This window comes from Gavia stellata, chromosome 1, assembly GCF_030936135.1.
Source record: "Gavia stellata isolate bGavSte3 chromosome 1, bGavSte3.hap2, whole genome shotgun sequence".
In the NCBI taxonomy this organism is placed as follows: Eukaryota; Metazoa; Chordata; class Aves; order Gaviiformes; family Gaviidae; genus Gavia; species Gavia stellata.
This window is the reverse complement of record NC_082594.1, coordinates 112,774,453-112,846,541: the sequence shown is the minus strand read 5'-3', so window position 1 is coordinate 112,846,541 and position 72,089 is coordinate 112,774,453.

Genomic DNA, 72,089 nt, shown 5'->3' with positions numbered 1-72,089 from the left:
ATGCATTTTTGCCTGTATCTCCTGTGTAAGAACTGTGTTTACTCTGGTTTGCTGTGATCTATATTCTCAACAGAAGGTAGAATGAGAAGCTGACATTATCATTGATAAAATTCTGCCATCACATGCTGATTTTGCAATGAAAACTAAAATGTATATTCAGTAAATTAAATCACTGGGTTTCATTAGGAAATCCAGGAAAAAGATTTCAAGTCCTACGTCAGCCCAAAAGGGCTAAATGAATACTCTTTTAGTCACTTTTTGGGCCTTTTCAAAGGACTGCTAACTACCAGCTGAGAGGTGAGAGAAAGCAGCCTCCTAAACTGCATCTTAGCTGCAACTTGTTCCCATGTTCTGGTGTATTTATGTTAAGATAACTATTCTTCAGACTCATTTCTACTCTATATCTCCCTAACCTACCTACTAAAATGAAGTATTGCTTTTATGGTGACAGGGAAAGAGTTGAGAACATTACAAACCACCTGCAGCATCCTATAAATGTACTGGAAACATAAAATAATGTGCTGGAAACATAAAATAATGTACTGGAAACCAGATCCTAAATCATGTGTGGGAGCAGGGAAGGATCTATTCTCACCAATCAGTGTCCTCTGACGCATCCCTCCATTGTCTTTAAGTCCTACCAAGGTCTCACTGTTGCTCTGAAGCCACACAGAGGTCTCACTCGCTCCATCAACTTCATCACACCCACTAAGAACAGAAATGTTAAACCCAGTTAAATAGTATGTTGCTCTGCAGAGAGTTTCGCCATTGACTTGAGTGTAAGAATTCTGTTTTCAGCCAGCTGAAGAAAAATGATATGTGAAGTAAAGCTACAATATCTTTTGCTTCATTTGCATTGCACTTCCCTAACCACTTGAGTTAAGGACTGAGTCTGGAAGTGATTTTGTTTAGTACAAAGATACACACGTTACATGCTTATGAAAAAGAGATGACAAAAGATGACAAAAAAGCATGACAATCAGTCTGAATGCTAGCAATTGCTTTCAACCTCTTTTGTCTTTGTTAATTGTTCATATAATTTAGAATGAAAATTAGTTCTGACTCTTTTAATGTGAATCTGTAGACATTCAAAGGTCCATAAGCCACTGATGAATTGTCAGCATCTCAGACATTAAATTCTTGCAGTCAGTTTCTTAACAGCTTTCTACATTGCTTTTCAGTTAAAACTGGCCAAGATAATATGTCTAATAAGTCTATCACCAAGCTAAGCTAAACTGACTTAGCACCAGACTTGGATTTTGTGGTGACTACTTCCTTCATCTATCTAAACTGTTGTTTGACCGACTATTCCTCTCCTACTCTGTTTCAGTGTAAAATTAAATAAATAGGTTAGCCTGTCATCTTAGGCAGGAGATGAAAAGCATTGAAAAATTGCAAAATAGTGGCAATATGGAAGTGTTGCTGCCTCTGATGTTAAGACTGGCAACTGATGACTTCTAACGTTGAGTTGGACTGAGTAGTTAAAACCACTGGTAGTTTACATAGAAGAGGTCAGGAGAGGGTGACGTCCACCACCAGGAATTAGGCACTGACAGAATGTAGCTGAGAGGATGGTTTCTGCAGCCGAGAACTCTGTGGAGAACTGCACGGGATTTCGGCTAATGTGTTTAAAGTGGCTCTGGGGGCAAACGGAAAAAGTCCTCATACAACTAGACACCAGTGCCACTTGCACGTGGTGGTTAACCTGCTATCTAAGACAGTAATTATAATTAAGATATTTTCTGAATTCTGTTTTTTGTGGGTTTTTTTCTTTGTTTGGTTGGGTGGGTTTTTTTCCCCATGAGTTTTTGAAAATTAATTTTGCTCCTGTAAATGTAACATCTCTTTCCAAATGCCAATCACTGCTTCAATCTGCTTTGCTTCCACATCTTCCATACACTTCCATTTTCACCTTGTTGTTTCCTCTTTTTCAGTTGCTTTCAGGGCTTGGCTTGTTCCTGTATGTTCTGTGGAATACTGGTCATCTCTACTATGGTCTTTCTCACCAGTGAAATTACAAGCACTGACGGGCTGTGGATGTTGTCTACCTGGACTTTAGTAAAGCCTTTGACACTGTCTCCCACAGTATTCTCCTGGAGAAACTGGCAGCTCGTGGCTTACATAGGTGTACTCTTCACTGGATAAAAAACTGGCTGGACGGCCGAGCCCAGAGAGTTGTGGTGAATGGAGTCAAATCCAGTTGGCGGCCGGTCACAAGTGGTGTTCCCCAGGGCTCAGTTTTGGGGACGGTCTTATTTAATATCTTTATCGATGATCTGGATGAGGGGATTGAGTGCTCCCTCAGCAAGTTTGCAGACGACACCAAGTTGGACGGGAGTGTTGATCTGCTTGAGGGTCGGAAGGCTCTGCAGAGGGACCTGGACAGGCTGGATCAATGGGCCGAGGCCAATTGTATGAGGTTCAACAAGGCCAAGTGCCGGGTCCTGCACTTGGGTCACAACAACTTCATGCAATGCTACAGGCTTGGGGACGAGTGGCTGGAAAGCTGCCCTGCAGAAAAGGACCTGGGGGTGTTAATTGACTGCCAGCAAAATATGAGCCAACAGTGTGCCCAGGTGGCCAAGAAGGCCAACGGCATCCTGCCCTGTGTCAGAAACAGCGTGGCCAGCAGGAGTAGGGAAGTGATTGTGCCCCTGGACTCAGTACTGGTGAGGCCGCACCTCGAATGCTGTGTTCAGTTTTGGGCCCCTCACTACAAGAAGGACATTGAGGTGCTGGAGCGTGTCCAGAGAAGGGCGACAAAGCTGGTGAGGGGTCTGGAGCACAAGTTTTATGAGGAGTGGCTGAGGGAACTGGGGCTGTTCAGTCTGGAGAAGAGGAGGCTGAGGGGAGACCTTATCGCTCTCTACAATTACCTGAAAGGAGGTTGCAGAGAGGTGGGTGTTGGTCTCTTCTCCCAAATGACAAGTGATAGGACAAGAGGAAATGGCCTCAAGCTGCACCACGGGAGGTTCAGGCTGGATACTAGGAAAAATTTCTTTACTGAGAGAGTGGTGAAACACTGGAATAAGCTGCCCAGGGAAGTGCTGGAGTCACCATCACTGGAGGTATTCAAGGAACATGTGGACGAGGCATTGCGGGACATGGTTTAGTGATTCTGTGAACGCATCAGCACCAAGATAAAGGAAAGCCAATTTATATATATTCTCCTTTATAGCATTTTCACTTGCTTTTGTGATTTTTTTTTTCCGTTTTTTTTTTTTTTTTTCCTTCCTTTAGACATCTAGTTACTCTGGAACTCTGCATTCTGGAGAGTTTGTCCTCTATTCTGCAGGCATTCCCTCCATATTCTCCAGTATTTTAATTTATAGACACGCTGCTCCACCTGCTTTTTTGTTACTCATGTTTTTAAGTAGTGATTCATGGGAAACCTTGTATGTAAGGAGGAAACTACTAAATATTTGACAAAATAATATAAAGGGCTTCAACCAGAAAGTAGCCCTACCCTTCTAAATAGACATTATCTTTTATTAGTTGGCAGATGGTCACCATCAGACTCTGCCTAGGAAATGAAGTAGCCTTGCTGTCTTGGTTGAGAGCAACCATTTAAGACAACCTGTTCAGTTTCAGGTGGAACACAGCAGCAGCACTTGTATCATTGGAAACACCCAAGAGAAGGTTTAGAAAGCTATTTCCTCCTATTATTTGCTGTCTTTTAAGTGAGATGAATGTCTGGTTCTAAAAGTGTGGATTGAGTTAGCATAAATGAATACACCAATGTAGCGCACACTCAGGATGTTGGCAAGCACATTTTGAAAGAGCTAGGGATGAAGAGCTAAATCACATTACTGCACAGACACTATCTTACACAAAAGACAAAAATAGTGTGATTTTTTAACAGCTTCTAAGCGACTTAGGATCTAAAATACCATTGTCTTTCAATAGGATTTGCATTATTTGTGGCTACACCTTTGCAGGCATTTGGGTCCCCATCCCCCAATGAAATCAAGAGATCATTTCAAGCTTTGAAAATCACATGATTCAAAACATGTTGAGTAGGTACTTATCACTAATTCTAGATTCGTTAATTTTTAATGAATGTGTGTGTGTATGTTTTCTGCAGAAATAATGAAGGACATTACAACTTAATAACCAAAATAGCTCTTTTCATGCAAACTACTATGGTAATGCCAATTAATCAACCAAATGCTAGTACAACCAGAAATCCTGAAAAACCTTTGTTCTGAAAGTACAGGGGATGTTGTTTTAGTTCTTCACTACCTGAAATTGGATAGTTCTGCTTTGGGAAGGTAATTTACCAACATTTAAATCTATGTTATAATGGGGTTGAAATTGTTCTGAATGTGGTACTAACTCTTGTTTACAAGAATGCCTTTCTAAGAAGAAAAGTATTACTCTCATACCAGTGTGTGCTAATTTCAGCATTCCTACCACAGGATCTTAGTCTGACTAAAATTACTTTTTTATGAAAGTTTTTTCTTTAAATTGTGAACAGAAAGAACATTCCTTCTATATCCAATCTTTCATTCTTATTCAGGTGGCTGATTTTTTCTTCTGAAAACTAACAAATTTTACAATTTGATAAAACCAGTCAAAAATCCAAGGTCTTTAGGCATTTCTTAACATTTGCATTAGTTAACTGATAAAACATTAAGCTTTTCTTCAGGGTTCCAAAATGCCAATCAGGATGTCCTATACCAAAAGAAATGGGATACAACTGGCATTCTGGTCAGAGACAGTTTTCCTTGGGGGCCTTTTCATTGCTTTAACACTAATCTGTGACAAAAAGGCCTTGTCAGATTCTTATTGCATTTAAGAACCTTTTGGTGAGATTTGTATTGATTTGGAATAAGGCAACTGACAACATTGCAATAAATTTTTACTACTTAGTACTGATCAATATGGATTTTTTCAACCTTTCTCAAGAAAATTGCTTTCTATTGCTCCAGATATGGCCAAGCTGCTCCCAAGTTAATTATATCTCATGCAACAGGTCATGCACTTTATCTAGTTCTAGTCTCTGACATGAAACAATTTTTAACAGTCTAGGAAAATTTTTGTGTCTGCAACTAAAAAACCTGAAAACCTGCTGCCCTAAGAGGACTATATTAGTAGCAGTCTCTCTCATTGACTGCACCATGAGTGCCATGTAAAATGCTGTTGCTGTATCAGAAAGCGAGAATTTCTACCACTACAAAGCTAATCCAGACTCTTCAAGGTTTTTCCCTAACCTTGCTAGCAGCTTTGAGGCAATTTAATTGTGGTTTACTTTATTCAGCTAGGGATACGGCATCAGAGTTTACGCTGCACTATAACTCCAGCTGGAAGGTACCCAGCTGCGCGTAAGAACAGAGTACATCTGTACTGTTTGGCAGACAGTGATGTGGAGATCTCTGCCAAAATAGGTATCTGAACCACAGGTAGTATTGAAGCATAGGCTGTCTCCACATGAGCAAGTGGCGTGGAGCTAGGAGCACGGATGACCCACACAGAGTGAAAACTTCTGTGTTGAGGACCTGATACCTATACTATGCATGCTTCAAGGGGTTTATTTCAGACTGACTCTGGTCTGCTCCTGTAGACTTGACACCTATTCAAGGATGGCAACCACTTGCAGTGCATCTTTCAGGTTAGTTTCATTATAGAGGAAGGCCATTTGTACACACCAAAATATCAATGCAAACCAAAGCACAGACATTTGGTATGAGCGTGAGATACCTTCCAAAAGTACACTTTTGCTCCATAGAAAAATGCTGTCTATGTAGGCTAATAAGCAGCTTATTCAGAAACTACTCGGATGCTGGTAGACAAAAGGAACAGAAGGAGAGATCTTGCATTATAAGTCAAAGTGCTTAAGGTGGCTGTTACTGAATGCATACATGCAGCTCGGGTATTACTGAAGTGTCAACATCATATAATCTAATGCTATCAATCTCTAGTCTCCTTCCCATAAATCCTCCTAAATGGCACACCACTTCTCCTTTAAGAGCACAGAAATTTGCAGGTTATGCAACATAAAACTCTAAAATCCTGAGGACAAAATGCAGACATTTTGGTCTGGATGATCAGTGACCTCATCTCTCCATGTTCCTTGATCAGTCAGGTGCCTCACACAACTGACAAAACTGAGCTATCCAATGCAAAAATGATTCTCAATGGGTATTTTTCTTCTTGAATTCTATTTAAAATACAGTCAAGTTCATTGGGGAGAAAATGGAGCATAACAAATATGCAACCAAATTAGAAATCACTAGCAGAAGCCTGTATAAAAAGTTCAACCAGTATAGCAAAATAAATATAACTTCTCCTTATATGTAAAGAAAATAGGAAAAATGATAAAATATTACAGAGCTTTGATATGCTCAGAAGGAATTGCCAGCAGTCTCGTTGACCCATAAGAGAAATTTAGGCAGACAAATATTTAAAAAAAAAAATAGGAAAACCTAGTCATATTCAGCATTTATCAGAACTCATGATGAATGAATCAATTAATGGAAAACATACATCTTTTATTTCCCCTTCTTCAGCCAGTAACAAGTAACCCTTGTTACTATGCCTGAATAGATTGATCTTAGAGAGTAAAATGAGCTGCTTGCCTTGCCTCGGCATCAGAGAATATCTGATCAAAGAACTCATGCAATGCCTAAGTTAATGATTAAAATATACTATAACCACTACATAGAATATCTCGTGACTTATATGCATCTATTTATCAATTCATCTTTAGAAAAAAACAAGAAATGTTATTCCTTTAGAAAACAGTATTTTAATTGAACACATTTTTAAAATAATTCCATTATATGCGAAATATCTGTCAAACATACTAATTTTAATTATTAAAATTACAGTGAGTTTAGTAACTGTGGTTGTGTCACTATGTGGATATCCATCTATTTTCTGACCTAGCCAGTTGCATCTAATATTATCATTTTAACTGAGATTGAAAGTGCACCCTCAAGCCCCACTTTCTCATCAAACAGATGTGGATGTTTGCTTTGGCATGACCATAACCTAGCTGGTTGTGAGATGAAGTGGGTTATTTAAATTACTTTTGTTAGTTTTAAATAATCACATTGGCAATTGGGACAGGTGTATCTCAAGCTACAGCTCTGTAACTTTTAAAGTGGCTGCCACTTGTGAAGTAGAGCATGGCAGAGTTATCAGCCTGCCGTGAGGACCTCTTCTCTTATTAACCTAGTAAAATCTATGAAACTGCTTTGAGAAATCAAACAAAAATTACTGTTTGAGATACAGTTCATATATGTACTCTACTATAGTTCTGTTTCATTGAAATCAAATAATTGAATTCTTAAAGAGTTTAATTTCAGTGGTATTTTATATATGAGATTGCAATTAAAATTTACTTTTGGGCAGTTCTTGGTGGAAAAACATAGCTGTTACCAAAAATCAGAAAATACACTCATGTTAGTTTCATTTCTCTAAGCAAATAACATGACTTCCTGAAAAACTCTATGGTCTTTCTCTTCACTTAAGCATGCTATAATACATCTTGTAGGGATACATTCAATGGCTTGCATGTCACAGTTTACCTTGTTTTGATAAAAAGAGGCTTTAGCCTCTATCAATATCTATCCAAACCTGAATTCACGTGCATAATAATGCATACAAAAGATTATGCCAAATGAAATGTGCTTACTGGACTGCAAGCATTAGTCAGTAAACAGTGAGGATTGAATTCATTACCTTGCTACTATGTTAACTATGAATTAAATACCAAAATTAGAAATAAAAAGGAAGAGAAACACAAAAAAAGAGGTAGAAAATAGATGGTAAATGAGAGCAGCTATTTTAATCTTCTCTAGTGTCTGTACATTACTGAATATATAGGCAGTTAAACCAAATTCATCACAGTGAGATGTTGTCCCTGAAATACAGCCCTTTTGCTGCTAAGGAAAAAACCTCACTGCTGTTGCTGTAACCAGAAAAGATGAAGAAGCTAGAACTTCCTCAGCTAACAGAGATTTTCCCACATTGTTCTGATTGCTCTAAATAACAACCTGGTAGCTTCTGATGGCATTTACCAGCTCTCAAGAAGCAGCGGATGAAGGAATGGCAGAAAGAAAACAGAAAGACCATCAACACAAGAGTAACAAGTTCTCAACCGCAACCGTTTCTCCCTGTCAGAACAACTTCCAGTTGAATGTCTATTTCTAGTATTTTGCTCATGCAAGGGATGCAGAAGAAGTTACTTTTAAAATAGTTTTTAAAACTCAGTGAAAATGAAAACTCAGTGAGTTGAACATAACTTTTTCTTTAATGTTTTGTCTCAGTCACAAACTTCTTAGAGTTAAAAAGGGGGTGCTTTCTCTCAGAATTTTATACTAGGTACAGCCTGGTATAACATAAATACAATTCTAAAGTATTTTTCAAATACTTCTTGCATGATGGTCTGAAAAGGCCAAAAGCCACCAAGGGAAGGTTCTCAGGTTCTTCCAAGTTCCATGAGACTTTTTTTTTTGGTAAGGTGCTCTCAATGGTGGATATTACATGCAATTGAGAGGGTAAGCAGGATAAGCAACACTTGGAACACTATCTTCAGAAACTGGATTTATCAAATCTTTTTAATATCATAAATCTGTAGCCAGCAAAATGAGATACCATCCCAAAGATATAAATGTAAGCCTATATTTCTTCATATAAGTTGTTAAATAACTCTCTAAGACTCTAATCATAATGAAAAGAAAATATATTAACAGTCTGCCATTTTACCCACAGGCAAATCATAATGATACCCCCGCTAATTAAACCAAGACTTCATTAAAGTGTTTCTCATTATCATTTGCAATATTTTATGATAATTATCTGCCTTTTATATAACAAATTAAATTAATGTTTTTAATAACACCTTTAACCTTAGCTTAGGTAATTTTGAATGGCAATGTAATGAGTACACTTAAATGCATACTTTAATTGCCCATCACATTAATTATTTTATAATGAAATAATTTGGGTAACTTATTCTCATTATTTGTTCTTTTTGCATTGCAATTAAACATTCGATATGCTTCATGAGCAATGTTAACACAAGCTTAAATTAGTTCAGCTGCATTAGTGTGTTTATAAAATATCAATGTTGAAGGATTTTGCAAGTGACATTTAAAATTTCTATTCCTTTTGTGCTGTTCTGATTGAATTAGATTATGCTATTGAAGAAAAAGAAAGGTTGAGTCCCACTTTTCCATCAGATAATAAGCTATGACATCATCTCAGCAAAATAGTGTCAGCACCACAGATTAATAACAACATTGAAAAACACAAGACTTGAGCAAAAGAGAACGAGCCTTCTATGACTTAGACCTAAATCATCTACTTTGCAGACACCTGGCACCACCTCTTTGGGTCACCTATAACTGAATCATTTGAAGCTCAGAACCTCAGAAGCTTCTGTGGCAAACTGAGGTTTGCCCAGCCAGACATGATTTTAGGACTAAGGCTTACAGGTCAGAAATAGGCAAAGTCTGACCACACAGTTTTCTTTCAGGCTCATTGAAGTAGCTTCTCCACCATTCCCTCATCCAAGCACAGCAGCTTATCAAAACCAATACAGTATGGAGCTTAACAGTGTATTAATCAGCTGATAGTGTAAAGTTCCTTTATTTCACCTAATCAGAAATCTATTGGGTAGCAAACAGACAAATGAGAAGTAATGCATTTTATATAATCACATTTACATTTTCTGCTTACAAAGAACAGTTTTAAGAAGAACAGTTTAAGAATGTAAATGAAAGAAATCCTTTTCTTCCTGACAGATAACACAATAGCTGTCACACTGGCAGAACTAGAATAAGGCTAACAGGATGGCAGCTGCAAGCTAATTCAGGAAGGGGTGGGGAACCAGATAGTTCTAGCAAGATCTAGGTAGTTTCATTGGAATTTACGTACAAGAGAATAATAATAATTAAAAAAAATCTACTTATCAGAGGTAGATTTCAATTTTTATTTCATGACTCCATCTGAGTTGCTTAGCACAGCAGAACTGATATTAAACTAATATTCACATTTTCAGAGTGCAATTCTACATATTCTCACTTAAACTGGCATACAAATAAACTGAAGTTTTAGAAATTCATTTAGGTAAGCATCAGATATTCCACTCACTAATTTTAGAAGTCAAAAAAGCAGTAAGTTTCTATAGGCATATGATACATGCTAAATTTAAAAAGGGTTGGGCAACCCAGATAACATTAATTCTCATCAGAGCTAGCTGTTTCACTTTACACTACACTGAAAAGCTTTCCCTTGTTGGGCCAACCTTTTTTATCGAACGGCTATTCCAGTAATATAGAAGCAGTGTAGATTAAGTTTGCCTTGACTTTGCCTCCTCAATATAGGTTGGATGACAAATGGCTTCTGCTCGACAGCATTCTTAATGTTACTGCTGAAGCAGATGTCATCAAGACATTTACTATTTTCTTAGCAGTTTCAGATCCTGCCACCTGAAAGGGTATACAGCAAAGGTAGCTAGAATACACTTACAAAAACTGAAGTAAGATATCTGCCTGCAGTCAGAGACAATCCCACGCTGGATGGACTGGGAAATTACTTGGACAGGAGCCTGTACAGTTTGTTAATGCCCAATGGATGGAATACATCTCACCCATCTTCAGGCATCTTTGTAGAGACACCTCCATCTGGGCTGAGGCACTGACTCCCTTTTAAAGCCAATAGAGAAAAGCAGACTTTCAAGACATGGTACTTTTGGTCTACTTAAGATGTTTATTCCAGGATGTAAGCAGAATTGGATAGCGATGCCAGCTCCTTTTCATTGATCAAAAAAAGGTAGGTGACTAGTCAGCTGTAGATATCTAAGTGTTAGACGTACACAAAGTTAGATAATTCCCACACATACTATCTGTTCTTGGATTTATGAAGATATGCATGAAACCTCTTCATCTCTCCTTACATGCATCAATATACAACCTCACACATACAACATCGACATACCAGTTAGAAGATTGGGTGTTTAAGGTTGTGAAAGGTATCCCTGATAAACAGCAAGCAAAATTTTGAAGTGTGGGAAGAAGAAAGGAAGAAAATAGAGCATTGTTACAAAGAATTCAGTTTGGGACACAAAGTAACCTTACAAAAGATCCTCCCTCGTCCCCATATGAACATCCATAAAGGTCTTAGCTTTCTCAGGATTATAAGTGTCAAAGATCCCAAGACTTCTATGATCCAACCATCTCTTCTTACCTCTAATCTTACATTCCACTCTCTGTATTGTTAAAAACTGTCAGATTTGTGAGCTTTTCTATTCCTTATTCTTTGACATAGAAAACAGGATAAATTGCTGCCCAAAAATACAAGAAGCAGGTAGAACTATCACCATAATTTTTACCCCTCATTTTTTCGTAAATGAATAGTGAAGTAAGATTTTGAAAAGGATGCATAAATTAGTTCAATGTTATTTAAGCTCTTAAAAACTATCAGCAAAAACAAGCCACTTGAAATCTTAATAGTCTTTTGAAAATCTTAGTCTTGACCTGTTTCTTGAAAGAAACAGTGCTAAAATCAGCTTCAGAATTACATGTTTCCTTTAGGTTAGAGGTAACTATGGTTAGGTATTGCTATAAATTAGTGCGGTATTAAGTGTGTGGTTTATGATTCTAAGCATTGTTGTATTATAGTTGATAGCTGATTTCCACGAAGAATACATAAGCTTCTGTTTTAAATTGACATTTTCAGCATTTAAATTAAGCAACCAGAAGAGGGTAAGACACATAAGGACCCTTCAGAAACCTTCAATATGCTATCACCTGATGAGGACACTCATAACTCCATTTGAAACACAGTATTTTGGCCCACAGAGAAGTAAAAGTGAGTACATGTATGTGCACCTATGTGTGTGCATATAGATATATAGATATACAGATATTTTCAGAACTCTCAACATTGTCATATTTTATTAAAATCAGTAATAAAATCCATTTACCTCATTGAGAGAAAATGAGAACATCAACATTTTTGAAGCATGACTTACAACATAACCTTCAGATGCTGCCACTACATTGATCAGTAAATAAATCTAACAGCTAAATGTGTACACACACTTTACATCAAATGTAAGTGAACCTTGCCACAAAATATAGAAGAGAAAACTAAAAGCACTTTGTGTAACTTTGCATATGTATATTTAAAAAAAATAAATAAAAGAAGCATCTTGCAAAAGAGAGATTTCCAGTAGACTGAAAACTAATGTAATATTACATAGAAAGCTAAAACTTTTATCCTGGAATCACTTTTTACTGCTTGTGTTCAGATTGCAGCAGTTGTCAAATGATGTGTCATAGATACCTATGCTGCAGATTGAATAAGGTACAGAATATGTTATCTGCTGTTTTCAGGGTGCCTTTGATGCAAGATTGTTGCATATTACCACAAAAGTAATGTATTCATATGCAAGATGAAGTGCTCATAAGCACAAACTGTCTTGTGAACTATTCAGTGAAATCGATAAATATATACCTTTGCCAAAAGTGTGAATAAATGTGTCTAAATCCTGATTCTTATACTTCAGGTACTGTCCATCACTAGAGACAGAATACCAGGCCTGAAGGACATTTGATACAATCCAGAACAGTTCATCTGTTCTTAGGCACAGCCACCTCATATGACCATTCACCGTGCACTCTGAGGGGTGGTAAGTATAGACAATTTAATGGAACAGGCTTTCATAAACCACAATTACAAAAAAAGCCAAAGAAACATTGGCTGCATTTTGTTCAGCTTCCTATCACTTTTTCTTACCCACTTAAGCAAATCCATTCTTCTTTGAGAAAATTCAAAGCTGGATTATTTATGAAAAAAAAGGAAGCTGCAGCAAAAGCCATTTAAAGCTGACTGAGGATACACCTCCACCAAAACCACAGGCATCATGGTGCCAAAAGGGAGTGACAGTATGAGACCCTGATCAATTGGATCTGAGAATTCATGTATTTTCCACAAGTCAATTTTAAGTCTAATATCGATGTCTCCAGCACTCTACCAGCAGGTTTCATTATAACTCGATATATGACAGTCACTTACCGAACGGGCCAGATTCATAACAAATTGTGACACCTTGTAACATTTGCTGATACTCAGCAATTGGGACTTATTCAAGTGCATTGAACAATTTATTTTTAAATTATTTCCATATAGTCTGTCAGTAGAACTTAAGAAAACTTTATTTTGGTAACCTAAGTAGACTCAGTTACATCTGAGGCAAAATTTTGATACTGTTTTTGTAGCAGAGTTTGTAATAGACTGTTGCTAAATGTGATGATTTAAAGAAAGGTCCTGTATAAAACAACTTTCAAATTACTTTACCTTTTATCTGAAATTCTTGGAAAATTATGGTCTCCTATAAGACTAACTTACTGTCTCTGTGTTCCATCAAAAGTTGTCACCAGGAGAACTGAGACATTCTCCTTTGAAAACAAGTTCCATTTTGTAGATGACCTAAAAAATACAAAAACTCGATATAAAGACTAAGATCTCCTGTGAAAATATTTATCGTTCTGAAAAATATATTCTTAACTTACTAGCCTCTCTATTGTTACCATGATAATGACACATTTTGTTGATATTCATGAACACTGAATAAAAACAGAAGCCTTTTCATCCTCCTGGAATAGTATATACATTTTAAGGGTTTTGCAAGAGGGTTATAAGACTCTGAACAGAAAGTTGTGCTGCTTATGAGAATTAATGTAAAATATTACTTATAATATATAATTAAAGAAACATAACTTCCAAAGCAAACAAGCAAGCATATAAAAACATAGTCAGACACACAGTAGACGTAACACTTGTTTCATTTTAGGACTTCTTATTTATTTATTTTGTTTTCTATGCCTTGTACTTCCATTGAAATCCTCTCAAAACATTTTATGCAGAGGTTGTAAGAATTTCTGCATAAAATTATTGCTTTTTTCCCCTCTTAATACCTCAAGTATTAATTGCAGTTACATTTTACTCTAGCTATAATTTTATAGTATCTTCCTAAAATTACACAGGTGCATCAATGACCTACCAATGCTCACCCTTGCAATAAGTCACACTTTTATTAATATTTAGCCAGCCCTGCTGAATTACAGCAGCTGGCAACTTGGTATGTTACTTTTTAAAATCCACAGCTAAGTTAAATTTTGCAAATAGTTCTGCGAATGCTATATCAAACAAAACCTTATTTCATTGACTTGTGTCTTGTTGTTTGACGTGACCATTGGAAATGACACAGACTCTGATTGGAACTTTTCCCATTTTGGTTAAGTAAATGTTAAATAAAATCCCTGGTACGTGTGATGACACTGGACTTCATGCAAGAGTATATACAACTTGGGACTTGTTCCATGTGTCAGTATGGAACCTGGGCACTTTTTCAGACATCGAAAGTAACTGATATGGTCAGATTTAACAAAAAAAATGTTGTAAAATTAATTCATTACATGTATAAATGTAAATTAGAAACTTTAGTATGTAACAAGCTTTCAATTACTTGTTTTACTTTTATTATTATTTGATTGTCTAACAGATACATTCCTTTTAAGTCTGAATTTAAATACATGATCATGCACACGTTTGCGTGCACACACTGGCATATCTTCCTGTTTGGTTTTTTGTTTAGTCCTACATGTGCAGTAAACTCTGCTGTCTTTTCAGGCAATTGATCATCTCTAATCTGTTGTGACATCTAATAGAAAAGCCTAATGAAGATATTTAATTTGGTAGATGTGGTTATATCCACAGTGTGGAAAAAGGGAACAAACAGTACTGGACTGCAGTGGTGGAAAGAGAGAGAAGACTGACACAGAAACTAATCAAAGAAGGAAATGCTTATTTGTGAAAACTATGTATTATTAGCAAGTATCGTGAGAAGACACATTAGTAACTTGCCTCGTAATACAATCCTTATCTACATAACAAGCTGATTTTATGCTGCCCTGTGAGTCTTGCCTGCTGAAAGGTCAGTGGCAAAATTCCTATTTAACACAACTTGAAGTAGGGTATTAGAAACATCCTACAAGCTATAAATTGTACTGCTTCTTGCATTCTCTTCCACAAAAATCTGCTCCACCTTGATTTTTTCCCCTCAGATTATGACTTCAAAGAACATGAACCAGGTTTCCTTTTCTTGCATATGCAAGATTTCCCAGGGAAGTGGTGAAACCTCCCTGTAAAAGGCAGCTATATGAAACACTAACAAAACTTTTGTAGGGATGCAGCATTTGGAGTTAAAGACCTCAAGGGTCTGTTTGTTTTTCTCCTTTTGTGAGAGTCATAACATTCATACATACTTAGCACTCATGTACAAGTTTGGGAATAAAAATATGTATATAACCTCACTCAGTAACTTACTGGATAATTTGCGCAGTTCACCCAGGTAAAATGTTCTTTTACATCAGTCTCAGAGGAAGATTGATCACACTCATGAATCACATCAGGATGAAAAGATTTAATCCAATTAACAATTTCCTTTAATCCTAAATCTCCTTTCTCGTGGAGATTTTATCAAGAGCTATTTTTGACCACTTAGAACAGATTCATTACTTTTACTCAGTAACAACATTTTCTTTTTCTTTTCAACTTTGTATGTTTGAACCATAAACTAACAAGCACAGAGGAACTTTTTCCCTGTCTTTCAAGCACTGGTATGCCATTTGAGAGGTCTCAGTATACACATAGCCCCATTTTCCTAGCATAAGTTTTGCTCTAATATATACAAAACTAACATTAGTTGTAAGTGTCTCAAGCTCAAATTGCATTGTTTTGTGGCACCTCTATTTAAAAAAAAAAAAAGTCATACACAGACCTTTATGTAACATTTCTTTAAAAACATGAATGAATGCTCAGTTCCTAAAAATTCTGAATATGCATAGTTTTTCATACTTTTGGAGCATGACCTTTTGTAAAATAGCAGCATTTTTAAACACTTTCACATTGCTTATGGGGCTTCTTCAGAGGGTCCATTCTCCAGTGTCCAACTCTCATTCTAGTCTGATTTGCTGCTCTGGTCTCAACTTTTTTGTTGTTCAATCTTGTTCAAACTTAGAAACACTCCCAGTAGCTATATTTGGTTATCTGTATGCAAATAGGCTCCGTAAAACTAAGGCTGCTTAGTCTGGGGATCTTTCTAACTACATTTAAAATTCTGTGTGGGAATAACATGGGAGCTTGCTTTCTTACATTTCTTCCTTAAAAGAAATATATTTCCTATAGGAAAAAAGTATTTTACACCAAATATATAAATATATAAAAACCCATTTAAATGTGAAAGCATCATCATTAGTTTGAAATCTCTTTACACTTAAGTGCTAGGGGTTCTTACTTCAAAGGCAGTCATATTTTACTGTCACTTTTTATTGTCTTTATTGGCTACATATTTTCTTCTCTTGCCTTCCTGACCATGCCTCTACACAAAAGTCCATCAAGCACACAAACTGAGGAAACTGCAAAATGTATTAATGACATTTTCTGGCCTCGCAGATAGAGGACCCAACAGCCTCCTGGGCTTCATTAGGAGGCGTGTTGCCAGCAGGTTGAGGGACTTAATCCTTCTCTGCTCAGCACTGGTGAGACATGCTGGGTCCAGTGAGACAGGGACATACTGAAGTGAGGCCAGGGAAGGGCCACAAAGATGATTAAGGGACTGGAGTGTTTGTCTTACAAGGAGAGGCAGAGAGCTGGGACTGTCCAGCCTAGAGCAGAGAAGACTCAGGGAAACTGATCCATGTGTATAAATACCTGATGGGGGAGTAAGGAAGAGGGAGCCAGGCTCACGTCGGTGGTGCCCAGTGACAGGACAACAGGCAATGGGCACAAACTGAAATACAAGGAACCTGACTTAAACATAAGAAACACTTTTCTGTTGTGAGGCTAGATGAACACTGGAACAGGTTGGCCAGGGAAGTTATGGGGTCTCCATCTGCAGAGGTATTCAAAACCCAATGGGACACAACCCTAAGCAATCTGTTCTGGCTGACTCTGCTCGAGCAGGAGGTTGGACCAGATGATCTACAGAGGTACCTTCCAAACTCAGCTATTCTGTGATTTTGTAATTACTGTAAAATGAAGGAGAAAAAAATGTTTTATTGGTTTCATTTTACAAAAGAAAAAAGGAGCAGTCACAGCCAGGGTGACATTTAAAAGTCTCTGATGAGCTAATGTATATGCTTGAAAACACTGCATTTTGATTTCAAACTTGTCTACCATTGCAACAGTTTCTGCAGGATATTTTAATTTAGTTTTAAAGTGAGGTTCTGCAGTAGTTGCATATGTTCAAGTCAGCTGTCATCAAAATAAATTCCACTTCATGTTTAAAAACAAAGAATATTCTCTGTTGCTATTGCCCCACAGTTCACCATACTGAACGCCTTCTACTGAGATGCCTTGGTCAGGCTGAGAAATAAGAAGTAAGGAACATCAATGTATTCTACTTCTATTCTATGCATCATTAACAGCTGTTAATTTATTAAAATGTCCATGTAAGGCATGAATATGAAGGGGTTTTATTAGATGCTATGAATTTCCAAAATTCCTCCCTGTATCCAGTATTATTCTATATGCTATTCACAACAGGAAAAAATTCAAGTTGAGTAGGAAAAGCAGATGCACCATCACCTTTACTAGTTTTTTACTTTAAAAATTCCTTAGGCATACTACATTTTTCACAAAGCAAATAGTTTTATTAATAACAGTAATCTTCTATTACTAGTTCAAGAGATCCAATTTAACGCACTTGCTGTTTCTGACAGCAAGACTTTTGAGCAGCAACCCTATCCACTGAAAATGACTAGCCATGCCACATATAAGAAAGAATTGTCATTAGAAGTGTCCTTCGGAAAAAAAAAAAAAAACAGAAAAGCCTGCCTTTCATTTCCAATAACTAAGTTAAATACAGCAATTAACTTGTTATCTGGCAGATCTGCAATCATCATCATCTTTTCCAAATAGGTAAACTCATCACTGTGCATTTTAAGCTTCAAGATTAATGTATTCCAAGAACACACTGAAGAATAAAGGTACTTCATGGCTGTCTGATTTTAGGCATCCTCCCATCATCCTAAAGTATAATCCCCTGGAGTGATTATGTGTGAATAATTTAGAAAAGTGCACAATGCCTGAGGTTTATAGGCATAATGTAATCCAATATTTGTTCAGTGGCATGTCCATAGCACTCCAGATAGACTGTAATGATCTTGCTGAGGGCGCAGCAGATAGTTCACATGTATATGGACCAATTTTTCACCCAAGAGCCTTGTCTTTTCTTCAAAAAAAATAAGGACTGCACTATAATGACTGTCAAACTGCTTTCCTGGCATTCATTAAAAAAAATAATAAAAATCACCAAAATGTAGCCTAATAAAAAATTATGAAATGTTAAAGAGAAATTGAAAAAACAAGAAATAACAAAACAGATTAAGTCCATTTTTCAATGTCTGTGACACTTAGAGTCTTAAATGCCATTGACTTCTAGCAATAGAGTTCAAGTGCTCGTCTCTTTTGAAAGTGATAGGTGACCTCCTATGTCACATAGATGACATATTATGTATTTATTATTGTTCATTCTGAACCGAACTTTGAACAATGATGTTGTATTATCACTGTACCACTAGAAATAACTAATTTCTTTTCCTTTCTCTCCTAGATCCTCTGTTTGTGGAACAGCATCTTTTTCCATATAAAACATAATATTTCCTTCAGAAACACCACTGAGAATTTCACCTCTACAGATGCCTGAAACACTAAATTAAATCTCAGTTGTTTATGGATCTGTGGGAAATTAACATAAAAGGAGGACAGCACAGTGAAAAAGGAGATTTATGCTTGTGATGTTACAATCTAGAATATTTGTGACGATTGATATTTTTCCAGCTCTATTTAATGTCTACATCAAATTTTGTTTGTGTGAAATATTTTAGGTTTTGTTACAAGTCTGTTGCCAAGACTTCTTTTAAGAATAAAGTCCTATATCAAAAAGCTTTACAGATGTTTAGTTGTTTTGTTGGTTTTTTTCCTATTGCTTCATTGTGCTGGCTCCTTTTCCCATACTTTCTTGTCCTTTAGTTGAACTGGATTGGTTAATTTTGCCCATAGATCTAAAGAAAAAGACTTCAAGTATAATTTTGCAATCAAGAGGTTAATGCTGAGGAAGGAAGAAAAAAAATAAATCTCTTAAATACAAGTGTCTATAGTCCTGGTTTATCGGAAATATGAAAATTACCTCCATAATGGTAAAAGTGTCATTTTGTAATGGGCAGGGTGTCCAACTCCATCGCATGGAAGAAACTGTAATGAAAGCAAGTGAAATATATGTGTAAGCCAGATGTCACATCCATGGTCTTCATGTGATAAAGTAAATTCAGATCTGAATCTTAAGATTTTTAAGCAGCATTGGCAATTTTAGTCTAGATTGCCTATTATTGTTAATATTTCACTGTTTATTTGTATGGGAGGATTCTGGATTTTAGGATCACGTATCTCCAAGAGTCAGCTTCTATATTCCAAGATACAGCAATATTCAAATGAAAGAAATTAAGTTAGCTTCTTCCATAAAAGACTGGACATAAAATCTGGATTCAGGTTAGGATTTTAATATCTGCTCCAAATTTTGCATGTGATGATCTAGCATTTGCCTGGAGGCTTGTATTTAGCTTTTCATACCAGTTAGCATTTCTGTTGAAAGTAGAACTTGGGTTTCCCCCATCATCATCTTCTGAATTATGATAGGGGTTGATTATTTATTTATCTTTGGTTTGCCTACTATAATCTTTTTGGAAAGAAGACAAGGTATTAACAGGTTGGTTCATGTTATCTTTGCATAATTATTTTGGAATATGCTTTATTACTGAAGCTCCATTATGACAACATGCTTAAATTGATATGCTTAGTATTGCTGCATACTTTCTGCATTTGTCTTAATAAAACTTTAGAAATGTTAATAAAGGCTAATGTGTTTATAGATGTTCCCAAGGTGCTATTTACATGTTAACAATGAGATATTGACTGTGCTGGTTTATTCCTACATATAAAGTACATATTTATCACAATAAAATACTTACACTATATCAAAAAAAATATTTATATCAGAACAGAGTCAACTGAAAGACGTATCTGGTCTTGCTTTTTCACACTGTGTAGCACCTTCTGAAGTTGCTTTTAACTCAGGACTTGGTAAAGAATGGGCCTTATGGAAAGGATATATACTATTTTTGATGCCTTCTTAGGTTACCTGTTATCTAAATAGAATCTAAATGGAACAAAGATACTCTCTGTTTTAAAATACTTCATGTTAGCATGACTGTCGTGACTTGCATTACAGTCTGCAATGGGGCACATTGTCTACTGTCCTACTTGCCTTCTCTGAATTAGAAAAGGTTTACTTCTAATGATACTACAGAACTAATTTATCAAGCCACTGTAACTATTATTGCATTTTCTGAATTTTCACCCAGTGAAAAAGGATAGTAATATCACAAGATGAGGAAAAAAAAGGAAAGGAAAACCATTATGTTTATGGGAATACACCATCACATTTCAAGTACTTATTTCAAAATAATGTAGCTCTTAGCTGTAAAATTTCATACTTTACTTACGCATCTGCTTTTTTGCCATTTTAATATTTTATATTTATTCAATCTCTGTAAAAGACACAAGTGACTAAAAGAAACGGACAAAGATGTTCCTTCTGGAAAACAAAAATTAATACTCTTTATGAAATGCATCTTTGAGTTTTCCAGTTCCACATCCCTAATTTCCAAATGTATTAGTTATAATATTTCAAATGTATTAAAGTTTATTTAAAACAATTTTTTTTCCTTTTTTGCTTTATCTGTCTAAGCAAACAGATGATTACCTATTCCCTTTTCTCCTTCACATCAATTTAGTTTTTTCTTCTCTTCCTTGGATGGCCTTAAGCCATACTCTATCGAAAAAGATAATTTTTGAACTGTCATGAGCTCATTCCCCTTCTCTTCTGTTAAGAGATTTTAATCAATACATGCAATTCCTTGTGTAACAATGGCACTTGCAGTTATAAAAGGAATCTCATGCTGGATTATCTATTTTTGCTTTAGAATCTGACTAGGGAAGAGATAGTTCCAGTCAACAATGTCTGCTACTGAATGCTTTTTTAACTTTGTGTACTATCACTCTGCTCAATAGAGCCACCAAGTTCAATCCACCACACAGCTGAAACTTGTTCAGCACAAAGAGAGAGAGAAACACCCTATTCTCCCACCTTGAAGCAACGTCCCGAACCCCACGTTAGCTTCTAATAGCTGCCAACAGCCCAAAGAGGCAGGGCAGCTTTCATTCACATCTCCTCTATAGCAACGAGGAGGACAGAGGATGCTAATGCTAGCCCCGAACCCTGAAGAGAGCTGCAGGTCAAAATGGCAGTTTTCCCTGGCTTTGACACGCCAGCTGAAAGACTGTTGTTGGTTTGGATTTCTTTTTTTTTTCCTCCCAAGAGCAAAGCACACATGCAAGAGGACAGAGCTCTGGAGATTCACCCCAGCCCATCATTTCTCAGTGGCACTGAATTCAAAGTTCAGATCCAAAGCTCGCATGCTTGCTATGGAGACTGGGGACTTACAGGTTAATGCCAATGTGCAGCATTGATTGGATTTGTAGGAGCTCTTTTAGCATCCTACTGTCTTCAAAAGGAAGCTGTGACCCCCAAAATCAGACCCACTAAAATGTCACTACTTTATAAAGAAAGCAGACACAAAATATAAAAAAAAGTCTTAGAGAATACTTTCAAGCCTTCTGAAAATGTCCATCCAGGTGCAGCTGTAAGTGGACTGGATAGACTATATACACAGCTTCTGTCTTTTGTCCCAATCCATCCAGTTACTGTTCCTTAGAAGTGTTCAAATATAACCACTCATTTTTCAAAGGTATGACTATTGCCAGTTTTGAGCATGGATTTATGAAAACATGGGTTGATCCTTCCCTTGAGGAATGTTTGCCCAAGAAAGCTTGTTTAAAGATCATGTGGTAACACTTCAATCATTCTCTGATGCAAAGTAAATTAGAGTTCAGAAAACTAATTCCTCCATTGTTTGGGTTACTTTTCAAAGTGTCTGTTATGTTCCAAATACAAAAGCTTAGGTCCCATGCAATTTACACCTTCTGGGCCTTGAATTACAAAGCAGTCAACTCTAGCTTCCCTCAAAGTTCAACTTATAACTCTGATTTTCAAACAATGCAAAGGAGCACAGTACACTTCAGAAAGACATAATTTAAAAAAAAAAACAAACAAACAAAAAACAAATTAAAAACCCCCAAAAAAACCAAAACAAAAAACCAAACCACACAACCCTTTGATTGATATCAGGCAGAAAAAACTTTTGAATATTTTGCCATGCTACATAACATTTAGAGAACCAGCAGTTTATTTTGAATTCAGACACATTTTTCTTTGCCTCTTTTCTAAAGCTGCCTTATTTGTATATTACAGTAGCAGACAGATAGCTCTTACAAGTGTCATCCCATCACTCACAGGGAAGAAAAACCCTGGGAAACATTTCTTGAAGTTTTGTTACCTCAAACATAGAAAATACAAATCCATTAACTATAATGTGATTTGAGTAGCACACAGTAGGATAATAATTGTATGTTTCTGGTAAGATCTATGAATGACTGCAACACATTACTATGTCTGCTTATATGTAAATATCAACACACTACCTCTCAAATATACAGAAGTGTAATGGGAAAAGCTATACATGACAATAGCATCCTTTTTTTTTTCCCCTACAAGGTTTTCAGCAATACATCAAATCTGTTTAGATAAAGTAATTAATTAATGACATGTTTAAACTTCTAAGTAAGATTGGAACTTAAATCAATTTCAATAGATGTGCAGTAATTATCATTACAATCACATGAGGGGTGCTAAAATGAGCACTTATTATTCTGCACACCTACACAACTTCTTTCTTTGTACAACACATTTTATTAAATCCTTGATTCAACCTTCTGATCTTTAGTGTTATAAGTCTTTGAGCAAGCTACAGAAGAAATTCAGCCAGAAATTTAATTAGCCAAGATGTTTAAACACAAAATACAGTAAGACAGTTCAGAGTTTGTAACAGCTTCAAACTTAAAACATGGAGTTCAGCAAGGATTGATTCTTGGTTTTCATTGTTTTTGACAGAAAGCTAGTTGTGTTTTTGCTGTTTATTTTACTCAGTGGTAACATAATATAATTGCAATATTAAAAAAAAAGGCATCTCAAAGTCAACAAAATATGAAGCTGTAACAAAGGAGAATTAAACATAGATCAGCCTGAAGAGGACCCGGGCCAATGTATAATTTATGTAAAGAGTAAATGAGCGGTAAACACACAAGCACACTAACTACTCCCAGGTCTAATGAATTAACGCAGTGATTTCTTGCTGTCCTGCCTCTTCAGAAGCTTTCTGTATTTTTATTCTCATAGCATGGTTATCACTTCTCACAGTCCACCAAACTTACTAAAATCTGGGCTCAAGTCCTGGCTGACACTCCAAGCTCTGACTCACACAGGTGTGTAAACCCTGTCCCCTGGTCCGTCCTGTGCAGGGCCAGGGGTTCTGTCCCATCTGGGGCTCAGCAGACCCTGGAGCCCCACAAGGTTGCCTGCAGCACAAACACCCTGCCCTCCCCTCCCCGGGGACCCCCACACCAGGCTGTGGCACAGTGCTGACTTGGCAAGGAGAAAGAGTTTGGGTCACCTAACAGAACAACAGATGCAGAAAGGACTTTATTACCTTTCCCACCTGTCTCACAAATTGTAAAGAGCAGAGCCTCTTGCCTCACCTGCTTTTGCTGAAACCCATCTTAAATGCCACAACATGGGTTTTATTTTTTGAAGAGATGAGGGAAGTAGGAACTGATAAGCATCATATTTACCATCCCTTCTCCACCAAGAAGAAACCCGATTTTATGGTATGCTGCCTTATCAAATGCTTTTGGGGGTGTGTGTGAATAAAAGAAATTAAAAAAAAAGGAAAGAAAAAAAGAGTTCATGGAAATAGAAACAGAGGCAGATATAAAACCAGAATCTTTGACACACATATACTAGACCCCATGCAGCTCTGTAATAGCAATTGTCTCTATTTCTGATTGTTCCTCTTTCCCTTGGTACTCAATCTGAAAGTCCAATTTGCTAGAATAATGTACCTGGTGTGAGAGACAATTTCTACGACTGAAGTAACTGTATCTTAGCAACCAGAAATGCTCTAGGAACGGGTTTCATTTTCCCCCATACCCACTGAGATACAGAATAATTGTCAAGATAATTATAACACATTTGTGATCATTTACATAGTTTTTATATAATTATTTATAGGACTACTCAATAAAATGAAAGTGTTAGTTGACCACAGCAACAGGATCCACACTTGATTTATAGATAGTCACTAGAAATCAGAATGAAATACAGTTACAGTTGGCTAGGGTTACAGATTTCAATCCCAGTAAACACATTGATATTTTTTATTTGTATCACTGTAATAGTGAGAGATAGCCTCAACTCCTTCCTCGCCCCTTAGGTCACGGTGCTGTTGTACCAGGCACTGCACATAGACATGCAGAAGGACAGTACGTCACCTGAAAACCTGGCTATAGAAATACAGAAGCCACACCAAGCACAAGAAAAGGACCGTGTTGTCCTTCTCAGCTTCCAGAGGGAAAGCCAAGCAAAGAGAGCCAAGGGACAAGGAACCGGGTGCTCTCAGACACAAATTTAACAGGTGGTTTAGGAAGCTTCAGAATTTCAGTTCTCACTGTTGGAAGACAATCCGTAACGTGTTCCTCAGCCACACACTTATAGCCAGGGTCATGCAGATGAGCAGCCCCTCTGCAGCAACTGTGGCTCCAGAACACTGTAAGCTCCTTGCAGCCCAGGCTTCTACCCTCTCCTTTGCTCTGGGGTGGGAGGCATGTTCTCTTCCCCATCCCTTGCAACCAGGTGGCTGTCTGGGAAACTAGTTCAAGGGACTGATCTGGCAGACAACAGCAAAAGAGAGCAAATACATCGTCAGGCTGGCAAGGTGATCTAATTCACTGCATAATTAACACTCACACAGAGATGAGGCTGGAATGCCTCACATGAAGGGAAGGAGAAGACAGGCAGATCCACCACCCCTTTTCATAGCAGCCCAGTTTCATAGCTTAAGCAGGTTATGAAGCTGTAGCTCTACAGAGGAGACCTTGTACCCCTGAGTGCTGCAATGCCGAGCTCTTAAGGTGCTTTCAATTACAGATCTACCACATCAGCAGTTCAGAGCCCTTTTAAATAAAGTCATTTCAGGTGACAGAGTGGCAAGCACTTCTACATTCCCTCTTGTCATCAGTTTTTCAACACTAAAGCCAGTATATAAAAAACCAAAACAAAACATGTTACCACTAAAGTACATTTCCCCAGTTTCTTCCGATAAAAAAAAAACAGAAAAGGAGACAAGATGCAAACATGCAAAATCTCATGAGCAAAGCCACAAAATTTACAAGACACTTCAACAGCCATTAGTAGTAACCATGGTGAAGGTGCCATTAACAGATGAGAAAAATTAAATTTCCTACTGTCGAAACAATGAAGATATATATTGCATTACTAGGCTACAGTTGTAAAGAGTTGTTAAAATCGAGGAGATTTATCTACACAAAGGCATTTTATTGTCAGAGTCCATAGAGTGGGACCTCCTTACTGTGACAAGAATTGCTCCTAACACCAATGTTTGCTTTTTTTCAGCTAGTGTAAATCTCCAGGATTAAACTAACATAAAGAATGCTCACCCTCAGTTTGCAGGATATTTACTTTCTTAGGTGGATATGACAGTCCCCACACTGTCCGTGAAAGACAAAAAGCTCTGACAGTGTGATTGCATCAGTATTGTTTACTTAAAGAAAATTAGTTGCCTTTCACGATTTGACCATTTTTGCCACCTTCTGCCTTCCAAACGCTTCTGGTACAACTGCATCCTGAAAGAGTGTATTACTGCATTACAGTTTCTCTCTAGTTTGTGTGCCAAAATGGCCCTGGGCTCTGGTCTCCCAGGTAGCTGTAATATCCTTTTGTAAACCTTCTGTGAATGATTATGGTAAATCTTGCTTGCAGCAGTTTCTGTTCCCTCTAGCATTTTTTCCACCCACCTCTCTGTGCTTTTCTTTGGGTTTTTTTTCCTGATTTTCAGTTCCCTATTTTACCTGATACCCTACAGCTAACAGGCTGTCATAATACACTTCTTTTCCCCTGCTGTCTATTTCTCTATGTATTGTCAGTGAAACAGTATGGCTTTCAAACCTCCCAAGGTAAGTAATTTTGGTGCTAAAAGCATCAGTACTAAGCTGCCAAAAAAATCAAGATCGCATAAGTAAAATCATTTTAGAAATAGCTTAGGTGCTGCTATTCATCTGAGTTGCACTTCAAAGATTTAACTATTGTTCTTCCTTTCAGGACTTCTAACGTTCAGATTCAGCAAAGAAATAAAGAACACTGGCTGCTTATTCAGTCACTGGCTGAATATTGTCTTATGTATCCTCAAAGCATTTTACATAATTATAGTTGATGCATGTACAGGATTCACTTCAATTACGTGTGAAAGGAATCATTTGTAGAATGGAATACAGCAACTGCTTAACACCAGGCATCATTGCTCCAAAACACTTTTAGCTGCAAAAACGAAAATTATCTTCCACACCCAAAAAATTACATGGATTATTTGGGTGGGTAGTGACTGGATTTTATCTGGGAGTCCCAGATTAAGTCTTCTGAAACCAGACATGAGAAAACAAGAATGATTCCCAAACAGAAACTGAGAACTCAAGAAGTAAATAAGTAAGGGTTTTGGTTATTAGTGACATATCTCAGAAATCCAAAATAATATTGACAGTGGATTCTTGGTTTTGAAATTAGGACTTAATCTGATTTTCCCTCTGTTTCAAAAACTAGCTCTGTAATACATATATGAAATTGTAACTTAAGTAGCTAGAACAGTTGCTTTGTGGGCTTCTGTGAGACCTATTTCAGTTAGTCAAATTGACTGCTGAATTCTCTTAATTTACTCTATTGATGTGGACTGCATGCTGTTACCATAAGCAAGGGAACCAGCCTTAAAGTTCTCATCTAAGCAAAACTCCTTTTTACACTAACCATATTTTTGCTTTCTAATATAACCATTTTTTCTTATGGAACTAGTTCTGCCAGCTTGTCAATTCTTCCAAAAATTGACTTCTTGAAGATTTTCAGTAGTCTTTTAAAATGTGAGGGATATACTAAGCAGTTAACTAAGTTTACTGCACTAGAAATGTCACCTACATATAGACTACAGAATTGGGTTTTGTTTTCCCCTATTCAGCAAATATCCATTTACCTTTCAAGAAAAAGGGGATTTGAATGCTGGATTATCAGTAAAAACCTATATATTTCTTTTTCATGGGCTTTCTATGGAAGCAAGAAGAGCCTCATTTTAACTACCGTACTTTAAGGGAATAAGGTTTGTAAAACATAATCTTGAACTCCTTGCACATATACAATGTGGATATTACATTTACTGTCCTACCCCCTGGATTAGGAGACTGGTGGAATATCATCAGTTAAAAGATTTTCCCATCAACTTTTTACTCCAGAGGCTTGATCACATGAATGGAAAGTGGTCTTCTTCTCATGAATATTATTAGGAAGATGGTTTGTTTGTTTGTTTTTCCCCTCAAAAGAATGGATTTTGTATGATTTCTCTCTAGCTGCTCTTTTGCTTTTTTTCCTTAGATTTGTAATCACAATCCATTATTGTTCTTTTTCTTCCTTAAGGATGCTGTATGTGGGTTTGGGGATTTTTTTTTTTTTGTTAGCTTTTGGGGTTCCCCACCCCTCCCAGGAAGAACCCATTCTCCTGGTTGAAAGGCTCTTCCTGCCTCTGCATCCTTATATCAATAAAATTGCATTGTAAGAAGACTTGTTTGCTTGTTTCAGTGTTTATTAGTAGGCCACAGAAAAGTTTTATCTCAAGAAACTAAATATTATTAAAACATTAGACACTAGTAGGTTCATAAAACATGCCATTCAGTGCTGCTAACTCACAGGCATTAAGCAGACAGCATAAAACTATGGACTTTAGTAGAAGGGAGCCATAAAATGCTAATTACTATCTTCTTTCTACTTTTTAGCAGCACAAGATCCAGTCTTATGAATATATAAGTTTAACCTCCCTGAAAAAAACCAAACCAAACCCAACCCAACCCAAACCACAAGCTTAAAAATACAAGGTCAAACACCTACAAAATTAGTGCATAAAAGTTCTTACAGTTCAGCTGAGGAAGATAGGTCTTAACAACAAAGATTTGAACACAAATGCTGAGTTGCTTTCCATTCTGCAATCTTCTCTGTAAGCATCATGTTTTCCTTTAGCTTGTAATTCCTTGTGTTTCACTGGAGTTATAGTTAGAGCTAGAAGCAGACAGAAAGTAAATAGGGAAAGATAACAGGTCCCAGCTGTTTCACACTGCATGATTAGGAGCTCTAGCTACGCCAGGTAGTCCTAATGAACTGTTAGTGGGACTTGCCTTGATGAGATGCACTGTTTCAAGAAATGGACATGAAATTAAAATAATGATATTCCTAAAGCTGTAGTAAAATTTTCTTTGTATACAGTTTATTTTTCCAGTCTTAATAAAAAGATTTGTGATCTTCTAAGGTAGTCATCTTGCCTCATTATTTTATAGTTCTGTGTAAACTCCCATTTCCTTCTGTAAGTGACTTATGGCAGTAGTAGGTGGTGAAAAGAGTCATTACAGAGATCCACGTTTGTAAAGCTTAAACTGAGATAATCCTCTCGGTAGTTTAGTTCCTTGTGCATCTCCAAGAAAAAAATAAAGCTGCAAAATATCCACAGGTATGAAAAAAATGAGCAGAGGAATGTTACAGAAAGCTGTCATAAGACTCATCTTGACAAAAATTAATCCTTGCATCAAGAAAAGACATTTTTTTTTCCCAACATAATTCCAAACAGATACTTCATCTTCCAGAACAGTATTAACAGAAAAATGACTTTATAAAAGGTTTATATCTGGTTACTCCAAAGAAGATGAAAACTTTTCCCAGTCCCTAAAGGTCAAATGCTACTTGTGAATATCAGTGACATGAAAAAGGACATGAATCCATGTTTCTGAATATTTTTTTTTTCCCTAATAAAATATATTGTATTTTCCTACCTGCTGGAGCAGGTGGATGTGCCCTGAAGGAACTGTGGCCTGTGGAAACTCACACAGGAGCAGGTTTTTCCTGAAGGACTGCAGCTCGTGGGAAGTCCAGCCCATGCTGGAGCAGTGGAAAAGTGTGAAGAGGAAGGAGCGTCAGAGAGATTCTCTTATGGACTGACCACAACCCCCATTACCCATCCCCCTGCGCTGCTTGGGTTGGGGAAGGACAAGAGGAACTGGGGAGGAAGGAGTGAAGTAGACCCTGGGAAAAAAAGGGGAGTGGGGAAGGTGGGTTTTAATTTTTATTTGTTTCTCACTATCCAATTCTATTTTAATTGACAACAAATTAAATTAATTTTCCCCAAGTTAAGTCTGTTTTGCCCATGATGATAACTGGTAAGTGACCTCCTTGTCTTTATCTCAACCTGAGTTTTTTTCTTCTTATTTTCTCCCCCTGCCCTGTTGAGGAGGAGTGAGAGAGCAGCTCGGTGGGCATTTGGCAGCCAGCCATGCTCAACCCACCACAGCACCATAGCTGTTGGTTTAGTAGTATTATGGGCCAACTTTCATTACATGACTATTTTCTAAAATAGGCTATTTCTGCAAGCTTTGATTATATCTTTCGCTAGGTTAAATCACTGCCCTGGCTGTATGCAAGTTGGATCTTATAAGCCTGACTTTTTTCCTCATTTCCACAGTCTCAGACTTTGTATACTTCTTAAAAGACATGCAGAAGATTGATATCTAAACAAGAATAGCAGGACAACAGAATTATTGAATCATAAACTAGATTTAATAAAATCACAATTTCATTTAGTTGCAGTATTGGTTTCAAATTTTTCATTTATAAAGGCAGAAGGAAAGCCACCAATTTATGTGATGAAGACTTAATTTAACACTTCTATAAAACTACAGTTAATAAAGTTAGCTACATAAATCATTAGTACTAGAAATCTGCTGAAATATCACATTGAAAATTGTCAGTATGTTAAAAGGTCTGCATCGTGTACTCCAATCCACCGTAATACCAAATTGGATGGGATATAAATTTTTCTTCTGTGCAGTCAGAATGAATCCTGACAATATCAACCATATATTCTACAGGTGCAGGATGTTCGCAACAGTGTGCATTAAAGGAAGTAATTAAGGAAATGTCTCTTAACACTGGGTTGCCAAAGCCAGGGAAACATGGTACAAAGCCAATAGCTCTTGAAATATGGTTGCTGTGTTGTTGAAACAGAACAAAGCCAAATCCCACAAAGTGCTTGTACTTCTTCATCCCAAGCAATGGAAACCAGAGTGGAAGAAAAAAGGAAGAAAAAAGAAATCAGGAAATTCTCAGCAAATAGCGGAATGAAGCTTTAAGTCCTCAAATTCCTTCAGGCTCCAGCTACAATTGGCAGCAGCAATCCTTACACAGATATGTTGAGCTCTGACGGAGGAGAATACATTACCAGATTTGTCCCAGGCAAAACTGCAGGTAGTTCTAACCAGAATATGTCCAGTCAATTACTTGCTTCCTTTCAGCTGTAATACTCATTCCTTTGTTTTCTTTCTCCAAATATATTAAAGTGTTAACAGTGTTCTGCAATGCAGAAAATATATGACAAAATATACAAAATGGAGTCAAGAACAATCCCAAGGATGCACAATTCAATAGAGCAAATGTGGAGGAACTCCTAAATTATCATAAAAGCAGTGAAATTTAACTCACTGAAAGTATTCAAGATATAATTTATACAATGAAGACTTAGATAACTCAGTAGAGATAAAAAGTAAAATCTTTGAGAATGGTTTCCAAGTGACCAAAGCTTGGCTACTCAGACTATTCCTAAACATTGGCACTTCGTAGCTATATGATATAATGTCTACATTAATTGGTCTAAGTACATTCTCCCCTGCCAAAGATAAGCCACTTCTCTTTTTCACACAGTTTTGATTTTCCTCTTCAGCCACTCTGCCAACAGCTATCCATTTTCTATAAACATTGAGGCAGTCATGAGTAAGCTATGGCAATTTTTAGTTTTCACTCAATAATTTCCAGTGACATAAATATTCAGTTGGGTTTTCTCTCATTCAGCTCAGTGTTTGTAATGAAGTTTCTATTTTTCTTTCAACCGCTATTAATCTAAAAAAAAGAACTCACTTCTTATCCATGATAGAATATTTTTTAAAACACAAAAGGCATAATTTTATTTCATTTTAATTTAATTAAATTCAGGGCATTACACTGACTCCTGATATGCTATCCTAGCGCTGGTTGACTCCTTCAAAGAACTCATATACGTTGACTCTTAAGCAATATTACTCACCCTTATTGTCCTCTTTTCAAGGTCTCAGCTGGCACTGTAAAGTGCTCTGACTCCTTTCTAACAAGCCCCTCCACAGTGTCTCATTCTTAACCTGGCTACTTTCTTTTACTCTAGCTGTTTCAGTTCACAGGTGTGCTCATTCTAAAAATGGTTTCCCTTACTGCTTTTCTGGTGAGGCTACTGCAAGCAAAGTGCCTCACTGATCAGCTCTCAGACTTTTGTCTTCCCAACATCTATAAAAGGGGCCTTCCAGTTCTACTATTTGGTTCTGCATTCACCCTGGAGAGGTTCTCTTCACCTTTATAATTTATCACAAAAGAATTCAAGAAACCATAGTTATATTTGAAGCAATAATAGCAGTAATGTTTTATATCAAATATTAAAGTGAGATGACACTTCTTACTGTTTTAGAGACGCCGTGTGTGAGTGACATGACAAAGTCTTCCCACATCCAAGAGCTGCAAGAACCTTCACGCAACCTTAGAGCTACAAGCATGGGAACCCGATGGGCAGCTGTAGATACAAGGTGATACAGCAAGGGCTGTTACCTGGCACCAGGACTTGATTGCGATGTGAAACAGTTCTGACATGGGAGCTGTCCCTGTAATGCATGACCATGGTTACTACTTTGCATACGTACAAGATTTTGAGAGCTTGCACTGCAGGTCTGGTGGCCACTGTCTCTGGTATGGACACCAGGGCAGCTGTGGCTGGGTACCACCTCTTCCCAGGCGACTCTGTGGTTGCCACTCACCACTTGCATCCCATGGTGAGAGCAACAGCAGACTGCTCCACCAGCACACCAGCCTCCCCCTCTCACCCCTCATGGCAAGAGGGACCGTGGGCTGACATTTCATCTTAGGAGAGGAAATGGAACTGCAGGTGTCAGGGCAAGACATGGAGGAAACACTAAAGGTAGGAGTCTTGTGCTCAGTAAGCTTCCTGGGGCAGGAAAGTGTAGTGAGGAGTGGGAAGAAGATAGACTCACAAACTAGGGGAGGAAAAGCGACAGAAAAGAAACCTCATGACCTGACAAAAAAGCAGCTATGGGAAAGAGAGAGGAGAAATAGAAGAAGGAGAAATTATTAAATATTTAAATTAAAATAACTGTTTCTAAGTGAATTTTCCAAGCAAAATTTTAGTCACCTTTGACATTTAGAAAATATTAATGTTTTCTAAAATCTTTCAAATCATGTTTGGCTACCACTGGATTTCTCCAGTTTATAAAGACCTGCCTGCTACATGAAACATGAAGTTCATGCAATTGAAGATATTTAAATGAAAAATTAAAATATTTCATATTGTCTTTTATTTTCAAAACATTCAAAATAAAATAGGACAATATGTGCTTTAGACCCATTAAAAGACAATATTTGAATTATTACAAAAATACGTTCTTAAAATTGAGACCAGTTTTTTCACTTACAGCTTTCTGTGGTGTCCTTTTCTTGTATTCTTTACAAACTAACTTTTACTTTTCTAATGGCTTTAGATAGTAAGTGTCCTACTAAGAGCTGTGCTTCTTTTTATTCTGAGGTAGTCTGGTTGTCTTGTATTCATAAATATGCATAAGGATTTGTGCAATTAGCAGAACTATTAGCATTGAATCCATTTTATGCCTCTGTGAAGATCAGTAGAAAATAACATTGATTTTTTTTCATTATAAGTACAGTTGCATATCATTATCTCTATATTCCTCTTAGAATAATCATCAATACATATTGCAAATTCTACAATTATACCAGTATACGCTTCTGACAACTGTAGCCTTTGAAATCATGTCAGAACAGAAGATATTAATTAATTCACACCACACCCTAGAAGCAATTTGGAATTGATGCTCATCAGATTTCTAATGCACTACAGTTTCCAACTGTCATTAGTGGAAAGAGAGCGCTCATGTGTGATAAATGCTCACAGAAAATTCTACATGAAACATAAAGATATAATTATATGTGCTGCTTTCTGCAGCAAGCTCCTGCCTATCCATACAGCACATATTGCACTGATATTTTCAAATTATTCTTGTAATTTTCTTACTACTTGCACATCAGTTTTGCATCAGCCTAGCTGTAGCTAAATCAGTGGTGATGCATCAAAATTGTTCTTAGTTCAGAAGCAAACTAAGCTTATTTTCTGATTTCAATTCAAGGTTAGTGGCTTTGCGAGAAGTGATACAAAGACCTAAATTTAGTACTTTGTTCAATGTCTGTTATGAGTACTCTGTGGTTCCCAAAGCTCTGTTGCAGAATATGGTAGAATAAGGAATAAAATTCCCATGCCTGTTGGTTTTTTTTCATCTTTCTGATTGACACTTAGATCTATTCCAGGTAAGTTTGCTAAAGCTATTACATCTGGAGTGAAAAAGGCTGCAGTTGGACTGGGCTGTGAGAGACTGAGAAGGAGGCTCAGACACGCTTCACTTAGCCTTAGCCTTAAAGGAAATATACGGAATTGGCAACTGTTACTTTGGTTTAGGCAAGACAACTAATTCCAGGTAGAAATGACTGAAAAAATAGCTTGGAAAATCATTAAGCCTTTTGGGGTTGGTTTGTTCGTTTGTTTGGTTTGTTTTAATGTAGTTCAGGAGAGGGGAGGATTCCTTCCTTTCCCTGTGCATGTATTCTAAAGCACAGTAACTCAAATAAGCCAGGTTTTCGCATCTCTGTATGTTCCCGAGGCCTAGAATATTAATCAGAATTTATTAACAGCTATGCAACTCTGGTATCAGTACTTTGGTGGATTAATATCTTTCTTTCTGCATTATTAGAAGCAGTGTTGTTATTCCTCTTCACTTTCTCACAGCTATTCACTGATCCCAAGGTCACAAGGTGGCATATAACATGTTGCAATTCAATTATTCTAAAGTTGCTATTGTTATGTTGCTGGAGTGCATTGCCCTTTATTCTTTATATCCCAAATGATGTGCCATGCAGCAGATTTCTGACTAGACCCAAAACAGAAGATTTGACAATTTTTGTGAGGATTTTTCTGCTCGGCAACTGCATTCATATTGGAAACATGCAGCAACTTAAATAAATGAGACAATGACAGTCCTTTCCCTCGTCATAGCCAAAATTCCAACTACGCTTATTAAATGAAGCCCATTGTTAAAAATAGAACACTCTGGCTGTATTAAAAAAGATGGCAGCCACTCAACACATTTCTGGAGTCAACTTTATAGAATTTAGATTCAGCCTGCTCTGGAGCTGGAAAGTCCCAGCACCATTATCTTGAGGTTTAAGATATCAAGCATTTCCAATACTAGTATTTTCTGGTAATTGCTTGTAGGGAACAGCAACATTCTGAAGTTGACCTTTGTCAGAACTGTGAAGGACAACATATCTGCTTAATAAATCCCAAAGGTGGGAACCATCATTTTATGAAGTCCATCTAGGATAAGATAAAGGCCTGAGGTTATAACAAAGGCGCCTTAATAGCTATAGATGTGAATCACACAGTCCACTTGCTATGGTCATAAAGGCATAATTGAAAGACATATCACTATCATCATCCTCTTTCAAATCATAAAATGTTGCTAATTTATAATTATTTTAAATGAGGCAGTTTAAGTATAAAAAAAGCCTAACAATCATTTAGCTGAAGAGCTTGTTGGTTTTATTGTGCGCTACAAATCTGATGGTGACTCTGTGCTGTACACCTGTGTAGGAATCTGAATAGTTTGTTGCATTTGAGGTTTGTGAAATAGCGACTAATTCAGTAATAAGTTTTTTAATCACGTGGTAGTATATTGCTTTAATAAATGTAAGACTGAGTTTAAAATTTCTGCTCATTTTTGTGAAGAAGTCAGAGTTAGCCTGTTGAAAACAGACAGATTTTTATACCATTTATCACTGACATAATAACACATCTGGAGTTTATGATTTATGTGAGTAATCAGGTGCGGGATCATACTCACCCAAGAAAGAGAAGATGCACTTCTTTCCACTGACAAAGTGACAGCAGAACTAACCTTTTGTGCCACAGGGTATTTTAAACTCTATCTGTTGACACTGGAGGAATTAGTCAGTCATGCATGAGTAACTCTGCTGCTACTGATGGGATTTTTATTATATAGTTGACCATAGCATAGTGCTATTAGTATCAAATGCAGGAGACATTTAACTGATATGAGATGGCGTGATGCTTCCCCAGGAACATTCTGCAACATCTGCTCTTGTCTTCTGAGCTCCTGTGTCAGTGTCTGGAAGAACAGTTGCCATCAGCTTTCGTTTCCCTCCCCTCATCTCTTTAAGGCAGGTATTTTATACTTTCTCTTTTTTCATCTTTGGGAGCATACTAATAATTCTGTGTTCGTAAAGATGCTAAAGAGTGAAGCACGAATGATAAATCTCACCTTTTGTGTTGCTATCAGCACATTCCCTTACATTTTATCAATAAGTTCACAGAATGAAGAACGAGAAGGAGAATTTTGAATAGTAAATTAAATGTAAAGAAGGATCCTCATGGAAAAAAGCCTATACCTGAAAAATGAGTTATTTAATACAGGGAGGACAGGCAAGGTAGTGAGAGAGTCAGGAGACAAACAACCTCATTCTGCTTCTGCCTTGTCTTGTAACTAAATTCCCAGCCAAACTCCAAAGCCTGGAAGCTTCAGGAAAAGTAATGACAATTTAATGAGTAGCAGATCAGATACAGAAAATAAGTACAAATCAGACACTACCTAAAAGAGGAAAAACCAAAACAAAGGAAAAACCCCAAATTTGTATTTCAAAATCTTACGGAAATTTCCAAATCAATGTTTAAGACATTTTCTATTAAGTTTTGGTAATTCCCCTAAGACTTTACTTATAGCATAAGCAGTAAGGGAAAAAGAAAATTTGAGATATCTGTTTCAACAAGTGCTCTGGTGGCTCTTTCGCTTTTGTTTCTGCTACTTTCACATTCATTACTTGTCAACAACATTGCACAGACAATAGAAGCTGTAGAAGTAGCTTGCTGCATTTGGGCCTTCGATATATTTGGTTTATTATTTTGGCTGGTTTCTTCTTTTGTACAATGAAAATTTCAGGAGCTGGGATGGGATCCATCAAAACAAGGGATTAGGATTCCTTAATGTAGGCATGTGTACCTGAGTTAGTCACTTCAGTTTTCCTCAGCAGACAAAACCTGTTACTTTAAGGTGTGATTCCTTACACCTCTAAGTAGATAACAATCTTACAATAAGAAGTATGCTCTAAAATTGTTTGTTCCTCCCTTGAGTATGAGGAAAGTCTGACCTGACTGGCTCAGATATAAGTGCTGTATTGTAAAAGTCTAATCTTTTTAAATAAAATAACAAATTTTTCTAGGATCAGGTCCTTCACCCTGAAAATTAGTTCATTTTGTTTTCAGTAGGTCTTATTTTGTGTTAGATAGGCCAATATATTCCCTGTGATTCTCTTGGCTTCACTGGATCAGCAATAATTTATGCAATACATTAGCACAATCTTCATCCATAAGTACTCCTACAAGCTTTGGAAGAATTACTCTAGAAATACGTGACTTTACATTGTGAGCAAGAATAGCAAGACTGGGTCACAGTTAAGGAAGTAGCTTGTTTACATACTTCATTCAGGTGAACTTAATGCTACAGGTATGTATTATGTTTGCAATTGTCACTATGAATATCCACCCTAATTAAAAATTAGACAAGTAAAGGTGTAAAATTAAAAAAAATGTATTGTTTCCTTTCCACCTCCACAGGGTTAAGCAGCCATTGTACACTGGGATCACCTTCTGACTTCTCAATGAAGATACTTATGCTCCTTTTTAAATATTGGGGAGGTTTTTTTGATCTGGTGTTGTACCACTGTGTAATTACTTCCATTAGGAAAAGAATAATTAGAACAGCAAAGAGCACAAAAACTGGAAGCCAGAATTTAACTACTAAATAATGAATGCCAACTCTTAATTTATAGTTAATGAACTAAACTCTCCCAATACACATATTAATATTTCATATAAATTTTGAAGAAATTACTGAAATATTGAGCATGCATAAAATGTACAGCTAGCTAGTAATTTCAAAGCTGAGTATTTCATGTATTCATAAATCAATCTAGAAGTCTGTGTATGAGGCACAGGGAACATTTTTGATAATTTGAACATATAATGTGTTTAGTTACTGCTCTGGGATTAATTTAATTTAAAAAATGTAAAAAGCTTTTCCACAGTGCCACAGAAGCAACAGAATAATTAATTTTTCCAGCCTTTCAGTTTTACACATAAGGTTAGGAAGTAGGGAGTATGTTCTTCTATTGAGGTACATGACTAAGTTTGAAATGTCCTTTTCCAGCTATTCCACCAACATACTGCACACTTACATTTTCTAAAGACTTGAAAAATAGATGTTTGTTTGCTCTAGCTGGATATTAGTGCATGCTTGGAATATGAAGGATTTCCAAAGAAGAGGAGTTCAAGGTGAATGACAGGAACAGCAATGTGTTTCTGCATGGAGACGCAAGAAACAACAGAAAACCAGCATAAGACCTGGCTGTGTCCAAATAGCATGTATTGAGATAAACTGTCTGAAGAAAGAGAAAAATGAGACCACAGTGATCAATTCACATAGTAGACCTTCCTTCTGAGGAGGCTGTAGAAGTGGATGTTAACATGCTGCTACAACGGCTTATGTAGACCACGGAACCATGGAGAACCCAAAACTTTGTAGTTTTTCTGTAGTATTGGTCCAACGCTTAATTCCATGCTTAATTCTCCACATTCAGGCAAGCAGTGTTTAACTTGATGATCACTGGCTAATCACCAGTGGGCATAACCTGCTGATGTAATATCTAGTGACCGAATAGACATTAGAGGTTTTTTCTGCTTCTGTTCTAGAGTTGAGGGTGTGGGATGTGGAAGAGATAGGAAGGAGGAAGATAATGGTGAAGAGAGAGGCACTGCAGAAGGAGTCACAACCCATTACCTATTCTGACAGCTGTCCTGGTGGCCTGTGTATGCAGCTATAATCAAGAATCCAGATGGTGTAAATATCCAAAGCAAAAGCTAAATTTTCAAAACTCTTGCACTGCACACACTCGGCTTTGAATATTGACCTAGAATTTGGAGCAAATGAAAGGATTATGCTGATTTTTCCACCCTTAATAACTGAACCCAAAGCCAAAGAGAAAAACAGCTTTGTTTATCCATCTGTCTCCTTAATAGCTTCTACATTTAATAGGTTGGATTTTCACTTTTGTTTCTGCTAATTAACGAAATCTTTCCAAATTGTTTGCTACCCTCTCTGAAAACATGAGCAACCTTTGCCCCACTGAAATGAACTAATACACTTTGAAGCTGAGCAATCTTATTACCCTGCCAGGTTATATGGAAGATGTGATTTGGAGGGTTTTCTCAAAATTACCATTGAAGTTATGTTACACTTCTGCATTTTGTTTTTACTGCATATTGCTAACTATTCTGAAGTGCAAAAACTGAATTTAGTGACTTAAAAAAGCATAAATGACAACAATAGGCCAATATCAGCTAGGCTGCCAAATCATCTACACAAAGGATGAATGGCTGATATTAAAAAAGGAAATAACTTTTGATTCCATTGGTGCATATGGAAGCAGAAAAACCTGAGCTTGGATTTATAGGTGCCTTATAAAGAAAGGTATAAACACGAAATAATCAGACAGCAACCACAGTTACATTATTGCAACAGGAAGGTCAGACATGTAAACAGTAATATTAGCAAGTTGGAAAGAAAAAGCAGTCATTACCAAGTAGAAAATACGGGCTTTATACTAGAGCCAGGTGAAGTCTCAATTTTTCTAGTGCTATTCATAGCTGGAATATATCATGGCATGATCAACAGAGTCTTCCTCTGTTGATGTTTCTGCTTTCCTCAAAGGAGGCCAATGGGGAGAGACGAACACAAGGAGCAGCTCTCAATATTTCTAGGCACACAGCATTAATCAGATGCCTCGGTATTCCTGCATCTTATGGAAGTCTTTTCTGGTTGGACTTCAGACTTCAGTTACAAGAGTCTGTGTTTCCCAAGCTCTCTGCATACTGCCCAGTAAGTATTGAGGGGTTGGTGCTTTTTAGTAAGAATTCACAGGGATTTCTGCCTGCTTAAGGTCATAATCATGCTACAGCAGATGAGGGAAGGAGAGCTCAATGGCCTACAGTCTTCCAATGAGGAATGACCAAAGGCGCTGAAAAAACGTCGGAATAATCAAGGAGAAGGCTTATTATAATTTCTCTGCAACTTTTTTCTAGGGTAACTTAACTTCTTCAATGGCTTCAATAAATCATATAAGTACAATACACAGAAAGTAACCCAAGAGGCTGTGATCAATCCTGGTCATCAGAAATATTCCCTAGTAGTAGGAAAACACTACCCACTCCATAGACTGGTTAAAGTCAGCTATCTTTTGGCATAATATTTTACTGACATTAATATACACACGTATATGTTTAAAAAAATTGTTTAGCTTCTGCAAATCTGATAAAACCCCACATAAACGCAAATTGCTTTGCCATTTTTATGTGGACTAGGGACTCCAGCCATACTAAAAAAATGCTAGATACATACATTTTCTGCTTGGAAGAAAATTTGCTTTGAAGTACACCCTCAAGTCACATGCCTTTCTTTTGAGCTCCATTTCCTTTTCATTCGCTTAATTTTAATTGCTTTCACTTAACTTTTAATCTGTCGCAACACTAACAGTCTGCAAATCTGCATACTATAATCTCAGTATTACAGCTCTCATATGCCGTTATGCTTAGCCCTCCCTAGCTGAGTCACCAGGACCAAAATGAGCTGAACGTTACCCCAGCTGGTGCAATTATCTCTACCACTAGTTCTCAACATCGCAAAGAAACACTTGGATACAAATAGAAGCCATTTTAGCCAACCCAAAACTAAGTGTCATCCACTTCAAACTCTCCCTCTCAGCTGAACTGGAGTTTCTAATTCCAGCGTAAGAACTCCATATATGCTGCGGATCCCTTCCTCCTCTAGTCATTCACCATTCACTTTTCTAGCCCTTTTCAGTCCCTTCTTTATTTATGACCAGCAGAAGTCATCTGGTGCTCCTAAGAGGTTCTCCAGTCTAATTTAAGGTCTGCATCAAAAGTGTTTCTGTTCATTGCCCAAAATAATTTAGCAACTGTTATTATTACCTCACACACACCCAAATAGATTCCAGGTGACCAGCCTTATAATGGTTTTTGAAATATTTCACATTTAATCATTTAAGTACTTTGCTCAACAAGTAACTCCATTAATTACTGTGCAAATAAAAGACCATTCCAATAAAAGGTAGGAGGCAGCATACAACCCTCAAAATAATTGTGCCTGTTAATTTGTAATTCTGAATGTGACATTTCAAACAATAATAACGGCTGCAGTGGCTGTAAATTATGAGATACTTGTGTTAATGACATTACAAAGTTACATTGTCTTGCATACTTTTGTTTGTGAGCTCAAAATGAGAATTCTAGTAAATCGCTTCAGGTTATATACAAAAAAAAGTCTCTATTTTCATAGAATCATAGAATCATTTAGGTTGGAAAAGACCCTCAAAATCATCAAGTCCAATCATTAACCTAACACTGCTAAGTCCACCACTAAACCATGTCCCTAAGCACCTCATCCACATGTCTTTTAAATACCTCCAGGGATGGTAACTCCACCACCTCCCTGGGCAGCCCACTCCAGTGTCTGACAACCCTTTGAGTGAAGAAATTTTTCCTAGTATCCAGCCTAAACCTCCCCTGGCGCAACTTGAGGCCATTTCCTCTTGTCCTATCACTTCTCACTTGGGAGAAGAGACCAACACCCACCTCTCTGCAACCTCCTTACAGATAATTGTCGAGAGCGATAAGGTCTCCCCTCAGCCTCCTCTTCTCCAGACTGAACAACCCCAGTTCCCTCAGCCGCTCCTCATAAAACTTGTGCTCCAGACCCCTCACCAGCTTCGTTGCCCTTCTCTGGACACGCTCCAGCACCTCAATGTCCTTCTTGTAGTGAGGGGCCCAAAACTGAACACAGGATTCGAGGTGCGGCCTCACCAGTGCTGAGTCCAGGGGCACGATCACCTCCCTACTCCTGCTGGCCACACTGTTTCTGATACAGGCCAGGATGCCTTTGGCCTTCTTGGCCACCTGGGCACACTGTTGGCTCATATTCAGCCGGCTGTCAACCAGCACCCCCAGGTCCTTTTCTGCGGGGGAGCTTTCCAACCACTCGTCCCCAAGCCTGTAGCATTGCATGGGGTTGTTGTGACCCAAGTGTAGGACTCAGCACTTGGCCTTGTTGAACCTCATACAATTGGCCTTGGCCCATTGATTCATCCTGGCCAGATGCCTCTGCAGAGCCTTCCTACCCTCAAGCAGATCAACACTCCCACCCAACTTGGTGTCATCTGCAAACTTGCTGAGGGTGCACTCGATCCCCTCTTCCAGATCACTGATAAATATATTAAACAAAACTGGCCCCAATACTGAGCCCTGGTGAACACTGCTTGTGACCTGCTGCCAACTGGATTTCACTCCATTCACCACAATCTTTTAGGCCCGGCCATCCAGCCAGTTTTTTACCCAGCAAAGAGTGCACATGTCTAAGCCATGAGTCACCAGCTTCTCCAGGAGAATAATGTGGGAGACGAGTCTCAAAGGCTTTACTAAGGTCCAGGTAGACAACATCGACAGCCTTTCCCTCATCCACTAGGCGGGTCACCTGGTCATAGAAGGAGATCAGGTTGGTCAAGCAGAATGTGCCTCTCATGAACCCGTGCTGGCTGGGCCCAATCCCATGGTTGTCCTGCACGTGTCCTGTGAGCATCCTCAAGATGAACCTCTCCATATTCTTCCCTGGCACCGAGGTCAGGCTGACAGGCCTGTAGTTCCCCGGATCCTCCTTCCGGCCCTTCTTGTAGATGGGTGTCACATTTGCTAACCTCCAGTCCACTGGGACCTCCCCGGTAGCCAGGACTGCTGGTAGATGAAGGGAAGTGGTTTGTTGAGTACTTCTGCCAGCTTCCTCAGTACCCTTGGGTGGATATCATCGGTCCCATAAACTTGTGTGTGTCTAAGTGGTGTAGCAGGTCGCTAACCATTTCCCCTTGGATCGTGAGGGCTTCATTCTGCTCCCCGTCGCTATCTGTGATCACAGGGGGCTGGGTACCCGGAGAACAACTGATCTTATGATTAAAGACTGAGGCAAAGAAGGCATTAAGTACCTCAGCCTTTTCTTCATCCTTTGTCACTATGTTTTCCCCTGCATCTAGTAAAGGATGCATAAAGGCCAGCACTCACACAAAAGAGAACTTTCCTGTATTATTGCTCAAACAATCATAAATAAGAAGAATTCTGTAACAAATATGAATGTCATTATGTGTGAGCTTTTTCATCTTTATTTGTTCCCAAGCTTAAAGTAAGTCAATGATTGATGGATGTGTGAAAACAATATTCCCACTACCAGTCTTGCCCTGTAGCAATTTCTCTGTACTTTTGTGCTATTTCAAATAAACATAGACTCTGGTGAGACACTAATGAAGATGTTTATGGTTGTCTTAAACCAAATGCAATATTTTAATTTAAAATCAGTACTGATTCTCATTGCAATGGATGCAACCACAATAATTTATACACAATGCAGCTTTCCAGCTTCAGTTAACCCACAGAAACAGTTATATTGGGCTAGTGAATTTAATTCTAATGTCTCATGTGATCTTTTATATTTTTTTCTTTGCACTAAGCAGAGACCATGATGAGTTTGGAAAAACATGAAAGAAAAGGCGGACCTTTCTCTTTTCCAAGAAAAACAGTCTGCTGTGAGTTATGGCTTTTTAGACTCTTCATGTGGCCATGTGCAAAATGTTTTTAAAAATTTTTCTTTATTCCCTCCATCTAAAACAATGTTATACATGGGGAACTTTAATCATAACAGTGAGACTACTCATATCAGTGAGATGACTTACCCTCATAAATAATTGCAGGATCAGACGGGATCAGGTTTTGATCACTGTAGTTGAATGGTTGCTATATTGCAAGATATATTATCAGCATCTACTGCAAAGGAAAATGTCTTTTGCTGGAAATTTAATTTTTTTAGTATTATCTGAAGTGACATTTTAAAACCAAACCTTGTGTTTCTTATTCATCTTCTCATCAAACTGACAGGAAAAAAGTTAAATTGTTAATTCAAATAAAATAATTTATTTTGAGCAGAAAAATTGAAATTGTTCAAAAATGTACATTTTCTTGTTACTGTCATCTTGAATTCTCATAATGATTTGTGAAAAAAATAGTCAAAGATTGTGGAAATTACCTTTGCCTGAAAAGTGTTTGGTTTTGGCCAAATTCACGTTTAAATAATGTAACAAAAAGGATTGTCCAAAGGTGACATTCGTGGCTTAATCCCTCAGCCCACAAACATTTTCCATACTCAGAGATGAAAAGGACCTGTGTGTTCACTTATAGTCTGGATTCCACGTCTGATCCAACAGACCGGATCTACAGAATCATGTAGGACACTGTCTAAAATATCTGTTGAAATAGTTCCAGATGCCAACTGTAATCTATTTTCATGTAGTGATTCATTTTCAGTGTCCTGGAAGTATATGTGTTTTTTAACAGTCTTTTGTCCTCCATTTTACCAGTGGGAAATTGGGATATTACATGTCATATTCTATTTTCTTGGACAGAGCTTGCACAAGATTTGAACCAACTCAGAAATAGACATTATTTCATCTATTTCTCTTTCCGTTCTCAAGGAAAGTGAAAGTGGGGTTCAGTCTTCAGTTTTGTGTTCACATGTTTCAAACAACATATGTAACACCACCCCCCGCCCCACCCCACCCCCAGTTTTAGATTTCCATATAAACCACTATGTAACATAATGCATCATATAATATTTGGTTTATACAAACATGAATATATGAAAGTAATCTGTAGTGTATGAAAAGTCCAGGAAACTGGAGCCAAAAAGTAAGAAGGGCTGCATGTAAGTGCTGCTGATTTAAAGGCTATTTTTTCCCCATAATGTACTGGATGACAAAGGTCTTTCATGTCTTGTAAGTTTTTCTGCCTGTAGTGCAGGCAGCAGTTAATGGCCCTTCTGTGTTACAAACCATCCCAGATTATAAGATCTTCAATGGGACAAGAAAATAAACTGGACTAAGAACAGAAGAAAGAAAATTCTGTATTAATAGGTCAACATTAATTTACATTTCTCAAAATAGCATCAAGTAATTGCAGAGGCTAATCAGTCTGCTTGTGAGAAATATATGAGTTAAAAGGGCAAAAGACTGAAGGATCCAATATGTGACAAAGATGTGAAGAAATAGTAAAATGAACCTCCTGAAGTGATATTCTTGGTTCTTCAAACATTCCGATTTTGTCATTTGTTCTACTTTCCATGGGCTTTTTCTCACTTATTTGCAACTTATGTTTATAGGGAAAGGACACACTGAAAAAATACAAACAAAACTAATAAAAATAGCCTGAAGGGCAAAATACACAAACAGATGGAAAGAGGCCAAGCAGATCTGCAATACTGAGTGCTTTATGCATTTCACCTTGGTTGAGTTAATGGTTTCCAAGTAAATTGATCCAAAGTTGTCTTCCTTAATGGTATTAGAAGAAAAATGTAAAACACATGTAGCAAATAAAACTTTTGTTCTCAAATAACTTGGACAATTGCAAACAAAGGATGCTATGCTGTATGTATTACACTTTTGTTATTTTAGATTCTTTTACTAAATATAGTACCCCATCTATTTATAAGAGGTACAGTTCACATTTTCAAGGACAGCGCTGTGGAATTCTGAAGGGCCTTCCTTCTTTTCTGTTACTCTGCTGCCAGGCAATTAGTCGTAGGAGGAGAAACAGAAAACGTATTTCTCCTTGAAGCATACCAAGATTCACACTCTGAAGAAGCAATTTTGCAATCCTGAATTATGAACCCATCACATGACCTTGAAGCTGCCTGAGTTAGGAGGCAGTTCCCATTAACGGGTTGACAAAATATCATCTTGGTCTCCGAGCGGCAGCGGAAGGGAGAGATGTGTGTGTTCCTCGGCAGCAACCAGCCAAGCTGTCAGACCTAAGCAGGTTTGATTCTGCCCAGGACTGCAGAAGCTGACAGACGGCTTCAGAGGTGCTGCTCACCCAAAAAGGTATCCCGTGCACCTGTGGCAAGGCTTGGGCACACCATCTTCTCCCAGCAAACGAGGCAAAGCCTGAGTTCCCAGTGTCACTGTCCCAGCATATCAAAATGTAGGGTTACAGCTAACCCCAACAAAATCAATAACTTCAGAAGATCTAGTCCCCGTGGTGGATATGTTTGCATAGGTTTTCAAGATCGAGCTTTAGATTTGCAAATGAGATTTCAATAGAGAAAAGTACTCTGGTAATAATATGAATTTTATTAAAAATAAAGGTCTTAATTCTTCTGTTCATCACTCCAGGATTACATTAATGAATTTCCACGGAGTTATAGCCAGTGAAGAACTCTCCAGATTTGCACCATCATAAAACTAGAGTAAGGTACTGTGGAGTTTTTGCCCATTATGTGTGGGCAGTATGTGCATAGCAGAACATTTTCAGTGATGAAAGGCAAGGCTTGGGTGGGAGTGGAAGGGTGGGAGCATGCTTTTCTTTCTTTCCTTTTCCACCTTCCTCTTTTTTGTATATTATGAACACCACCTTCCTCTTTTTTATATATTATGAACATTGTGTGAAATTAATTTACTGATCAAGTGTCTGATGCAAATATTTTAGTTAGTCTATGGGTTAACTACTTGAATGAATCATTTTTCACAAAATGAGAGAAAGCAGGAACAGATGGAGAGCGTATTAATATCTACACATTATTATCTCTGATAAGATTGACATTCACTGAAATTTTAGACTTTATGACTCAACTGTTTTAACAAGAAAATGTTAATGCAAGGCAGTTGACGGTTTATTTTGAGGACTTAAAAAAAACCCTGGCTTGCAAATCAGTTGTTAAGGTTTGGCTTTGTAACAGAATATAACTTCTTTAGCTACAACAGCTTCACTTACTGTACCGGAACACTTTGCTCCTCATCTACTATGTGGAAAGAAATATTATGTATTTACCATCTTCAGTGGCTTTATTCATAGCACTAAATTCAACACTCAGAAGAAGGCATTTATGAGATTGAGCCATAATACACAATGCTACCACCAAGTCAGAAACAGCAGGGGACAGAGAGGAGATGTTGCTTTACTGCACCAAATCCGCAGCAGTAACCTCTCTGAGCAGTGGAATTAGTGTCCAAATGTACTTGTGAATAGCTTTACAGATACATTCCTTTTGTTTTTCATTATAGCACACACCAAATATAATTGAACTACTCCTGCAGGTGGTCAGACCAGGAAATGAAAAACGTTTCCATTAGATGCGAGAGAAGGCAAGATTAAGATAAAAAGTTTCATCCATTTTTGGTAGATGAAAGCTTGTAAGTGGAAGTATAACTTTTCTTTTGCCCTCATATATGGAGACTTCTAAGGGCTGAAGCTGAAAGCTGTTATTGCATGTTTCTCACAAGACATATGAATAGAATGAGATTAAGGATAAAGGAAACCCTCAGAAATGCTAAAACTGCACTCAGGGAATTTCTCAAAAGCATATAGTTCTTAGTGTAAATCTACTGCAGAAGTCTTTCTCTCACCTCTTTTCCATCTCTATGCAGCAAGGCTATTGGAAACAGGAGCAGTTTAGGAGCAGTTAATGCCAGTAGGTGTCTGGGCCAGCTGTTCTCCTGGGAGCAGCCCATAAGATACTGAGAACTGTTTTGGCTCCTAATTGTTCTAGAGTTAGCAAAATGGTAGTCAGTCACATTCTCTTCCAGATGTGCAATGATATGAACATGTAATCTCGCACATGGGTACTAAGTAGACAAAGGATCTGGGAGAGGGAAGAAAGCTTCTGATCTCAGCGTGGTTTTGCAGTAGTGGTATTTCTCTGTCAAGGACCTGATCTTTATTTATCCTGCTGTAACCAGAAGTTGATACAAACCCAAAGAACTCATCACAGGTCTTATAACCTGGCTCACCAGTTAAAAAAGCCTAAAAAAATACTTTTTGATGATTGTTTATGCACTGTAGACACAAAAACTTGAAGCACCTGGTTTCTCTGACTCCATATGGATAAGCAGAGTGATCGAAACAACAGACAGACACAGACACATATAAAAAAAGACATATTTGGAAGGTTTTAATAGATTTTAGTATTGCCCAGTTTAAATGATCTAACACAGCCAAATTATTTCTAGCGATATTTTGGCACTGCTCTACACTGAAATTTACTAGGACTTGTGGAATAAAGAAAAGTAACCTGAAGAAAAACTTATTTAAATAAAAATTCAATAAAGAAAGGGAAGGCATTCTAAACAGAAAATGGTGACAGAAAAGCAATATACTTATTGTGGTTTAACCTGGAAATTAATACTGCAAGTTACCAGATATTTCTATCAAGTTCCAAGTGCCCTGAACTTTTTAGGCTTACACCACTGACAGGATGGAAATCAACGCCTTGTAGAAACAAAACACCAAAGAAAATGTCCAGACAGACCATAAATAAAAATGTAGTGACTTGACAAAGAAAGTTGGAACATGGTTTGTTTGGTACAGATAACAAAAATTCACCAGCAAAAAGTAGAGTTCAGATTCTGTTGTGGTTGTGGGCATGTGTAGATGTTGTTAAATGAGTAATCTGTTGAAGGTTTAAAAAGCATTAAAAACAATTGGCAAGCATGACATCAAGCCTGCAACTTAGCAAGGAGGAGCATAAATACTTGTTTCATATTAGTAGAAAGAGCCAGAGGGTAAATTTGAGTATTAAAAGAAAAAAAAATTTTCCAGTGAAATGGGGGAGGTGGGAGCTGTTGTTAAAAAAAACCACCACCACAAACAAACAAAGAAAAACCCAACCCTTTTTCTTTGTTAAAAATATAGGCTGTTAAAAAAAAAACCAGAACACGGATTAATTCTGCCTGTTAAAAAGATAATTCATAATGTTTTCCTACTGAGGCAATAACAGCCCGGAGGAACTGCTTGCTGAAATACTGTAGGCAATAGAATAAAAGTCAGTAAACCACGGAAAAAAACATCAATAGAGTTTTAATCACTTTAAAACAGTTGCAGTTCTGACTCTACCTAGAAATACACTGAACACATTAGTTTATATATTCAAAGGAGCCCCAAGAACACCTATGCACACCTATGACATTCACAGAACATTTTGTGGCATGCTTTGAAAAATGGGCCTCTTCAGGACTAATAGATGACAAAGGCAATCTAATTCAGATAAATGAAGAGTTCTGATGACTTTGATGAGGGTTTATCACAGGTCACACATCATGCGGTATGAGAAATGAGAAGGAAAAGAGCAAACTGAAGCAAGGGTGTGTATGTGTGAGTCTGTCATCAATGAACACAAGGCTGGAAACATCAGCAGTGCATGATTCCTAATGGAAATATCTCAACTTTGCAAGACAATTTTGACAAGTCTTTAACAGGACTCTTAGCCAAAAATAACACGTAGTGATTAAAAACAAATAAAACAATGTAAAAGCATCATAAATTGAGAAATCTAGAGCTTCCAGAATAAACGATCGGTCAGATAGGTGAACCATGGAGAATGCACAGAGTAAAAATAATACAAAGTGGAAAGCTTTCATTACTCTAGAAGACACTAGCAAGGGGAGAAGTATCAGGCCCATGTTAATTCCATTAGAAGCATATAAACTGTATTTTGACTAAAGCTGAGGGAGACAGCCTTACTGTCTATAGCTTGGAGTAGCATTATCACCCTCATATGAATGAGATACATAAACTTTTCCCATTAGAGGAGGAGTATTAAAGAGAAGTATTTTATGTATTGTAGGTTACAGGAAGGGAATTTACTTGTAAAATAAAAATCTTTTACATTTAGAGCACAACTTACCAACACGTGCAGACAAACCTAGTTCATGTTGTATCTCCAGACAGGCACCACCACCTCCCTCAAGGGACAGTGAGGAAGTCTCAGCTCTGTTCTCCCTCCCTGTTCAGTGCCCTTCAGGTATCATGTGAATAAACATAAATGGGTGATTTTCTTTGGATTTTCTGTGGGATTTAAAACTCTCTTTGATCAACATTCAAAAATCTAACACAAGTCTGGTTTAAGGTAATGACAATTAAGTTGCTTATTTTTACAGTAGATTAAAAATATGAAGTATGATCAAAGGCTGCAATAAAGACAGTGCCTTTCAGATGTGAATGATTTACCTACTTCACTAGTAAAGTATGAGATATAAAGGTTTCTTTTTCTGCTATTGTTATTACTAAATTATTGGTAAGTTTTTATTACTATTTATTATTAAGTAATTATCAAAATGATTACTTGAAAAATAATTCCTCTGTAATGCAAAGAACTCTGTGTTGCTACAGAATGATACAGATTACTGATGCCACAGCCTTCAGAGAAACCATTCTTAAAGTCCTATTCAACTTCAGTAGAAGTGTGGGTGTCCGGCCAGCCATAAAGAGCATGAAGCAAAGCTGTAACTGTTCCAACACAAATAAATGTTTATTTCTATGCTGATTTTATATTAAGTTAAAAAAAAAAAAAAAAAAAACAAACCCAGAAACAGGTGTTAAATTCTGCAAAAAGTGCAGTGGAATTTTTGGAGATTTCTCTAGGGTGAAAAAAGAATAATTCAAGAATGAGTTTTCCTATTCATCCATGTGTCAGCAAAACCAGAACCTTTGAAGCTAATAAGAACAACTTTTTAAATGCTTTTGTAATCTCTGATAACTGAAAAATCATTTAATTTATCTGAGCATTATTTTGCTATCATTTAATGCAATTTTAGTACAGTCTAGCAGCCATTGATATTTCACCATTTTTAGATGGTTGTATTTTAAATCATTACCTTCTGTAAGTGCAATGTATATTTATTTATAAAGTCTGCATAAACAGCAAGCCCACTAAAAAAGATTCACCTGCTCTGAAGCAAGTAGAAGAAACAGCATCAACCAGCAGCTCCACTGGGGTCTAGTTCTTGCATGGTATTTAGATAAAATAAATAGTGAGGAATCAAACATGTGAAAGACAGCCAATTTCGCTATTTAAGGCTTCCCATGTAATTGCTCTAATCACTGTACAACTGACCAACTCTGTTTAGTCTGGCCCAATAAGCATTGAAATAATCATTGCAAAGAGGACTTAAAGACTTGCCTCAAAGTGCCATAGTTCATTCTGTGGGCTGGGAAAACCATGGATTTAAATCTTTGCTTACATTCAGCCTGAGGACAACCTGAACCTCGGTTGTCCAAATGACAGGGGACATTCTAGTCACTGTGGTTTTGCCATGAGGGTAAACTGATGCTATTTCCCCTCTCTACCATGTGTTACTGTGGTCCACAGAAGAGAGAAGGTGCACTGACTCCTTGGGGCACGATTCCAGCTCTGACCCTGAGTGCACTGTAGATATTAGCAACTCGGCACTTTCAGGAGTCAGATGACTGAATGAATTTGCTGTGTGTGTGAGTTCAGGCCCTGTTAGCAGGGTGCCTCACTGACCAGCTCTTTTGAGAATCTACACTTCGGACGTGATATCAAAGGTGAAAAGCTCTTCAACGGATTTGTGAATCCAGAATAATGTTTTAAAGACTATCTAGGTGTCTGCATTCTAGTGAAATAGATGAGACTTCAGTGCCTCAGAGGCTTCAAAAATCCAGTAACTATGAACTGATTAAAAAAATGTCCAAGTCAACATAAAATTAAAATGCACGTATTAGTCTTTGGATCAAGAGTAGGGCCTGGATATTATATTTAGAAGTACTGACAAGTCCTCCTCATTCTTTTCCTCCACTCTAGAACTCAGAAGACTTCATGAATATGAATAAATATTATTTTTCCAGTTTTAATGTTGACATTACAGAGTACAAATATGCTTGTGACAAACACTGAAGATTTTTAAATGAGATCTGGATGCAAATTTAAAGTTTTTTCATCAGATTTCCTATGTAACCCCTGGAAAGACACTTCAAGTCTCTCCTGTTTAGTCTGGAATATGAATCTGCACAACATTCTGCCTGGAGCAAGTAGAAATTTGTTTTAAAACCAAAACAAAGTAAAACAAAAAATGCAAAAGGAATAACTGTATTAAGAATTCTCCCAAACCACCCTCCTTTATAAACAATCAACCAAAACAAAAATAAAGAGAAAAATAAGCAACAGCATTCCACTAGGCCTTATCTTTAATATTCTTTTTTTTTTTTCCCCATACAAGGAGACAATAATGAGATAAAGCAGAAACACAGGACATTCAAAGATGAGGGAGATAAAAGCATATATGAAAAAAGCCCTGCAAAATAAAATAAAATAAAATAGTTTGGTGTAAGAAGGGTTATATAAGAAATTATACCAGAAGTACTCATACAAGTATGTGGTGCCAATTACAAAGAGACTATTTACCTCTTCTGCTAATATCCACAGAAGGAACAGTAAATTAAAGGGAAGAATTTAAAACTGATAGCAATTGTCCTTTTATACGATACATAATCAGCCTTCATTCATTATACCTGCTTCTATCTTTTTCCACAAAAATAATAAATAAGGTCAAACCACACCATACAAAGAGGCTGAGGCATTACTATGTCTTTTATGAATGAACATGTCTCCTCTATTAGAGAAAAAAAATATTACAGTGACTGAATGGAGTTCCCATGGGGAAGAATCATCATTGTCCACTATGACTTTTTCTCTAGTAACCTTGGAAACCAGTGATGCTGCTCTCTACCCATGAAAATACAGACCTGAACTGGTATGAATTGGCCGAAAAATGTCTCCATCCTAAATGCAGCATCATGAAAAGAATCTAAAATCTTCTGTTTCTTCCCTCCCAAAACAAATGGAAACATTACCATTGAGTTTGTTTAGAGCTGAATAGGAGTTTAAATATGGATTTTTCTTAATGACCATGAATGTTCACTCTTGAGCTACATGAGTTTCATAAGCAGTATGTTGTGACAGTGAGTCAGTAGGATTACTTAATTGTTTTGAAGGCTGAAGGTAGGATTATCTGGAAGTGCAACTTTGAAATAAGATTAATTTGAACATCAATTTTAGTGAAGCTAAAGGTCAACCTAACAAACTAACAATTTTTAAAAAATTCAGATGTCTAGAGACTCAATATAGTATTTTTGATTATAATAAAAACTTAACTTCTTGACAAAATGTGGAGGAGGCAGGGTGCTTGTTATTTAAATATTCTACAGAAAAGTTCAAAGGAATAAAATGCCTGCATGGGTCCATATGCCTTAGGTTCTGGCAGAGCTGATCCCTGTGTACATTTTGGTGAAGTTGCCTTGTGCACTGCAGTCTGGCACTTGCTTTTGATACCTGTTAAATACTGAAGTGGTTTTCTGAATACTTCCAAAATTTAAAATCCTCTGCAGCAAGGAGGAAAAAAAGAGAATCTTTTACCACAGCAAGGAGAAAATTCCTTCTTTATAGTAATTGAAAAGAGAATTTGAGGCACTGAGAAGAGGGGGAAAAAACCTTCTCATGTTTCATATTTTTTACTGTTTATTATCAAGCAACTTATAAAGAGGGAAGGATTTTTTTTTTTAGGATTTCATACCCTGAAATACAATTATTCTGTGAGATAATAGCATGGATCTAACTTAGTGGTTATCTTTTGAGTACTAAGACATGTAAATTTGTATCTACAGAACCACTTTACACTATGGTTATGAACTGAGTTAAAGCTCCTTGCAGTAAACGGCTGTCTTCACCTTGCTTACACATACCTATAAGATAAGCAAATACAGAATTTGACTTGCTGGACAGAGCACAGAATTAAAAAAAATTGAGTACGGGTGTTGTAGTTCAAATTCCTGAACTGCTACTGGTACCAGACAGGAATCAGATCAATCTTATTTTCAATGAGATAGTGAACTGCATTGTCATAATCTGATAGGCACATTCTTCCCAGATTCTTCGCCCTAATTTCATAGTCCTTCCTTCTTTTTGCCTTGATCTGACCGATTCCAGGGTCCAAAATACAATCTTTACCACATTTTCCAGCTGTGGTTTTATATTTTACTATTCTGCACTTCCTTTGGGGCTCTTTCTTTTCTAATTATCACACTAAGTAGATCTGGCTCTCTTGCTCACAGCTTGATCACTTTTTTCATGTGTGATACCATCTGCCTAATAGGCTTTCTTATCTGGCTTAAGGGGGGGCTGCTATTGTAAATTCTGCTGTATATCCCCAGAGATTTTAATCCATGTTTTCTTATCATTAAAAAAAATCCCTTCTCATTTTATAGCTGACTTCAGCAACAAGTTTTTTAGCCTCATGTAACAGAATATGCCTTTTCCGCAGCATGTTCATACAAAGATCATAGCAAGACTATAGGCGGCTATAATCTTTTCTATTCAAATGTGTACGTCCAAGTAGAGATAGTAATCATATGCATGCCCTGAAAGAAATATATTTCCCTTATTCTGTCTACTGGCAGGGCAAAATTCTCACCTAGCACAAATCAGTATCAATCTGATTGATTTTATAGATTTTAATAATGGAATGCTGATTATGAGAGCAGACCTAATAATTTTATGATGATTGTTTCTGTTAGAAAAATTAATAATAGAAATGCTCCAAGAAATTAAACACTCAGCTGCCCGTGGGGAGCGTGGGTGCCTGGGGCTGAATTGAGATGAGCTTCTACCATATCCTTCTTCCATATCTCTTCTGGAAGAAGGATCCTGCTCTTTGTGTGCAACAATGCCCGTGGCATAAGAGCCAGAACATCACCATCTAATTTATTTACCATATGATTCATTGATTAATCATTTATTTGCATTCAGTGATATAGAATACTATACAGAAATATTTGTCAATGCACACAGAAACACCTCTTGCCCAGTACGACTGGTTTTGTGTATCAGGACAACTGTGTGAAAACTAGGCAGACAATAATAGCAGAACAAATTTGTCCTGCAAATTTTACTTTCACAAGGGATTGTCTTAGTGTTTGACCTTGTGAAGGAAGTTATAATTGATACTTGGAGGTAAAACACAATATAATTCAGTCTGCAACAGAAAACAGGAAAATACAGGAGCATCCTTATTTTCTGAGGCTCATGTCAAAGGTTAACACTTAGAAACACTTATAGTACTTTTCCTCACACTTCATGAAATCCTGGCCCTCTCAGATTTCATGGCAAAGTCCCTTTTCATTTCTAGAGGACCAAAATTTTATTCATATTAAGCCATTATTTGATATGTTGAAACCTTTGTTATAAATGGCATGTTTATATAAAAACTGTGTTAAGAATATGGCTGCAACCATCTACCTTCAAACTGATGAGCCCTCATCTTTTTCTCTCAAATGTTCTATTTATTGTTACACCATAAAACCTACTAGACAAAACACCAGATTAACATGTAACAATGAAATGCCAGTGACTTCACCGAGTTTACCTCAGCAAGATGTTAGGCCTGAATTTTTGGGGCATATCAAAACACATATGAAAGGAAATGGTACTTAGAAAAATGCCAATTTATCACATTAATGGACAAGCAGCAAAACATTTATGGAAGCCTTCCCAAGCAGGTCTGATAGATAAGGCATCTATAATTGTTCAGATTTCAGTTGTCTGGCATATGTGTCACAAGCGCTTGCTTTGATTAAGGTCATAACATAGGTTAAGATTAATTCCTTACCTTTGACTAGTAAGTATGTGTAGAATCATCATTTTTTGTTTTGATTGATGCTTTCACGTTGGAAGAAATCCACTTACCACACTTACCACAGAGTTTAAGCCAAGCTTGTCTTGTTCTCATTGCTATTTTAACCCAAAACAGCCAACCTGAATAGACGCATACCTAATGACAGGAGGATGATCTGTCGGGCCAGACAGCACAGGGCTGGTGTAGGGACCGCACAAGAGTTTGATGACGCTAACTATTACTTCACCTTAACTGGAAATGCAGTTGTATTCCGCTCACCTGAGTCCACTGCTGTTTCAGCTGAAATATGCTTCAGTGCACTACACAATTATTCTGCCATCTGCACAATGCCAGTACAACTAATACACAGGGATTTTGGATATAGCCACAAATACATTAATTGTAGTGGTAAACCTTTTTCACGATCAATACTGTTTCAGTAGTTCCTCTATACTAACCTGAACACAATGCAACAGAAGCCAGTAAATCTGTTATTCATTAATTCTGTCACCAAAGGTTCCATACGTAGCTCCGTTTTCATTACTGTTGCTTTATTTGATATCTCTGTGGATATTGAATAGACTCTCATGAGTATTCTGATACATTCTACTGAATTGTTTGACTTTTCACCCATGTTTCTTAAAAGACTACAGTCTGACACAATTCAATATCTATTACCTGTAGGTTAGCTTGAGTACCTGTGAAAGACATTCCTTCATTTAGCTTTGACTTAGAGGAGCCTGTTAATTTTAGAACTGCGCTGTGAGTAGGACATCTGGAAGGATGTAGCACAGCTGTTCAAATACTGGCCAACCAGATGTATATTACATTATGGTCAGGTCCACTCCATTCTTGAATTTATCCACCGGTGTGCAAAAATATTCCACTCAATGGAAAAAAAAGAAACACTTTTCTGTGTCATCAGGAAGATTGGCCTAAACTCCTAGATGGGGAGATTATAGTAGGCAGAGCTAAAATAAAGTTATAAAGAAAGCATAAGAGAGACAAAACTCTCCAAAAGAACCCCAAAGTAGCTTAAAAATAATAATTAAAAAAAGAAATATAGGACATTGAAGAAAAGAAATACAAGAACCAGGTTATCAGCACCTATAAAAATAGTATGGCTCAAGTAACATTGAATTTTGCAGGAGAATAAAAAAAAAAAAAAGAGGAAGGGAGGGAGAGAGGGTAAAAAAAAGACAGTATGGGAAGATTCTGCTCATTCTACTACTCTATATGGAAATTCTACTCTCTCTCAAAATATTTAATACCATTGCTGCTTTGTACGGTAGAAGCAATTTTTTCCTACAAATGTCTTAATTTTAAAAGCTCTTATGTTTTCCAGAATGATAGTAGTAAGCCTGGTAGTAGCAATAACTAGTAAAATGAAGAGTAAAAGATAACATTGGTTCATTCTACAGTTTTCTGTCTAGTTAGGTTGCAAAATATTCTGCAGTAGTTCCTCTCCCCCTCTTTTTTGGGACACAAATAAATATTGGAGATTATGACAGCTGCAAATTGTGTGTCTCTTTTTCTAATGATTACTTTGTAAATACAAGATTTTATTCCCCTGATTGCTTTCCTGAACTGCCTGATAAGTTTTATGTACGGAAGCAACCAGCACCTAGTCCAGACAGGGAGAAGGCCAGATAAAAATATGTCTTCTGAACTGAAGAAAGATATTTTTTGCAAGAACTTGCATGCATTGTATCCCCTGATGCAGAGCAGTTACATCAGGTTCTAAGATCTTGGAGGATTATCAGCTGAAAAGCTAAAATTAGTAGCCTTTGAACCTACATTTTAGAATATTTTTCTCAGGCCCTTTCCTAGCCCAGAGAAAGATGATCAACTTTATGATTCAGACTTAGAGAAGTGAAGTACTTGAGATGGTGTTATTAAACCCACATCATCAGTGTAAATATTTCTAATGATCTTAATGAAGATGACTGTGAAAGGAAAAAATAATCAAAGACATAACTTTATGACATATCTTTATAACATACTCAAAATGAAAACAAATGTTCGATTTTTAACACTATTGGTTTTAATAGAAGAAATTAAGTGCTGACCTTTTTTTTTTTTTTATTTATTTTAACATTTATTCATGTAAGTTAATGAGCTGTCCAATCTAAGAGAGTCCCAGAATCGGATCTCAAACAGCACTAGAAATCAAAAAACATGTGAGACAGGCTGCAGGCTTCAAGTTAATGACTTAGACCCCAAACTCAGTGTTTAGCAAGCATGGAAACTACCTGAAACTGAGTGGACTCTCCCAGTGCAGGGTGACATTCCCTGCACCACCTCAACCTGAACAGTCTGGTCCAGATCCAGAAATGCATCAGCTCCTCAGAAGCTGAGTCTTCTCAGAAAGCCACCTCTGAGTGAATAAGAGCACTTCACACACACACCCACACACCCAAAATGTTAAGTGAGGATGTATACATCTTTGGTACCAAAGATATCAATGGATCATAATAACCAAGCCTAACAATCCAGCTACTAGATGCAGAAGTTCATGGAAGAGGAGGGGTGGTATCTTTGTTTGGTTTTGGGGTTTTTTGTTGTGGTTTTTTTTACCCTAGGAAATGAAAAAGCCGGACTTGTTACAATCCTCAGACTGTAGGAACTCACTATCTCCCACAGGTAGTTCCTCATCCCAAATTTAAAGGGCAGTCTAGAAAGGAGGAGTTTCCTCCTTTCCCATGAAAGCTCTCTTTTAAGATGAAACGAGGAAGGCTAATTGGGCCAAAGACAGGCATTATGCTTTTGTGTGACCTAGGAGACACTGGTCCCCTGGTTTGCCCTATGCATTGAGCATCAGAGTGTCTTTTGATACTACATAGCTTATTGTTAAAAGAGAACGAAGGGGAGAGAGAAAGTCAGAACTTCTCCCCCTGTGTAAGCCTCTCCAGCACTGCACTTGAGAATCATATACCTACATTCTTCCTAAATCCCAAATGGGATATCTAAATCTTACATCTAACTTGAGATCCCTCTATATCACGAGTATCTTGCTGTCGTAACATATGTTAAGAAAAAAGCACATATAAAATATAACAGCCAAAATAAACATTGTTAGCCTAATGGATTTTGCTCCCGCAAAGTGAAATAGCACATGTAAAATTATGATAATCATCATATCTGTACCAGGAAAAGCTTGTCACAAAAATCTGCTCGTATTCTATTCCTGATTTTTTTAAAGGAAGACTAGTTTTCTAAGAGCCCTCAACTTTACTGTGTACCTTGGATAAAATTTTAGCATTGCTACCAGCCCAAGGTCTTCCTAGCACAAATGAGCTTTTACTCATTAGCCAGCCAGGTCATTCATGACTTTCTTTTGATGGTTTCTGCAGCAGTTTCTTTCAGCCTCAACAGTTCAGAATAACTAATCATTTTTATGCTGTGCAACACTGAAAGAGTTTGCTCCAACCCAAGAAAGCCAAGAACTTTCTCTCTTTCCTCAGTGCAGTGTTCTGACATATTTGTCAGCATTTATGGCTGAACTTTTAAAATGTTTTAAAATCTGGTTTAGAGTCTGGAACACAGACTCTGATTGTAGTTCTGGCGTTACTTATAACATCACAATCCCCCTTCCAGACTAACTGCATTACCAGTTAGTCAGGCGTTAGAAAAGATTTCACCAGTAAGCACAGAACAGAAGTGCTGTCATCCAAGAACTTTCCTGAGGAAAAAATTATTATTTAAATTAGAAGGAAAGAAAGAACATAAAATTTCTTTATTCTGTCTTTGACCATATTCAAACAGATTGTTTAAAAAAAAAAAAAAAAGGCAATAAAAATGCTGGTTTAATTCCATTTAGTTTATGGACTAAATGGAGGAGTTACTGTTTCTTCAAAACATTCTATATGTTATAGGTACTTTGATCTGCTAAAGGGACCCACTTGCCAGAACCTCCATCATGCACAAATGGTAGCTATGCAGTGTTACCATAGAAATGAGACAACACCACAGAAAGAGACATATAATCATGTGAGTATCTTGAATGAAGACACACATAACTATGCATAGGAAACCGGCATGCTGGGATTACATCCTAAAATGATGATGGGATTGCCTCTAAAATTGCTGTTTGTGATATCTGCAGTGTTTACAGTGACTGACTCCAAAGCAGAGTACAAAGGGGAAACAAAAGAAAACCTTCACTGAGGCTCCATATAGAGGATACATATGGATAAAGTAGGAAAATGCAGTATATATAAATGTAGCAAATGACAAGAGTAGAAGAAGAAAAAAGAAACTAATTTAAAGAATGAGAAACTGAAATTGTGAGAGTGAAGTGAACGGGAATACAAGCAAGAACCGAAGGGAGAGTGGAGGATGAGAAACTTAACAGCAACAGAAAATGTAGAGAAAGCAGACTTGAATGCAAAACAGAAAAATGAGAGGCAGTGCAGGAAAGTGAACAGAAAGAGGAAAAGCAGAGGTGAGAGTAACAAGGAGAAAATCCCTAGGAGAAAAAGATGGAAATGAGGCAGTGAGAAAAAAAAACGGAGGAGGAAATCCCAAGATTTAAGAGGAATTGTAGCACTGGCTGACACTGAGGAAGCTACATATCCCATACTTTGAAAGCATAAACCCAGATATATTTGCTTTTTAAAAATATTAATAACAAAGCAGTATTGTATCTCACAGTACCATTTTTTAAAAGTTCACTAATATTAAAAACACAATAAGCAGAGTTTGCAAAACTTAGCCACACTTCTTATTTCTGGAAAATGATCATCTGTGGTTTATATAACAATTACCCACATCTTCCCTCAATTCTATTAAGTTTGCTCATGGATGTTCCATTATTTAAAGAAAAAACCCAAACAAAACAGAGGCCTGAGATTAAAACTCTAAAGCCGTGTTCAGATACTAGGTACCTGACCAGCTTTTCAGACATCTGAAGGACCCTAATAGGAATTGACAACAAGAACAGCATTTTTTAAAGTCTGTTTGTTTGTTTGTTTACGTGACTAAATAAAAGATATGGGCTGTCTGGGGTTTTTTGTTTCCTTTTGTCTTAAGTTCAGGTCTAAACCTTACATGGACAGTTCTTAGTGAGGATAAAAGAGCACAGACAATTTTTACATAAGTAAATAAATATGCTAGCTTAGCTTTTTTGTTGTTATTAAAGTTTAACCTCTTCATAATTTTTATCTTAATACCATCTACTCTTACACTTTGGAAATTGATGTGATAATGAGCAGACTTTTTAGCTTTTCTTTTAGAAGTTGCCTATAGTTTTTTTGGGGAAAGAAAAGGTTACAGTTATTTTACTTTTTAGTTTGGTAAGACTCTCAGGTTTTTGCCAGACTGGAGATTTTTTCAGCCCTTTTCAGAACTTTTGTACCTTTTAAACGTGTGTCATGATGAAATACAGTGTCATAAGAAGACTTTTTTAAAGAATTAAAATGATCTGAAATTGTAGGTTGCATAAATTTACAAACATTTTTAAAAACACTAGCAAAACCAAAATTAGCAATCGATTTATGTGATTTTACTTATTCCAGCCTATTTCCTTAGAAAACTAAAAAATGTATGAAATTAAATAGCTGTTGCTGCCCGAATTAAAAAAAAAAAAAAGCCCACTCTCTTATATTATTCCTACAAAAAGATATTTCTGCTCCCTTATAATGATTTATTCTTGTTTTGACATAACACAGTGTGGAAATTAAGTCCCGAATATCAGACAATGAAAAATTCAGGATTAAAGTATATATACCTGAAGGCCTGACAAATGATAAATTAGAAAGGGAACCAATCTGTTAACTTTTCCCATGTTACACTCGGGGACAAATCTCTGAAGGCACTTCCACTGTTGTCAACGTTTCATTAAGACACAGAATCCTTCCCAGGGTTCTTCAGGTGCCAGTTTGATGGATGTGCACTACACAATGTGTTTCTGGGCACCGAAGGGGGTTGCAATACCTACTCTACAGCTGTCATGTGTTTGTTAACTTGAGCACTTAAACGACAAAGGCCATGTAAATACAGGCTAAAAACGCAGAGTAAACAAAGGCATAAAGCTGTGCAAGAAAAACAACACCTGGAAAAGTCTGTAAGTCTGGAGAATTAAGGTTGCTGTAGGGAGAAATTAATTTTCTGTTTCCACTATGCTCCAAAGACTTTCCAAAACAGAGTTTCAACAATGACTTTTTAAAATTTGTATACAGTTTTCAGAAAATTTAATTCATTTGCAGTCCAGTCTTAATACTCAAAAGCATGAATTGACTATTGTTCCTTTTTTATCTTCTTATAGTCTTGTTATGAAAACAAAAATATATATAATAAAAACATGTTAAAACATTAAGCATAAGTGACAAGTCATTTCCCATAGTGTCAGGTATGAAAATAAATTGTCAGAAGAAAAATCAGCCTAAAATGCATAAATCTGTTTGTAATGTTAATTATCTTACTAGAAACATAACCTCTCTCAAATTCCCAAAGAGAATATAGTGATAATGAAGGTTTGACCTTCTGCTTGTGTAACCAAATATGCAATAGCAATATTCCTTTTCTCCCATACCTATTACATTAACTTTTATAATTGAAAACACATTTGTTTATTTAAAGAATGTGGTTACATAATTAAAGGTTGAATGAAAAGCCTTATAGAAAGACAGTGCATCAGTAATATAGTTGCCATTGCAATTGTCCATGAATAAAATTCATTGCAATGAATAAATTAATTTGTAACCATTGTAATCAACAACATCCCAATGAAATCACAAATATACTGGGCAGAATTAACAACTTTGGAAGACATAGCAGTTATGTTAGTAGCCTTGTTATTCAATTAACATGTCAGTAGAAAGAAATGATGTGGATATTTAAAAAGCCCTTAGTGATCTTAAGTTTTACTACTAACAACCTGTAAGAATAGGATTTACTCAAAGTTTACATTCTACTTTAGAGAATGCAAATTCTACTGGAAAATAGCCTTTAAACTTTTAAACACCTATTGAATGTTTCAAAAATCTGCTTACAGAACGTGCTTGTAATCCATGCAAAGAAAATATGTTTACTAGTGCCACATAAACTATGTTTATTGCATTGATCTATTTACATGAAAGTGGTTAAAGCCTACACACTTAAACAGAAACGTATACATTTCAGCTTTTGGAAAGGCAAACACAGACACTTTTGCTGAAAGATGAAACACTGATTTCCAAAGTATTTAGCTGAAATACTCTGCTGCATGTTCTCTAGTACAAAACCAACAGTCCCTTCTGCAGTCCTGCAACAGAATTAATATTGGAGCCAGTTAAATTCCCAGCACCTATTTTTTCCTGTCTCATTGCTCTGAGCGTATGAAAGCTGCTTTTAATTTTCCGCATAAATTCATATATGCTGAGGTTATCTCTATTTGTCCTTTGACAAGTGTTATTTTTTAGCTGAGAAGAATTTCTTCCTGCTCCATGCTTGTCTTTTATACATTTAAACATTGCTTTTATTTACTAGGTCCTTTCATTGCAATCCTCCCACTTCCTCAATCATTCTGTTACACTTTCACTTAATCTTCCCAAACATAGGCAACAAGAATTGCACATGGTGCTGCAAGTGATATCTCTTCTGTCTCCTGTATGAAAAAGCAAGAATGCTCTTTTTATGCTGGAAATAGCTCACTCAGTACAACTTCCATGATGTCAATCCTATCAGGGGGAAACAACCTCCTCTTGCTGCCAGTGGCTTCAATTCAAAGATACGGATCTCTGAAGAAGCTCTCTAAATGCTGGGCAAAACAATACCAGTGACCTCAGAAGGTTTTTGGGACAAACCCCTGAATCCTGTGCTGTTTTCTTCCTCTCTGCTTGTTTTCTGTCTTCTGAAACTGTCGTAAGAAGTATTCACCTCATTCTCTTACGTACAGGGATTTTTGCCTATCACCCAGTACTTTGCTGCTGGTGCAGCTTGCCTGAGCTTGGAAAATGTCTGTATGCTAATTCTATGCTTTGTTCATTCTATATGTCTCATATCATGCTAATTCCTATGACTATATGTGACTTCCTATCTATTCTGCTCTCAAGAGCTAAAATTAAAATTAGTTTTCAAAAAGTTATCTAAATATTGGTTTTGCCTTATCTCCTTTATTTCTCCTTTATTTCCGTACTCTGATGCCACTCCAAGTCTTCCTCCTCTAGTACAAGACCCACAAATTTGATGGCACATTAGCGTGTATTTTATTATCTTCTAGTCTGGAGTAATTTTTGCAACATCTGTTCATCTTGCAAGCTTTCTGTTTTTACATGAGAGAAGATAATGTTACCCACAAGAACTTTGTTCATAAAGAATTACATTGAAGACTGTTGTTTCTCCAAACGTTACTCCTGCCTCATGGACATAGACACTTAAGAATTCTGAGCATAATGCATTGCACCACGAAATTCATATGCAGTAATATACAATGTTATGAGCTAAACAATCCATATTTTCCTCCATTTATATACATATGCGTACACATCTGTACATAAACGTATAAATACTTGGAATACTTGACCCTTCAATATTCGTTCAGAAGCTTTTAGATTTGCTGTTTCTTCACAGTGATATCAACTAAGGAAGACTTCAGTTTAGCAAGCTGAAATTATTTTATAACATTTATTTATATCCTGGGAGATCAAAAAAGGATGCATTTTTAACCGCCTATGAGATTCATATTTGTATCACGCTAGTTACTGAAATTCAAATTAAAAGTAAAACCTAAAGCTTACATAGCTCTTCAGAATCCACTATAATCATTCATTCAAAAATATTTATTGGGAGAAATCATATTTTCTCCCAAGAAATCAACATGCAACACTTGTGTTTGTGATTGAGCTTCTGTAAGTCAATAAGAGATTTCATGGGGTGGGGGCGGCAGGGGGGAAATCTCATTAGTCAGTGCAAAGCAGGTGTTTTTTAACCACTGGCTTCCAAAAATCCTTCCCCCCAAGTACGCTGAGCACTGGCTGGAAATTGTGTTTGAGTTGACAGATCTCTTCCTGGCACCAGAGGGAAGGGGACAGGGAATGCCCCCATTCCTCTGGCCTCACTTGTCCCCTGCTTGCTGGAACAACTTGGAAATTAGAAACGGAGCAGGGGAACTCTAGCATAAATAAAACTTTCTACTTCCTGAGCAAATACTCTATTCATTATGAAATTAGATAAAGGCTACTTTACATGTATAAAATATGTATGTTTATAATCACAACCACCATATTTTCTTAACAGCGGTCTCATTTTAAAGGGAAATGTGATACACAGTTGTAGCTGTGGATATCACATGGAGAGGGCTGGGATCGGTCTTGGCCCAGGTGCCCAGGAGAGACAGTAAAGTACACTTCAATTTTGTTTCATTCTTTTTTATTTTTTTCTGTCTTTCTCAGCTTGTGGGGATGGCAGGGCTAGGCTATGTGAGCAAAATAACAGCTCTGACCATGAATAGTGACTCTGGCCAAGGATTTACTTTCTCTAGGATCCTGTGTCCAGCAGTGAGCAGCAGATGTTACTGAAGGTGCCGTCTGACTGTGGTGCCCAAGACCTGCAGATAGACCTACCTGTCACAAATCTGTGTGGGCTACATTGCTTAGTCGCTTAATCCTCAACTTCTGGTACCATTAAGACCAAATACCTAAAACGTAGATGTTGCAGCACTCAGCCAGTCAATGCCTGAACCTTTAATTGCCTAGCCCTGGGATGTAAGTGTTGGGGGATATTTTACCTTTAACAAGTATTCACACACAAAAATGATCTATGCTTCATGAAATGGTCTCTTCCTCATGAAAGCAAAAAGCTGCAGGGCAAAAAATGTTCTGCTTCTTTGAGAACTTACAAAGTGTGATTTTCTGCAGGTGATAATTTTTGGCAGAGCTGTAGCCACTGCATACCCTGCAGAAATACCTCCCTAGACAAAGCTCATGCTTTTTACTGTGTGACTCAATCTCTGTTTTGCCTTCTTTATCCTTTACTGTAAATATATGCTTAAATGTGCTTTATCTATACCTCTAATATTCCCCAGCATTATGATCTTTGGAGAGCCTCATTAGATGGTAGAAAAAAGGGTGCCATACATCCCATCATACTTTAAAGGAGACTTAAATTTCCTTTGTAATTTTCCCTGAGAGAAGGATAGCTAATAGCACTGGTATGAAAATTATGCCTATCTATTTTTCGTAATGATTAGTCTCCACAAAAATTGTTTATAGGCTGAATCATAACTGGCCTTTCCCTTCTCTATTCCCATTTCAACATAACTGTAAGCATAGTGGTAAAACATCTGTGGCATTTGTCCATGCCTCTCCTACTGTTTATTTTCAAGCCTTTTTACATTTACTGTAAAATAATAAAATTAAATACACTAAATCCTGCTTTGAAACACCATTCTCACAGCGTTCTGAATAAATAATCTGAATCACATGCAGCATTTTACAATTCAGTAAGAGATGGAAAGCAATAAAACTGATAAGAAAGCTAGGAACTCTAGGAACATTTTGTTCTATTACAGTCCATCATGGTGGTATTTTGCACATGGATGTTACTGAGTTTTAAAGGAGTGACATTTTTATCTGGGCAGTAAGGTTCAGTCAATTTATGCTAGCAGATTTTTCTGCCTTCTTAAACAGACATGAAAGTTTGAATTTAAGCTCTGACTCAAGTGTGTCAGACATAACACACTACAGATTGAGTCTGCTGCAGGGAATTTGAAGATCTAAATTGTGATAAAAAGGGATCAATTTCACTGGTTATAAAGAAGAAAAGTTACTTTCCGAAACAAAAATGGAAAAAAAAAAAGAGAGAGAGAGAGAAGAAATCACCCTGAGAATTACTTTCTTACTGAAACCCTCACTGAAATCTTGGATAAAGGCTAACAGCTCTATGCGAAGGATAGTTCATGACAGTTTTCAGTTTCACAGACACTTTTTCTTCATGTTCTACAACGCTATGTATGGAAATCAAAGAAGTCAAGAAAAAGAGTAAGATACAAATGTTGTACAGCTGCATATATCCTAGGAAAACTATTTAGAAAAACATGGTAAATTGCTCTGAAATTTTAGCATCACTTCTTTTTTCAGGATAAGAACAACTGTATTTTGGGAGACATTTTAGTAAGACATTAGCTAGTAACACTGGATTTGAAAGAGAATGGCAACATGACTCTCCCTGCATTTTCCTGTAGGTGACCCCTTCCCCAATACTGATTCTCAGCATCTGTAAACTACAGTCAATTTGCTTAAAACATGTTACAAGTGATAGCATAAGGTATCCTGTATATGGGAGGGAATAAGAAGTGAATGCAATTGAAATGTTAGATTATTTTTATGCAAAACAAATAAATCGGGAAATTAGTGACAGAAAGCTGCATGTTTTATTTTGTTTTGTTATTACATTTTGCATCAATTTTTATCTGAGACCAAACACCCCTTTAAATATATATTTCCTCAATTCCAGATTTAACTTTGGAAAATATTAAATGAAACATTTTCTAGAATAATACATCTATTTTGGAAATGGAAATAGTAAGCTAAATGGACTTATTCTGTGTTTACACTTTTGCAGTTGATGGCAATTGCACACATTTAGCACACATAAAGTTTAAGGGAAGAGGAGAATTTCTTTTACATACAAACATATAAATAAATTTGTAAATACATAAATAAATAAGCAATAGATTTATAACCAAATATGCAAATATGTAGAAATTTCATAATGTAAGACTTAGACCTATTCTCACATGTCTGTAGTATCATCACTATCATAAAGTTTGCTCACAAACTATTGAGTGTTTGAGGGCAAACATACAGTAGCATTCATAGTGAAAATAGATAGACTTCTAGGTCCTTTTACATAAGTCTGTATATACACAAATATATACAAATGTGTATATAAATACAGAGACATAGTCCTATGGCATTCAAAGTCCTGTTAAAAACAAGGTTGGTTTAAGTATTATCTCTAGAATAGCTTCTTAACAGGCTTAATCCTACTGTCTCAGGTGTGCAACCTGACTTGCAGTGTGACCAGAGAAAGTGTCAGCCACTCTCTGTGCTGGAAGGCTAGTCCAAGTCTTACTTTGTAAGGGTCTGGTGTAGCCCATAAAAACCTATTCCTGATGTTTTTCCTTTATTATTAGTCGTAAAGCCACAGCATGTATCAGAGCAAGATGGTAAATATTAATATTAAAGTGCCTGATATTTATATAAACCTGTTCACAAATAAACTAGTAATAATAAATAAAACATAAATAACTAAAATAAAATTGATAACAAAATAAAAATACTAATAATAGTATTCATAACCATTTTAAAAATCTGATCTGGAAAAGATTTCTTAAAAGTATGTTTTGGAGCTAGAAGACAAAATCTAATGATTGTATAATAGAAAAGCATAATCTAAGAAATTGTAAGCCAATTCTTGTTTACAGAAAAAATATGGTGACTTCTTGCAATTAACTAATGAAAAACATTAAAAAATGTTCTAAAAATATCTAAAATGAAAGCATAGAAGTTCAATAGATAAGAGAAGCGACCATTAAAAGAATGCTAGTATATGAACCGCAGGAAGCTACAGTAGGTGTCTGAAGCAGCTGATGATTTTCAAAAGAACAAAGAGAATGTGAGGGGCTGTTAATAAGTCTTTCAAGAGAGCTGGACTTGAGCCACATAGTGCTTGGTCTGCAAATACTATGTTTAAAAATCAATCCTTTGCTTCACAGGAAGCCAATGTACTTTTGTCAAAATTAGAGCAACATGAACATCTGTCTTGGATCCAGTTAACCATCTCACTGCTTGCACTTTCCTCTTTTTTCCTTTCCTCCCATAAAAGGAGGAGAGTAAAATTATAAACATCCGCAGAAACCCAAAGGTTAATACATTTACAGCTGTATGTCTGTATGAACACACTTTAGGATCAGTGATAGAAAATTCAGGCAGTCAGCAGTGCAAGACAGAACTTGAGGATACAGGGTCTCAAAGCAGAAACTGAAGCCGGAACAAAGTTAGAAGCAATCAAAAATGCTGAGGATAAATGGGAAAAGAGCAACATGGGATGTCCTTTCACATCTTCAAAGTTACCTTTTAAAATATTTCAAATATGCTTTTAGGAAGTACTAATTACATGATGTTGATGATAGAATTTAACTTGCAATCTCTGCATTCAGTTAGATCTTCTTTCAAACACAGGTTTCGAGAGAAAATGTTTTGTTGTTCTTTTTTTTTTAGACATAGAGACATTGATATTGTAGGAAAAAAAAAAAGAAAAAAGGTCTTCCTACCATGAATATTTTTTACTTTCAATATATTTCTATACAGAGTCATTATTATCCAAAGGATTAAATGCCCACTGCTACAATCATTGTTCAACAGATGACTCCTCTCTTTCCGGAGGAACTCATGTGTGGATGCAGGTGACTTGTATAAGGAAGCATGATCAGGTTCAGCTCTGCCTTCTGAATTCTGCCCTGGAGACTACTTGGCCAAAGACTTGCATTCGACTGTCATTCCCTCCAACACCATTGCTACTTCCTTCCCTGGGGCAGGATTTTGCCCTAGCTATTTACAGAACTATTTTGATGCCATGTAAAAAAAGCTGATTACAGTGTCATTTAAGAGAGAGAGAGACATGCAAGTGAAATATTCCTACAGCAAAGCTGTCACACTTGGGATTCAAATAGGCTGCAAGGCTGCTCCCTGAACCTCACCCTGTTAACAGGTCTCAAAACCCTACAGCAAGCTGCAGATTAAATACCTCAGCCTTAGTGGAGCAGACCTATCATAAATATTGTGTAACACACTGGGCATCCAAAGGGAAGAGGTGAGATGCTTCATCTCAAAACCACATCAAATTCTTATGCAGCATTGTCTGGCATGAACTAAGGTTTGCAACAGGCAGTGCCACATCTACCAAAGGCATGCTTAGTTCCCATTGCCTCAGCCTTTGCAAACCACAACCACTTACACACCTGGAGCTGCATCTGTTAGCAACCTTTCAATGCAGTACTATGTGGCACGTTTCATCTTGGGTTAGAAAAAATATTTGAAGCTCTTAAAGGAAAATAACCACATCTTAAGAATAAAATCCTTATGTGGGAAAAAACCCCAACAACCTGGGAAAAAAAGAGCCCTAACACAGAAGAAATATAGCTGCTGGCTCACTTGGCTGCCCCTTGAAGCTAAGAATAGCCAGATAAAAGGACTTCATGGACATGCAAGCTCAAGATTAATCTAATGATCATTTCCAATTTAATTTCCGGTTTGCTGCTATTAAGTAGTTGGATTCTTGTTCTTTTTCAAGAACTTGAAGAGAATAATGAAACTGAATGTGGATTTTGGTAGTTTGCACGACCCTTTCTTCTTACTGGAGGGACTGAATTGCAAACAGTGCACTGAAAACCATTAAGCTCCATTTCCTCCCATATGCACCTGGTAAAGAAACCTTTACAGTACACTGATCATAGGTCTTTCTCACCTGGAAATCAGCTTCTGCTCTCATTCTTATACACCAACTCTTCTCGAGTAATAAAGAAAGCCAGTGAAACGAGGAAGGTGAAAATACAGATACCTCGACTGCTTTAACACAATTGCGCTGTCTTATGGTATGTCCATTTCTTCCCTGGTTGTTAGCACATTAATCATTTTAGAGTAATCTTTGTAAGGTAAAATTCATCATTATATCACACCTTGTGGGAGAGTCCTAGAACTCTATAACTTGGTGCATTAAAGGTCAGTAATAAATGATATTAATTTTTCCTCTACACACAAATAAAAGGCACTTTAATAAGTAAAGAAGGCAATAAACAAGACTGAAAGGAATGTGATTATGACAACTTGTCATGGAATATTAAATAATGTATCATTGACATAATTAAGGATCAGAGATAAGGATACATCAAAATAACTTATGCTAATTATTTCGAGAGTTAAGAAATATTGCATACCTATCTAGACCCATATTTGTGTCCTTATTTACATACTTACAGCATTTTAACTATACTAGACAATGGCTATTTCCATTTTGCTCCTTACAGAGCCTCCCTGCAGTGCTAATCAAATCCTGACATCTGACTCTAACGCTAAGAGTTTTAAGATAATTAAGCACTTTAACCTAATGAACCTGCATTTTAATCCACTGTATTTGTTTAGGGAAAACCCAGGAGACTAGTAATGAGATGTGGAGTTTTACACACATTTATACTGAATGTTCAGATTAAGCCCCGATCAGGAGCAAGACAGATCTGAAACTTCATCTTGCAGTCATAGCCCAGTGAAGTGATGGCAGAGTATGTTACATGAGATTAAATGTTTCTTGCTCTAATAAAATGCGTTAGTTGTTTCAATACATTTCTTGCATATAGCTTGCCAAACTAAAAACTCCACTGCAATTGACTTTAATTGATGCTCTCAGCAGGCCAAATACTGAATGGAAATGGACCCTGCGTTAAGAATTTTATGACTGTGGCTGTGCCAGAAGAAGGGTAAGGCATGCAGTTGAAACAGTAAAGGGAAGCTTGCAGCTGCCATTGCTGTGTCTTTGGATATCAGTCCCAATGCCTGTTTCATCAGCACTGCATTCCTTTACACAAAATGATATTGCCAAGAGCTAGAGGAAGGCCTCTGGCATGCTCAAATCCATGCTAGTGGGCAGAGTTATCAGGTAAAGAGCTCCGAAGCGAAATGCATTATCCACCTATTCACAGCAAGCCTCACCAATGAAAGGGAATATAAGCTGGTTATGTTTCCTCAGCTTCATGAAGGTTTACCTCTCCAAGAGGAAAAACAGTTCCAGGAAAGAGATTGCTTTGCCATCCATGCCTAGCTTTTTTTTTTCCTTTTTTCCTGCATCCCACAAAATGTTTTAAGAATTCATATGTTCTTTTGTTCCGCTGAAGCAAACCAAGAGTATTGAAAAGGAAGATAAGAGACTATCTGCTTTCCAAAACAATTACTGCTCTGTATATGATTCAGTGAGAGGAGTTAAACTTTAATCTTATACCTCATGGAGGCATCTCCTAGCCAACAGAATTTGTTTATTCCAGCATGAACACTTTGGAGATTTCCTCTTTGGAGCTCTTCTTTTTTTTTTTAAACAATAAAACATCTTTCATCATCATGGCTCTTTAGTCCCATAACACAGCAATGCGTAAGAGACTAAGGCTGAAGTCACTGCAGCTGCGGGGTGGGATGATTCCTGTGGGACAGACCGAGACATCTACACCGCTGAACACCCAACAGCCTAATAGCTGGAGCACTCCCCTGGACTACAGAAGACTGGTTTAGGTTACTGTGCTCCTTCAGCATGTGCTTTTTGGCAGCTGATGTACCATTGATAATACGGAAATGAAGACACCAAGTTACGATGCATAGTAATACAGTTTCTAAGCATTCAACATCAACAAGCTGTTCCCCTCTCCCTAAGCATCATAGCTGTGCTCATCTTACCTCTCCTGGTTTTCTGGTTTCTTCTTTCAAGGTTACATTTTCAAAACTTTCTCCACACCTATGAAAGGTGGAAGACTTGGAAATTTCTGCATTTGTCAGCTAAACCTGTCAAGTCAAGCAATTTCTTGATTTTCCTTGATAGATTTTTTTAAAAACACAAATGTTGTAGAGCCTGTAAAGAAAATTATGACACAAATGTGAACTGGCAACACTGAATGCAGAGTTTCTCTTCCAGCAGCACACTACATGGTCAAAGGTGGAGGCAGTAGGAAGTAGAAGTGATCTTACCAACAGGTGACCATGCAGTAAACACTAGGGAACACCCAAAATATCAGGAATGTGGCTCTGCTTGCATTCAAATCCAATAAGCTGATGATACAATACGATTTTCTCATTCATTTGCTGCAATACATTTTTCTTTTGTAATTTTGGAGGAAAACTTTATGATACTAGAAATAGCTTCAGTGGAAAAACAG